The 70,231-nt window shown below is 49.2% G+C and overlaps 2 protein-coding genes and 1 long non-coding RNA gene across 17 annotated transcripts; 2 read left to right on the top strand and 1 right to left on the bottom strand.

Annotated features, from left to right (window-relative positions):
• Positions 1-2,376: 2,376 nt before the first annotated feature.
• TOP3B (DNA topoisomerase III beta) lies at positions 2,377-51,442 on the bottom strand. Of its 14 annotated transcripts, none has more exons than XM_035252093.3 (19): positions 51,350-51,442; positions 51,146-51,265; positions 21,066-21,232; positions 19,775-19,906; positions 18,107-18,213; positions 17,040-17,114; positions 15,410-15,606; positions 13,512-13,668; positions 12,507-12,620; positions 10,449-10,539; positions 9,411-9,565; positions 9,173-9,278; positions 7,997-8,143; positions 7,671-7,844; positions 5,572-5,700; positions 4,880-5,029; positions 4,429-4,529; positions 3,825-4,026; positions 2,377-2,945 (listed from the first exon to the last, which is right to left on the bottom strand). In XM_035252093.3, the coding sequence occupies exons 3-19, from the start codon at positions 21,133-21,135 to the stop codon at positions 2,464-2,466; spliced, it is 2,589 nt and encodes an 862-aa protein (XP_035107984.1). In that variant the 5' UTR covers positions 21,136-21,232; positions 51,146-51,265; positions 51,350-51,442; the 3' UTR covers positions 2,377-2,463. The 14 variants fall into 14 exon arrangements, with proteins under 14 accessions (XP_035107984.1, XP_009005639.1, XP_078192082.1 ...); XM_009007391.5 differs by lacking the exons at positions 51,146-51,265; positions 51,350-51,442 and adding exons at positions 21,332-21,426; positions 28,370-28,452; XM_078335956.1 differs by lacking the exons at positions 51,146-51,265; positions 51,350-51,442 and adding exons at positions 21,332-21,596; positions 28,370-28,452.
• Positions 44,564-45,455, top strand: LOC100403617 (immunoglobulin iota chain). Its single transcript, XM_078335984.1, is given in 2 exon segments — positions 44,564-44,843; positions 44,845-45,455. Coding segments are annotated over 2 exon segments (648 nt in total). The 5' UTR covers positions 44,564-44,607; the 3' UTR covers positions 45,257-45,455.
• Positions 51,443-57,380: 5,938 nt separating the features above from the next.
• LOC108590631 (uncharacterized) lies at positions 57,381-64,488 on the top strand. 2 transcript variants are annotated; one of them, XR_013521712.1, is made up of 3 exons: positions 57,381-58,837; positions 58,975-59,115; positions 60,509-61,569. It is a non-coding gene; the product is annotated as an uncharacterized LOC108590631 (long non-coding RNA). The 2 variants fall into 2 exon arrangements; XR_013521710.1 differs by lacking the exon at positions 60,509-61,569 and adding an exon at positions 64,359-64,488 and having other exon boundaries at positions 57,391-58,837.
• Positions 64,489-70,231: the final 5,743 nt, after the last annotated feature.

Raw genomic sequence — 70,231 nt, forward strand, 5'->3', positions numbered from 1 at the left:
GGGCTGAAGTGACCCTCCTCTTCTGCCTCAGCCTCCCCAGTGTCTGGGACCACAGGCAAGCACCACCATGCCCAGCTGATTAAACAAATTTTGTAGAGACAGAGTCTCACTATATTGCCCAGGCTGCTCTTCAACTCTTGGGCTCAAGTGATCCTCCTGCCTCAGCCTGCCAAAGTGCTGGGGTAACAAGTATGAATCATCACACCTGGCCAAAATACTTTATTTTAAAGGCAGAAGAAAGAAACCTTTAAGTCAAAAAAAAGATTTAATATTACATAATATTATATTCATCTTTATACCAATGCAGTTGTAAACTATATATATATATTTTTTGAGATAGAGTCTCACTCTGTGTCCCAGGCTAGAGTGCAGTGGTGTGATCTCGGCTCACTGCAACCTCTGCCTACCGGGTTCAAGTGATTCTTCTGCCTCAGCCTCTGGAGTAGCTGAGACTACAGGGGTGTGCCAACATGCCTGGCTAACTTCTTTGTATTTTTTTTTGATATCTGAAAGCAAGTTTTTAAGGATGTGGAGACTTCTTTGTATTTTTAATAGAGACAAGGCTTCACCATATTTGCCAGGCTGGTCTCGAACGCCTAATCTCATGATCCACCTGCCTTGGCCTCCCAAAGTGCTAGGATTATAGGCGTGAACCACTGCGCCCATCCAATTTGTTTTAAATGGAGAATGGGGCACCCAGATCTTACTGTGGCTCTGCCCACCTGACCTTCAGGCCCATAGGCCTGTGTCCTTGCCAGGAATGAATATCTCTGGGACGCTTCTCTAACAGAAGAGTTTCAGTGGGTGAGACCAGGAACCTGGAGAACTAGCAGCTGGGTTGTTAGAAAGGAAACCATTTGGGGTGGGGTTGGGCTGCAAGGCAAGAGGTGTCTGGGCATGGAAAGCAGGGCTGGGGTGGAGGGTCCTGCCTCATCCCACTCTCCTGCTCACTCCTTCCTCCATCCCTGTCAGGGCAGTCACCACGAGCAAGGCTTGAGGGTACTTATAATCACTGGCCTTGGGCACATTCCTTAGCTCACCTGAATCTCAGTTTCTTGATCAGTAAAAAGTGGGACAATAACAACCATCCTATCTCAGAGGGCTGTTGTGAGACCCTGAGCCACCGTTTCTCAAACTGCCCCTGATTTCACCTACAACACAATGGCTGTGGGGTGAAGTTTGAGAACCACAGAACAGGTGAGGTGATGCAGGGGCAGGCCCTCCCACACTGTAAGGTGTAGTGTGGTGCAGCAGAAGCTGATATTCCCGCAAGTCTCTTTGGAGGGAGCCGCATTAGACTCTTGAGCACCGATTGTATTCGAGATCTGTGGCTTAGAGATCACCGCAAAGTGAGGCACCACCAAGAGTTTGTCCCTATGGGCTCCAGGCCAAGGACGTGCCTGTGAGATAACTCCTGCCACATGGCTCTGTCAGTGCCTCACTGCCCGTGTTCCATCATGCCTGAGCGCCTGGCTCTTGGCTTACCCAGGTGAAAAGAATCTTTCAGTATCACCCACCCAGCCACAGATGCTTTTCTGCTTCTCTGTCAAGGCTGCGTTCCTGGCTAGGTGGGCAGGGCTGGGGTCTCTCTGGGCCAGTCTAAGTGGTCTGGGTTTAAGGCCTGAAGTGCAGTGTGGTGCCATAAAAGCTGGTATTCCTGCAGGCTTCCTCAGAGGGGGCTGTATTAGACTTGTGAGCACTGATTCCATTTGAGGTCTGTGGTTCAGAGATGACGACAAAGTGAGGTAACACCAGGAGCTTGTCCCTCTGGGGACAGGGGTGGGGATGCAGGGAGGCCGCTGTCAGCACCCGCCACCACAGGGTGGTCTGGCCTCCAGGGTATTTTCTAAACCTGGCAGAAGCGTGGGGTCAGAAGGGTGACCCCGGGCAGGAGGCTGCAGCGAAGACCAAGGGGATTCATGAGCCAGATCCAAGGAGGGTGTCTCCTAACCCTGCCTGCTTCATTAGACTCTTCTCCTGCTGGAGCCACGGGCTGTCAAGGCTGCCTTCCTTAAGGCATCAGGGCCGATGCTTGTGCACAGAGCTACCATCAGCTGTACAGACTGAGATGGGGTGAGTGCAGACTGGTCTATTCTCCAGGGCTTCAGGCTTGGGGCCTCCCTGCTTGCACTGTGAGCATAGGGAGAGCAGGGAGCACTCTGGGCATGTGTGTGCAGACTGGTCTATTCTCCAGGGCTTCAGGCTTGGGGCCTCCCTGCTTGCACTGCGAGCGTAGGGAGAGCAGGGAGCACTCTGGGCATGTGTGTGCAGGCTGAAGGGAGAAGTACTGGGTTTCGGAGAGGGAAGGAGGGCCCCACAGGTGCCCAGGGACACAGTAACCCTCTGACATTGCTGCACCAGCAAAGGCTTCCCAGCTCAGAAGACAAAAATGCATTTTAATAGTTTGAAGTGCGATGAGGTGTCTGCACAGCACCACAGCCTGAGTGAGGGAGGGCAGGGCCATCATACGAAGTAGGCGGCCAGGGCTGACATCTTGTCCTTGGGCCGCCTGGGGTTGGGCTTCCCAGGGGGCCTCCTGGCCCGGCCCCGCCCTCGACCCTGTCTCCTCCCTGGTCCACTGCGGTGCATGGGGTGGCAGGAGGCTGCATGCTTCAGCTCCACCAGCTCCTGGAAGACGGGGTCACAGAAGACGCAGCCCATGTGCTGTGTCTCATCACCTGGGAGTGGGGACTTGGCCTTGTTGAAGTCCACGTCAAGCAAGGCGGCCTCACAGACACTGCAGGTGTCGGCGGACACCCGCACACGGTGGGCGTTCTCAAAGCAGTGCGCCACCACGTTGCACTTGTTGCAGGCTACCTTCCACTTGGGGCCCGAGGTGGGGTCCAGCACCAGTACCCCACTCTCGCATTCCACGCACTGGCCGATGCCCAGCATGCTCAGCGAGTGCTGGCAGGAGGGGTGTGTACATTCATTGCAGCCCATGCCTGGTGGAAGAGGGGAGCCCTGTGAGGCATGCTTGCCACACCTGCCTGCCCTCTGCAGCCTGCTCCCAATGCCTCAAGCTCCTGGATCCCTCGTCCCAGCAGAAGGAACTCTTCTTGGCCTCGCTCCTGGGGACAGCTTTGCTTACGCTTCGGCTCCTGGCTGCTGTTACCTTTGTTTTCTGCTTATCTGAAACCTCCTCAACTCTTGAGGCCCCTTGCTGGTGCCATCCCAGTGGGTTCCAGCTGACTCCATCCCCACTTTACTTTGCTGCCACAGCTCGTTACTGGTAATGCCACATGACCCTCATGTCACTGGGCCACATGGAGCACCCTGTCAGCTGCTCTGGAGGCAGCAAGAGGGTGGAGATGGGGCCTCACTCTCCTGGCAGCCTCGGGGCAGACTGAGGCCTGAGGGGGCTTCCTGCAGAGCCCACGGTGAATGTGGGCAGACACCTTACTCCAGCAGGTTCCTGTTCTGGCTCAGTGCTCTCTGACCTGCCTGCCTGGACACATGCTCTCCCTTCTCCAGTAATGAGGATGAGAATGGAGGACAGTGGTGGACGCTGACTGGGGGTGCCCACTCACTGGGTGGGTCCTCTTGCTCACTCAGCTCCAGAGGGATCACTGCACACCTGTGCCCAGGTCCTGAAAGTAGACTAGGGTTGCCTGCTTAATTCTGACACAGAGAGAGGGTGGCACTGGCTGGCTAAGACCTGAGCAGTGCCCCAGCTATATCCAGGGTCTCTCGTCTCAGTGCCAATGAGTGCAGTAAAAGCCAGGGTGAGGGGTCCCCTTGGAGTCCGGCCTGGTCCAAGGCAGGAGCTGGCACTGAACAGAGACTGCAGCTGCCTGTGAACAGGAGGGAGTGGCCGCACTCACCTTTCTTCATGTCTCGGAAGGGTGGGTGGTTGTAGCAGTAGGGGCACAGTGGGTAGCTCTTGCCCCGAGAGCCTGATGACCACAGGACCAGCTCAAAGTCGTCCAGAGGGCAGCGGAGCTCCTTGTAGAGCTTGATGGTGCCATTTTGGGGGAGTGTGTAAGTCTCGTCACAGTGGGAGCAGTGCAGGCGGCTTGGCTTGGCCTGCGGTAATGCCAGGCAGGGGGTGTGAGGGTCACTGAGGCCACCGACTTGGCCCCTGCCCCACTCCTCTCATAACACACCATATGTAACCTGTCATGTAGAACCTGTGACACACTGCCAGGCAAGGACCCTGAGACTCCGGCCCTTGCCCCAAGCATGCAGAAAGGCAGTTTGAAATCCCTGTGCATTGGTGTGATGTTAGGGAAAGCACCGTGTGTTTGCATGGCCCAGTGGCTGTGTTTGAGGGGTCATGGGGACACTGGATATTTTTCGGCAAGGCTGCTTTATGCTCATTCTTCTGTGACAATCAGGACAAAGAATGTAATTCCTACATGACCAACGATAAAGCTGAAGCCCACAGGGGTGAAGCAGCTTGCCCAAGTCAGTGCTCCCCGAACCTACCTGGATGTACTTCATGAAGCGGTGGCACTTCCCGCAGCGTGACAGGGGCTTGCCTGTGGCCGCCAGGGGTGAGAAAGACACCTCCATTAACTCATCCATGCCTGCGGGCAAGCAGAGTGCAGAAGTCACCTCTCTCATAGTCTCTGGCAGAAGGCGCCACCATACGTGGTCAAGGGTTTGAGTGTGAGAGGGTCCCTGCAGGTGCTGGTTTCTACTGTCCATGGCAGAACGGCAGGGCAGCAGCTCCGTACATCAGAGCACATGCTCTTGGCCATGTGTGGTGCAAATGCACCTGCTCTTTTAACCAAGCCAGGTGGTGTCACTACCCTGACCTACAGAGGCCTGGAGCCCAGATCTGGGAGCTGGTCTTATGTGGGGACCGGGGTCCCCAGGTGTTGGCTGTGCTGACAGAGGGTCCTCTGATGAGGGGCAGGCCAGAGGCAGACTCTACCTGCAATGGAGTCGACAAAGTAGTGGAACTTCCTCTTGAACACGTCCAGGGTGTGGCCCAGGACCTGGCGGTAGTCGGCCTTGCCCTGGGCGATCAGGTTCAGCTGCTTCTCCACTGCACTTCGGATGGTGGGGAGCACTAGCTCTGCATCTGCAAGTGGGCAGGGGGCAGATACTTCCCTGAGCACTCATGCCCAGAGCCTGCCCACCCCTCCTGCTCCGGCCCGTCCTCCTGGCCTCTGCCCTGTCCGCCAGTCCACAGCCTCAGATGGTACCAGGCTGGCTCCTATACCCCCAGACCTTTCCTGACTTCTCACCCGGAAATCTCAGGCAGAGTGCCCGGTGGCTAGAACCACATCACAGATGAGCTCCAGGCTGCCCTTGGGCCAGTTCTGTGCTCCTCCCTCTCCCCTTGGCCTCTGGGGAACCTCCAGAGGATAGAGCTGAGGCACCTTCGCCTCCTCTTTTGGTTCCCTCACACATGTCCATTCAGCTTTCAAACACACCCAGCTCCTGCTCTGGGCAGGTCCTGGGGGTCCTGGGGAAGCGCCCCTTCAGTGGTGTTGAGGGAGTGCATGTGGGGCTGGGGGATCACTCCAGGGCAGGGCCTGTCTGGAGGGGGCGGCAGAGCCAATGCCCAGGGAGAAGCTAGGAATTCCCGGTGAACCCTGGGGGCAGGGCCGAGGGACTCACCAATCTTGTAGTAGCCGTGCACCAGGACAATGCCGAGGTTGGTGGGTTTGAGCCGGCGCCCGCTCTCCACGGTGACATAGTTGCGCTGGCAGATGTTGTTGATATGCACAGGGATGCTGGCATCTGTGCCTGCAACGTACAAGGCCCCAGGGTTCCTGGCCTACCCTGGACACGCCTCACTGAACTACATGCTGTAGCCACTGCCACAGGGCCCCTGGTGCTCAGGCTCTCTCACGGCTCCTGGCCACCCACAGGAGGGAGGGCTGTGCTCTGAGCACCCACTGCACTGTGCTGGGCATCAACTGCATGCCTTTCATGTTCTGCCTTGAGAACACAAGGGCAGCCCTCTCTGCACGGGGTCTACTCCTGCTTTATGGTAGAGGCTCGGAGGTTAAGGAACTCTCCAAGGTCACAGTGCTTATTCTGTGCCTGGTAAACGTGACTTCTTTGGCTTCTCCTGCCTGGATCCTGTGGCACCCACCTGGTCCTGGAGCCAGAGCCCCCTCTACCAGAACATGGAGGTGCTTACAAGCTCACTGCAAAGACACTTCCTGTCTCCCATCTCCTCCCTCTCTGCAAGGCCTGTCACGGTACACAGGGCAGGCTCCCAGTCCCCAGGATTCCTCTCTCCCACCCAGAGCCTTCCTGGCAGAGGGGCGCAGCAGAGGCTGAGGCATTCTGACTATGGTGGGTGCCAGTCAGAGGGGCAGAAAAGAAGCTTAGGCTCCCTGCACTCTCACCAGCATGGGCAGGTGACATACACCTTCCCAAAGCAGCTTGCAGAGAATATCACATGGGAAGAAACTGGCCTCCAGGGGCTAAGGAGCCTGTCGAAGCTCGGCACCTGGTGTGGCAGGCTGTGGGTAGTATGTGCTGCCACCATGTGAGTCTGCCAGGTGCCATGATGTGTGGTATGGGCTCCTCTGCAGCATGTGCCCTGCCCGCTGTATTCTCACCCCAGACCTGGGTGGCGGCTCCTGGTTAGGCCCCTTTTACACACTCCTGGGGGCTCAGTCACAGGCTCAGACCATTCTCCTGTTCAGAAGGTAACACCAGAGCCCTCTTCACTGTCACAAACTTGTATTGGTGATTGGGTCTTGCTCACTGGATACCATAGGGCTGCCAGGAGCCACAGTAACCCATCAGTGGGAGAGAGCAGAAGACGCAGGGGGAGCACAGCCCACACTCCACAGTGGGCTGAGGGCTGCTATTTCAGGACCTTGGCAGGTGCCCTGGACCTCTGGGAGGAGCAAGCCCAGAGCTCTGCTCTCCTGCCAAGGTTGCCACAGTCACCAGGACCCTAGCCTGGGGAGAGACACTCCCTGAGAGTCCACCTCTATGACCACTGCTGGAGCAGAGCCTGGACACAGTGGCTGTGACATCCCACAGGCCTCTGGAACCCATCAGCCAGGCACAGCTGGAGATGAAGCCACAGGCAACAGGCAGTGCCCAGCAGTGCGAGTGCCACCTGGGAGAAGGTTCTGTCAATGAGGCTGGCCCCCAACATATGAGACCTCACTCAGCCCTAGGCCTGAGGACTTGTGAGGCCACCTCTCCTGTGAGGAGTGTGCACTGGTGACTACATTTTTGCTTTGATAAACTCCCCTGGGCTGCCCATTCTTGGTTAGAAACTTCTTGGTCACCCTTTGGGGAGCCCTGTCCCTTGGACAGGCATTTCTGTTCCCTCCGCCAGGGAAGCAGTTCCTGTGAGAGCTCATTTCCCTGTCATGTGACTTCAGGACAGACCAGGCTGGCTGTGTGGACTGAGGAGACTGCCAAAATGATTTCTATGAGCCATTTGGCATCTGGGCCAATCGTCAGCACTGTGGGCATTAGTCAGTGTGTGCCCACCCCACAGTGCACGAGGGCACATCTGGGCCTTCACAGAGAAGGCCAGGTTCTGAGTGGAGGCCTCGGGAGGGGATGCCTGCTGTGGACCTGCAAGGCTGGCCACATGTGGGGTCATCAGTTTCCAGATACCAGTCCATGGATGGGTGCTGGGCTAGGCACATAGGGGTGGCTGGGCAGCTTTGTGAGTAGACTCTCAGCCTGAGTGCTGGAGACAGAGCTGGCTCTGGGGCCTGGGCAGGCATACCCACCGATGCCGTGCTTCTCCATGAGCGTGATGAGCTCAGCCTCCGTCAGGTAGTCGGGTGGGCTCGTCTGCTTCTCCAGCATCTTTACCTCACTCACAGTGAAGGTGTCACCCCGCTGGCAGGTGGGCAGGCTCTCCTCCAGGGGCACGCTCTGCCAGGGCATAATCTCCGTGAAGCCTGGAAAGACAGGTGCCACCACTCAGGGTCCCCAGCCTTGAGGGGCCTGGGTCTCAGACCCTGGGCCTCCCATTCCCAGACACAATGTAGAATGGTTTTTTTTTGTCTGCCCATGAAGGTGGGGAGGAGGAAAGCTGGGCCCGCAGTGTGACCTGGTGAGAGGACGGTCTTCCCAGAGCAGGTGAAGAGCTCTGGCCCAATCCTGAAGGAGATGGTGCTCTGCAGGTACTTGCAGTCATGGCTGACTGTGGCGATGAAATGTCTGGTGATGTATTCGTAGAGCCGCCATGCGTCACCCCCTGCAACAGGCCAGGGCTAGTTAGCTGGGAGCCAGCTGAAGGCTCTGATCGTGAGGAGCCCCTAGCACTCTTGCTTGAGCAGCAAGGTCCTGCTTCCAGGGCCACTGTGTGGGACACACTGCAAATTCAGGGAAGCAGGAAAGAAAATGTGCAGGAAGGCTGGACGCGGTGGCTCACACCTGTAATCCCAGCACTTTGGGAGGCTAAGGCAAACTCCTACTTGAAGTCAGGAGTTTGAGACCAGCGTGGCCAACATGGTGAAATCCTGTCTCTACTAAAAATACAAAGAAATTAGCCGGGTGTGATGGTAGGCACCTGTAATCCCAGCTACTCAGGAGGCTGAGGCAGGAGAACTCCTTGAACTTGGGAGACATAGGTTGCAGTGAGCTGAGATCAGGCCACTGCACTCCAGCCTGGGTGACAGAGCAAGACTCTGTCTCAAAAAAAGAAGAAAATGTGGAGGAAGGGAACACAAACCTCTGTGCCTCAGTGGTTCCTTCATGGCTGCAGCTCCTCCCACCCTGCACAACCTCTTGCCCCTGCTTCTGGCAGGACTATTCTTCAGGTGTGGGCCTATCCTTCTACTGTCTCGTGACATGACACCATCACTTCAAATTCAGACTGTCCACAAGTGGCCCCTGTCTCTACCTGCACTGCTCTCCCTTCCTCATCTGCCTTCTCCTGGCACTTGGACCACTGGTACCACCTCAGGCCAGCTGGGAGGTAGGAGGCACCCCCTACACCCCACCGCTGAAACCTGCCACTCTCTGCCTTGGTTTCATTTATGTCCCCTGTATCGTCTGCCCCCGTGCCTCCCTGCAACAGCCACCTGCACCTGCTGCCACCTCTTCATTCCTGGCCTGTTCCCACAGTAATGAAGCTCATTTTCCAGGTGACTCCCCCCTTGCCCCAGCCAGGGCAGGCAGGGGCTGAAGGAGCCCCACATTGCCAGCAGGGCCTGCAACCTTCACTGTCGAAGCTTGCCTTTCCCTCCCTGGAAGCATGGCAGGTATGGGGTGAGAGGGGTACCTAATTCAGCTTCTGTGGCAGACCTCATGGGGGTGATGGGGGGATGGTCGCCGGCATCGTGGCCTTTCCGTGGGCGGTTGATACCTTCTGCTAACAACCGCTTTACCTGAGGGAGAGAAGACAGAGCAGAGTCTGTGGCTGGGCTCGGCTGCCTGCCTGGGTTTGGCTCAAGTACCAGACCTGGTCCTAAGGCCTCAGTGACACATACACATGTGGGGGCCGGCCTGGCTCAACTCACCATGTCAGCCCAGTAGGGGTGGTTGGCCTGCTGCCGCAGAGCACCCTTCAGGTCAAAGTTCTCAGGGTAGTGGGTGGTCTCTGTACGTGGGTAGCTGATGTAGCCTTGTGTGTAGAGCCGCTCGGCTGTCTGCATGGCGTGCTGTGGTCCCATGCCTGTGAGAGACAGGAGGCTCTCAGAGGGTCAGGTGCCTACCCTGATCTGTGTACTCAGGCTCCCCGCAAGGTGGCCAGCCCCTCCTGGAGGGTAAGGGTGGCTCTGGACAGGCATGGCTAGAGTGCAGAGCTGCTGGCCAGGTGGGCACCTATGCCACACAGCCTTGTCTGAGGTTGAATCCTGCACCTGTGAGAGTGGGTCCAGGAGGGGCCTGATGGGAAACGCTGCTCACTCAGGACTCGTGGCCATGGGGATAAGACATGGCCTTCAGAGCACTGCTCCCTACGCACTGGCCACGGAGCCATAACCATGCCTCGGGTTGGCTGACGGCAGAGTTAGCACATAGCCCATTTTGAGCCCTTGGGTATTTCTGTCCTCATGGCACTCTGGGGCCACTGAGGGGGGCTCGCCTTGTTATTTCCTGGCCAGCAGAGGCTGGCACTTAGCTAGCAACCACTCCCAGCATTGCTGCCCTCTGATGCCACCACTCTGAGAGGACACTGCCAATAGTTCCCTGCAGGGGGGCACCAATGCCTAGGGGCTGACAGCTTCCAGAGACCACCAGCTTTCCAGCCCAACCCCCTCCTAACTACTGCGGAGACAAGGCTGAAAGGAGACCAGGCTGATAGGCGACGTTCACACTAGTTCCCAGAAGGTGACATAGCTGCTCAGGGACTCTAACATCAGGATGTCCCCTCAGGGGGTGACCAACTTTAACACCTTTACAACCTAAGGAGTGAAATCCTCACGAGGCTCAGATCTTGAAACCTCAGGCACCACCTTGCCTCCTTGGGCACTCACTGCTCCAGGCTGAACCTGCTTCTACAAGCCTGCCTTAGGAAGCCTTCTGGAGACTAAATTTAGAGAAATGTCCCTACTTACCCAGAGAAGAGCTGGCTACACGCAACATCTCCACAGTGTTCAGGGCCAGAGGCCTCTGCTTGGCCTTTTCTTTCCTGCTTGTGGCCTCCACCTGGAAGACAGGATAGTCAGTGATTTGGGGGAGGAGGAAGATACCACCATAGATGAAATCAAGATGTGTGGATAATGAGCTTAGGAATTCTCTTAAAAAAAAATAAAGAAGTGTGGACAAAGGGTCTGGTCTCATTCATTTGGTCTCCCTGCTTCTCCAATTCATTTCTTCTCAACAGTTTAAAGACTTGATTGAATATTTATTCAGGACCAGGACCAGGAAGGGTAAAAGAATAAAAATTTTCTTTAAAAAAGAATTTTTTAAGAGACAGGCTGGAGTGTCTATTGCCCAGGCTGGAGTGCAGCGGTACCGTCAGAGCTTACCCTCAGGTACCATCAGCCTTGAACTCCTGGGTCAAGTGATCTTCCTGCCTCAGCCTCCTGAATAGCTGAAACCACAGGAACACACCATCATACCTGACCAATTTTTTATTTTTTCAATTTCTTGTACAGACAGTATCTTGTTATGTTGCCCAGGCTAGTCTTAAACTCTTGGCCTCAAGTGATCCTCTCACCTCAGCTTCTCAAAGTGCTAGGATTACAGGCATGTGCCACCATGTCCAGCTACTTTAAAAAAATTTTTTTTTTTTTTTGAGACAGGGTCTTCCTGTGTTCCAGGCTGGTCTCAAACTCCTGGCCTCAAGTGATTGAATATTCTTTTCTGAGAATTTTCTAGGGGAATAGAAAACCTGGAAGACTGAGGAGGAGTCAGAAGAGCTGCAGATGGAAATCCTACAGAAGCCAGCATCAGCCAGGCTACAGGGAGGGCAAGTGGGGCCCGTCCCAGGACAGTGCTGCTCCTTGCTGTGGGGAGGGCTGCTGCCTGTGCCTGGTAGTACTGCTACCTCTTCTGATTTTTCAAGAGAAGCTAGAAGGTAGAATTTTCGTGTGAAATCTCCTAATTTTTAAGTACTGGTAACTGCTCTGGCATTTCTGTAAATACCTCATAGGCAGTGAAGTGCACCCGTGAGCTGTGCTTGACTGGGGTCCCACCACTGTCTACCTCTGCTGAGCATTTGTTCAAAGAGACACCTCTTTGTTTTGCCTACGGCAAGAACAATCCAAACAACTCAACTCCTTGCCCTTGCCAAACCCACGTAGGCTGGTCAGGGCAGTGCCTTCTGCATTCCTGACTGACAGATGTGGGTGCTAACATGGAGATCAGCTGTTATGCAGCAGGGAGTCTGGGCTCCCTGAAGTAAGGGCGGGAGGCGGCGACAGTGTCTCTCCAGGAATGTGATCAATGCTGACAGGCTGGAGCAGCTTTAGAAGTCTCAGATGTCTGAGACCTTTTGCTGCCATGGCATGGCGGGCAAAAGTGCACTCAAGGAAGGTCGAAGAAGGACAAGGAGAAAGCGGCTAAGGAGGCCAGGCTGTGTCTCAATGGATCTGGTAGCTGTCATGCCTGTAGCATGTTTACTTCAGTAGCCACAGATGGGTCCCCAACCTGTGCAGCCAGGTCACCTCATCCTTTTCCTAACAACCAAGCAGCATGTCCTTCAATTCATAGAAACCCTGAGTAAGAAACGTAATCCCATAAAAACATGCAAGCTGATTAAATTGGGATCTCCAGCCTCTCCCCTGCTAGCTGTGACCTTGGGCAAGTTCATCAACATGCACACAGGTCCTTCTACAGTTGCTAGCTTGAATCTCTGTGTGAAATGAAGACCTGCCACAAGGGAGTAATAGGTCACATGAAAAGGGGAGAGTGGAAGGGGCCTGACAAAGTCACAGGTGTACACAGCGCCTGGTATGGAGTGGCCACGCAGTACATTGTGGCATTGGGCAGAAATATCTTAGTAGGAGTATATGGGGGAGTAACCATTCCACTTTCCAAAAAGATGGCTGTGTTTCAGAAAGGGGGAGAAAGATGTGGACTATGGTCACAGGCTGTTCCTCCAGTGGGAGCCATCTGAGGCCCACCCTCACCCAAGGCAACTGTGATAGGTGTGGGTGGAGCAGGCGCACCTGGGCTTCCTTCTCCAGCTTTGTCATGTTTAAAAACATCTGTGCAATCTCCCGGTCGAACACTCTTACTCGGTCCCAGTCCAAAAGGAGAGATCTGTCTTTGTCAGTGTTAACCTGCGGGAAAAAGGATAAAGCGTGAACACACAAGAAAAAGTCTCCAGGTGAGCCCAATGCCAGGAAGAACCAGGACAGATGAAGCTGGTCCTTGTCTGGGAGCAAAACAGCCCTGGCTCTAATGGCTCACAGCTATACCTGTTGGGGTGGGCAGATATGCAAGCGGACATCCTCCCTCTTCACCCCAGCCTGGAAACCAGGCAGCCAGTCTCAGGAAGGGGGCCTGAAGCTGAGGCTGATGTGTCCTTAAGAAGCACCTGAGCCCCTTCCTCTCACACCACCCCTGCCTATCCCCAGTGCCTGGCCAGTGCTAGGTATGGCCACCATGGGGGTCCCAAGCCTGTTAGCCATAGCAGCTCCAAAGCAGGGTCTTACTATGTAGCTTGGGCTGGAGTGCAGTGACACGATCATAGCTCACTGTCCTTGGACTCTCCTCAAGCAATCCTCTTGCCTCAGCCTCCCAGGCTGTTGGGATTACAGACATGAGTGACTGGCCTAGCTGTATTAAGTCTTACAGTGAGTTTTGTGAAGGCTTTTAGTTGAAGAAAGGGTTCTAGGAATTTTAAAAAGTTTGAAAGCCAATGGCCTCAGTCCAGTGCTTGCACCTGACCACTGCAGCCACTGCTTCCTGTGGGATAACCTCAACCTCCACTGCCAGAGCTGAACTCGTTCCCACTTATCCAGATTCAGCACATACAGGCCCAGTCTCTTCCCACTGTCCTCATGAAGGCTGGGGTCCCTCAGCCCTGGGCACCACAGACCACTTCCAGGAATAGCCGCCCACACTTCTGCCCTCAGCCTGGGGCCTGCAGGCTGATGATGATGGAAGACTCTCAGGATCCATGCCCCAAACCCAGAAAGCCCCAGCATGAATAGAGAAAGGCAAGGAACCTTGGCCTGCAGCACCCAGTAGGTCTCTGGTTTGAAGGACTGGATTTTATCATGTCTCTCCACGCAGAATCCCAGGGTTGGAGTCTGACATGGCCCAAAGGAGATGAGAGAGCTGTCTAAATCACCGTATTTCCCCTGGAAATATTTAGTTTGAAACCTGGAGGGAGTGGTAGGGTAGGGGGAGGGGAGAGAAAGATATTTTTGTCACTGATTCACTCAAGACACTATTATGGCCACCCATGTGAGTCCAGCCCAAGGCCAGGGGTGGTTTGTGAAGGAGGTGGCACTAGGTGGTGTCCCCGCTTAGAAGCCAGTGAGAGCAGAGTGGGTACAGCCTTAGAGAGGATTCGTATACGCACATGGGTGACAGAGCCAGTGAGAGAGTAGATAGAAGTTTCTACTGTCTCAGGCCAGGAAGACTTCTATTCTATTCCACCTACTGCACACTCTCCTCAGGACTCCCACAGTATGGACAAACATACTTTATCAAGCAGGGCCTATGTGATCTCTGTCAGCTAAATAAACAATTTTCTAGGGCCGAGCATGGTGGCTCACGCCTATAATCCCAGCACTTTGGGAGGCCGAGGCGGGTGGATCACGAGGTCAAGAGATCGAGACCATCCTGGTCAACATGTTGAAACCCTGTCTCTACTAAAAATACAAAAAATTAGCTGGGCATGGTGGCGCGTGCCTGTAATCCCAGCTACTCAGGAGGCTGAGGCAGGAGAATTGCCTGAACCCAGGAGGCGGAGGTTGCGGTGAGCCGAGATCGCGCCATTGCACTCCAGCCTGGGTAACAAGAGCGAAACTCTGTCTCAAAAAAAACAAAACAAAACAATTTTCTTCAGGTCTTTTTTGTTTTTGTAGAGACAGGGTCTTGCTGTGTTGCCTAGCAGGAGTGCACTGATGGGGAATCATAGCTCATTGCAGCCTTGAACTCCTGGGCTCAAGTGATCCTCCCACTTCAGCCTCCCAAATAACTGGGACTACAGGCTCACACCACCACACCCATCTAATTAAAAACAAATTTGGCTGAGCACAGTATCTCACACCTGTAACCCCAGCATTTTGGGAGGCCGAGGGGGGCAGATCACCTGAGGTCCAGAGTTCGAGAGCACCCTGGCCAACATGGTGAAACCCTATCTCTACTAAAAACACAAAAATTATCCGGGAGTGGTGGCGCACACCTGTAATCCCAGCTAGTCGGGAGGCTGAGGCATGAGAATCACTTGAACCCAGGAGGCAGAGGTTGCAGTGAGCTGAGATCGTGCCACTGCACTCCAGCTTGGATGACAGACAGTGTGAGTCTCAAAAAAACTTTTTTTTGTTTTAGGTTATGTGCAGTGACTCACATCTGTAATCCCGGCACTTGGGAGGCAGAGGTGGGCAGATTGCTTGAGCTCAGGACTTTGAGACCAGGCTGGGCAATAGAGTGAAACCCTGTCTCTACAAAATACACAAAAATTAGCCAGGCATAGTGGTGCACAGCTGTAGCACTTGTGGTGGGAGGCTCAGGTAGGAGGATCACTTGAGCCCAGGAGGCAGAGTTTACAGTGAATGGAGATTGCGCCGCTGCACTCTAGCCTAGGCAACAGAGCAAGACTCTGTCTCAAAAAAAATAATTTTTTTTTTTTTTTTTTTGTAGAGATAGGGTCTTGTTATGCTGCCTAGACTGGTCTCAAACTGCCAACCTCCAGCAATCCTCCCATCCTGGCCTCCCAAAGTACAGGGATTATAGGTGTGAGCCACCGTGCCCAGCCTTCTTCAGGGTTGGTGAAATCCCGTTGCTCATCCGGGCTCTGGGAGGCCTGGGCGCCCCTGAGAGGGACCAGTAGAAGCAGGGCTCTGGCTGAGGGAGAGTAAGGGTATACCCAGGACTAAGCAGGTATGGCCAGCACCTGGTGAATGCACAGCCGATGCGCAGGTCCAGCTCCTGGCGAGCATCCACTGAGAGTGCCTCGTTGTGGTCAGGCTCGCCCAGGCAGGCCATGGCATTACAGATGTCTGTGTCCGTGATGGAGCTAAACCTGGCCCGGAACACAGTCTTCTCGCCGCCATGAGCCTTGTTCATGACGGGCAGAACAGCATCAAGAACCTGGGGGTGGGGAGTGGCCAGCTGTGACCCACCTCCCAGATCCCTGCCATGGTTCCCCACCCCACTGTGAAACTTGGCTCCTTCCAGGGAAGAGCACGTGTGCTCAGCCCCCTCTCCTGCCCCTGCCGGACCCTCTCTATCCCCTTGGCTTTCCAGAAGCCCTGGGTTCTCCATAACACCCCACCATGTGGCTTCCTTTCCTTCCATCTCAAAACGCATTCAAACACTCCCTTCTCACTCCCGCCCTCTCTCTTCTGATCCTCTGCTTTAATCCCCACCAAATCAGGAAATGCTACTGCCAAGTACATGAGGGACCTCTTAGTCCCCAAATCCATCCCATGTGATCCAATTCCCTGCCTTCTAGAAGGAGGGAAGGCTTGGAAGGGTGGGTGGAAATTTTAAAAGACTGGAGAAAAGACAGGGAAGGAAAAAAGAATGAAGGCAAAAGGAAATGGGCAAGAGCAGGAAGGCCACAGGTGGTCCCAGCTTGTGGTGGGGGCAGCTGGGCTAAAGCACAGCAGGGGTCCTGGAGCCGAGACTCACTAGGAAGGCCATGCAGTGGGACTAGGGTCGCCGCCGGAGCCTGGCCTCGCAGCTTCCTTACGGGGAATAAGTGGCTTCATTTCTGAAGGGAGAAAGCCCTGTGAGCTGCCCCCATTCTCCACTCCTAGATGCAAAGGCCCCCAGGGAGAAGCCACCCTGCAGGGGAGGAGAGGGTATCTGAAAAGGGACAGAGTGTGATTGCATTTGCTGAGGGTGCTGTACTGTAACAACAGGTGCCTGAGCTCCCTATCTCACTGGAACCAGCTCTTGAGCCTCGGGTGAGAGCTGGGGTGCAGGAGTACAGGGGCAACGCATAGAGAACAACAGCCTGAAGGGTACCAAGTGAGATCAGCAGTCACGACCACTGTGAGGGCACCATGGCCAAGGCAAGCATTGGGCCTGGGGTGTGCACAGGGAGCTGCCACCTGCTTCTCTGCAGGGCTCCCAGAGGTGGCTGGAGGCGGGAGGCATCCTGGGTAGAGCAGGAGATGAGCAGAGTGAGGCCTGCAAAAGGAGCTCAGTGTTGAGGTCGGGAATCAAGCAGTATCAAGCCAAGGTCTCTGAGAGGTCACGCTGGGCACAGGATGCTGAAAATCAAGCTGCCCTAAGCCAGCCCCATTCTGAAACCTGCATCTACCCAGACAATTCTGCCCCTCCTATGTTCACTGATACAGTGCATTCCCAGCTGCGGAGGAATACTTGACCACCCTTAGTAGAGCCTATGCAGTTAAAAGCACCTATGGAGTTTCAGAATAAAGGGAGACGGGAGGTGTTTTTAAACCAGTAGGGTATTCCCTCGTTTGGTCCAGGAATGATGTGACTGCTGGTGTCAGTTTGGGGATGGTGTCAGAAAGACCATAAGTGAGGACCAATCTGAACTTCACACTCACCTCAAAGCAGATGTTCTCCCCCTCCTTGTCGCAGTCCAGCCACAGCACAATATAGTCGCAGCCTCTGCCCTCCACCTGCCATACAGCACAGGTTCACACGCACCCACTGCAGGCCCGGCTCGTGCCGCCTGCCCCCAGTGCTCCCATCCAGCACAGGGCTTGGGCCCAGGCCCTGAACCTCAGCTAGAAGAACTGGTACCGGGGCTGGACAAGGAGCTGGCTGTGGCGAGGCTGGCTCAGCTAACAGAAAACAATTAAGTTTATAACTGCTGCTTTTGGATCCCCAGAACCAAAAAAAAATATATATCTATAGATAGATATAAATGCAACAAGATCTCAAACCCCAAAACTGCCCAGAAAAAGGGTTAAAATGAAATAACCCTAAATGATAACAGCAGTTGTCTTGGGTAGTATGATTACAAATATTTTTTTTGTCTTTCTACTTATCCGTACTTTCTAGTTTTCCATATCTGTATGCATTTGTTTTAAAGTTAAAGGGGAAAAAAATCTCCAACCAAACAAGCTATTTTCTTTTTTTTTGAGATGGAGTCTTGCTCTGTTGCCAGGCTGGAGTGCAATGGCATGGTGTTGGCTCACTGCAACCGCCGCCTCCCAGTTCAAATGATTCTCCTGCCTCAGCCTCCCAGGTAGCTGGGATTACAGGCGTGTGCCACCACACCTGGCTAATTTTTGTACTTTTAGTATAGATGGGGTTTCACCATGTTGGCCAGGATGGTCTTGAACTCCTGACCTCGTGATCCATCCACCTCCTAAAGTGCTGGGATTACAGGCGTGAGCCACCATACCTGGCTGAAACAAGCTATTTTCAAAGCAGAAGACCTGCTCTCCAGGACTGAGGGCTGGCAATATCAACTGCCTTATGTGTGTTGGAGGTGCCTGAAGGTGCCTCCTGGGCCAGCAGGGGGCACTCACAGAAAGAGCTAGCAAAGGCTCCCCTGTCCAAGGGGGATTAGGACTCAACCAAGGGTGGGCAAGGACATCTGAAACTGCCAGCTGTGGAGGGGTGGGGGCCCTGGTGTGCTCATGCCCAGGCCAGCCCCACGCACCTGCAGGAACTTCACCATGTTCAGCTTGGGGTTAGCTTCTTTCTTTTCCGTGGGAGCTTGGCTGAACAGCTCTGCGGGGTCTACTTTGTCCCACTTGTTGTATTTTCCTACAAACCAGTCATAGTGACATTGAATCACATCTCAGTTTACAGGGGCTTGGCCTCTGAGACCATCATAACAACAGGAGGATGTTGGTCTCATCCCACAAATGAAGAGGGGAAAGCTTGGAGAACAGTTTGCCCAGGGTCATCCTGATGATCAGAGGCAGAGCCAGGATACTGGGTTCAGGCTTTTGGTAACCCCCTCCCATCCAGTCTCCTTTCTGCTTGGCTGCTTAGAGGGCTGCTGCTCAGTTATCACTTCTGGGACTTTCCCTGTGGCTGGGAGCACCATTCCTGGACTGGCTCGCTTTGCCTGAGCACTGGATCCCACCACTGGTGCCTTCATTGGCACTTCCAACCTGGGTTTCTGGAACCCAGCACTCTGTGGGGCACACATGTGCTCAGTCATTCCCATTAGAGGACCGATCTTTTTAAGCCTCATGCTCAACATATTCACCTAATCATCTACGGAGGCCCAATTCTTGCATGCTCAGCCACCTGGCTTTCTTTTAGGCCCCATTTCTTTTTTTTTCTGAGATAGGTTCTCTTTCACCCAGGATCAAGTACAGTGATAGGATCATGGCTAACTGCAGTCTCGACCTCCCAGCCTCGATCCATCTTCCCACCTCAGCCTCCCAAGACTACAGGTGCACACCACCGTGCCGGCTGATTTAAAATGAATTTTTTTTTTTTGTAGAGACAGGGGTCTCACGATGTTGCCAAGACTGGTCTTGAACTCCTAGGCCCCATTTTTTTGCATCCTGGGAAAATAAGGTCAGACAGAGCCAAATTCAAATCCTGGCTCCCCACTTGCCAGCTGAAGATAAAACTTGGGGTCCAAATGTTCAGCCACACAACTCAGTCACCATCGTTGTCATTGCTGTCATCAATGAGCAGCAAGAACAAGGGCTGAGGCTTTGCTGTGTGCCAGGCCCTGTGCTGAGTGCTCTGCCCTCACTGTCACACTGAATCCTTACAGCCTTGGGAAGCAGATGGCATTGCTGTGAGACCCATTTCACTATGAGAAGTAGAAACTCACAGAGGCTGTCATTGGCCCCATGTCCAGCCAGTGAGCCAGCAGAGCAGGGGGAGAAGCCTGGAACAGACTCTTGCCAACCACACAGCCCTGCACCTACATCCAGCGGGTCCCTAATGTAGGCCCTTCCAAGGTACGTGATAACAGTAACAATATGGGAATGACGGCAGCCACCAAATGACCGACAGATGATGGTCAAGTAGGAAACAGCAGCAGCCTTCTCTCAAATGCCTGCACAGGTCAAGCCCTTCCTAAGAAAGGTGCTGTCACTTAGTCTACACAGGAAGCCGTACAGGGAAGGCAGTGACTAAGGGGTGCCACTACAATGGGCACCCAGGGCTGAGCTCCAGAGACTATGGTCTGGGCAGTGTACCCAGGGACCCTCTCATCACCACTCCATGATCTGCTGGCCTTATGACTCATGGAGTCAGAACAAACTTCCCCACCTAGAGGCATTTCCTGGCTTCAGCTGGACCCAGGCCAGTGCCATGCAGAACTTCCTTTGGTAGAATGGAGGGTAGGAGGGCTTACCCAGGAAATCCAGGGTCATCACGTGACCACAGACAGATGTCATCTTGAAGCGCACTGGCTGGCCAGCAAAGGTCCCAGTGTACTCATGGACTGAGCAGGCTCCATTCAGCCCTTTGTGTGAGGACAGGCTCCCTGGGCGTGGGGAAGCACAAAGTGACTGGCTGCTCCGGCTGAGCTGAAGGCACTGTGGAGACTCCGGCCCAGATGCCACCTCTCAGAAGGCCAGAGTCCTCTTCCCCCAGAATGATGAGCTTCTGCAGCTTCTGCAGACCTCTGCAGGTAACTGGGCGCTGCAAGATGGGACAGCGCCCAGGGAAAACAGCATCTGCCGACAACCTAGCACAATGCACTCTTGATGTAGAGCCCCAGGCTGCCGGGAGCCAGGAGCAGGCAGGGGCGGGCTCTTTCTCTACATTTATACTTTCACTCTTCAATTCCATTTTTGCCTGACTTCACTGAAACATTATTCATCATTTACTAAAACGGATTCTAGATCCATTACCAGGGACCTTCTAATTATCGAATTCTCACCCTCTCCACTGACCATACTCAGCCATACTTTTTCAGCTTCTGGGCACTGGGCACCATTTTTGGGGTCTCCTGTCCCCTGCAGACCATGACTTCTCAGCTGAACTAGGGTCTCTTTCTCCCTCAACTACTGGACCACGGGGAGGTCAGGTAGATGCCCGTCATTTCTGGGTACTAGCATCCAACACTCTATTTGGAGGGAATTCAAAGATGGGGGAAACAGCACCCTACCAACCACCCTAGTGACCAGAGTAGGGAGTGAGTGGCAGACATTTCCTCTCCAGCTCCCTGGTGTCTCAGGAGTGCCTGTGGCCACAGCTCAGTGCATTGGCTACTCTGGAGTGATGTGAGGTCCAGAGGATAGTGGGAGTGCCCAGGGGTGACAATGCCTGGGGCATAGCCTCATCAGACCTCGACTGGGGTGAGGTCCTGGCTGTGTCTCCTTATTTCCAGGGCTGGTTTCTGCTACTTGTACCCAACAGTCTTGCCAGGCTCGGCACTTGGATAATGACTGTGCCTTCTGCTTCACTGTAAGCTGTGCCTTGTGCCTTCTAAGAACCCCAGCTTTGGCACATGCCAGGAGTGGAAGCAAATGCCCCCCACAGTGACATACTGAGACGCTTCATTACCACCTGATGAACTGAACCAAATCTACCCCAGCCAGCATGAAATCACATTAGGAAAAATAAATGTCCTGCAACACATAAATGACCATGCTTACAGACCAAAGCAAGAAAACAAGCGTAGGGCTGGTCTCTCCTACCTCTAGAGAGGATTTTGGCAATTGACTGCGCCAAGGATGGCTTTTCAGCAACCATGAGCACAGTCTTCATCTTGTCTCAGCCTTCACACTCCAGTTTCAGGGCACTGGCAATGAAAAAGTTTAGACTCCACTCTTCTGCAGCACAGCACTATTATCAGTGCTGACTCCTAAAGAGAAGAAAAGACACTTAGGGAATAGCAATGCTGTCAACAGAACCTATACCATTACAAGGAAACTCACTTTAACAAAGGAAAAACAAGACCAACCTGAGGCAAGAAGAAAAATTAGGGAAACTTGTAGACCTCTGAGATATAAAAAACTGCCAGGTCAACTGAAGTGGCTCAGAGATGATCCCGGGAATCTGGTTCCATGTGGGGGAAGGTGAAGTGGCTCCAATTATCTCAGGTCAATTTTATTCCTAAATCCATGCCAGGAAGAAGCTGGGGGCTGGAGATCTGCAGTGACGGGTCAGGGCAGGTAGATGCCTAGCCCTCCTCTCTGGACTGGCTCTTCCACCTACAGGTGGATTACCTGGAGAGAGGAACCACCGTGGCCAAGAGCAGCACCTCCACCTCAGGTAAGCACTGGGATGCCCTGGGACACTTCACAAAATGCAGATGACCAGACTGGGATCCCCAGGTCCTTCCAATCCATGATTGGGCCTGAGACCCTTTGTCCCAGCCCGAGCTGACATCAGGGCCCTGTCACATCTATCTTCTACCTACTCCGCTCCACCTCTTGCTTTGCAGGCCATGCTCTGGACAAATTAAATCAAATATCATCATCAAAGGAAACATGCATTTGAAGCCTCTGTGCCTGTGCTCACCTGCCTGAGGGAAAGCTCCACCAGGCTGGAGGATGCAGCTGGACAGCTCACAGGCCCAGCTCAAGTGCTGACTCTTCTTTAAAGAGGTCTCCCAACACCACTGGCTGGATAAGTCAGCTCTCCTCTGCCCGTGGCTCTTGGGCTAAGTCTCCATTCCAACCCATTAACATTATGTCATCATCAGCGACTACCTCACCCCCTAATAGGACATAACAGGCTTTGTGTCTGAATCGCCGTTGGCCTTTGCAACAGCTTTCTGTGCTTGACACATGACATTCAATACCTGCTGGCCAAGTAAAAGAAAACCACATGAATGCTTTTTGTTTTTTTTCCAATCATTATAAATGTAGTACTGATGTTTATAAATATAGCATTGTATTGAAAAAAAAGATTTGTACTGAGACAACTGGGAAAACTGCTAGGCAAAAAAATAAAGTTAGACTCCTGCTTCCTAACTCCCACTAAAATCGATTCCAGATCTAGCAAAGGTTTGAGTAGAAATAATGAAACCAGAAGAATATTAGGAAAGACACGTGCTTTTAAAATAAATCTCATGAGCTGGGTGTGGTAGCACATGTCTATAATAGTGTCAGCCACTCAGGAGGCTGAGGCAAGAGGATCACTTGAGGCCAGAGTTCAAGACTGTTGTGTGCCATGACTACACCTGTGAATAGAATAGCCACTGCACCCTGACTTAGGTGACAGCAAGACCCCATTAAAAAAAAAAAGGCTAAATGAAATAATCTCGGCATGAAGAAAAAAAGAACCACCTGGGCACGGTGGTTCACACCTATAATCCCAATACTTTGGGAGGCCAAGGTGGGCAGATCACTTGAGGTCAGGAGTTCAACAACAGCCTGGCAAACATGGCAAAACTCCGTCTCTAACAAAAATACAAAAAATTAGCTGGGTATGATGGTAATCTCAGCTACTTGGGAGGCTGAGGCAGGAGAATCGCTTGAATCCAAGGAAGTGGAGGTTGCAGTGAGCCAAGATGGTGCTACTGCACCCCAGCCTATGCAACAGAGACTCTGTCTCAAAAAATAAAACAAAATAAAATAAAACACCACCAAAGTACCTCAAAACTGAGAAGTACTTGAAGCATGTTTAAAAGCACTTGCTCTCCTTTTCTGTGAGCTGTCTATTCCCATTTGTTACCCACTTTTTTCAACAGTTGTTTTCTTATTTTAGGAATTATTTGCATAATGAAGAAATTAGCACTTTGTGGTATCACATCATGTTCAACAACACTCAAGGAAGAAACTCAGAGCTACAAGGAGCTTGTGCTTATCTCACAGGCAGAGACTCAAAGTCGATGCACACACAGCAGACAAGGGCGTGGGGAAGTTAAACGGGAACAACCTCTGTGAACAGCGATTCAGGGATCCCTCTCAAAGGACAAGTGCACATCCCAAAATTCCACTCCTTGGAATGAACTTACTAGTCCAGTTATGTATTGAGCACTTACTGCATGCTTGGCCTAGTCCTGGGTGCAGGGAATATAGCACAGAGCAACACCAGGTCCTGTCCTCCTGGAACTCATGCTGTAGTACAGAAGCAGGCGAGGGAAAGGGCAGGGCTGGGTGACACCTGGGGAAGAGTCCAGGCAGAAGGAGCAGGGAAGGTGAAGTCCTTGGGGAGGAGGTGGCTGGGCAGGGGGGCTGATGGGGCTGAGGGAGGGAGCAGGGGTATAGAATATGGGTCTGCTCTAGGGGTGCTGGGAGGCAGCAGAGGGTTTGCATCGGTCTGGGATAATCTAACTTCAAGTGTTAAAGGGAACTCACTGGCTGCCACATAGAAGAGGGTGACTGGGCCCTGGGTAGCAGTGGTGGAGGCTGAGAGGGGAAGTGAGAGTCTGGGCAGGTCTGGGATGGGTGGGACATGGGAGGGGGAGAGGAAGATGAATCAAAGATGACCTGAGGTAGGGGCTGGGCATGGGCTCACACCTGCCATAGGCTCACACCTGCAATCCTAGTGCTTTGCGAGGCCAAGGCAAGAGGACCACTTGAGGTCAGGAGTTTGAGACGAGCCTGACTAACATAGTGAGAACTTGTCTTTACAAAAAAGAACTTTGGTTTAGGCATGACAGGAAGGGACTGGCAGTCTGAAGCAGGGCTTCAGGTGTGTTAAATGTGACCTGCCCAATGGACAGCCTGGGTGGCCTGGAGGCAGCAGCAGCAACGTGGAAGGAGCCCAGGCTGGGGGTTGGGAGATGAGGCTAGCAGGGTGAGTCAGGAGGGGTAGGGTCGCGAAAGCCATAGGAAAGGGCACTTTAGGGCAGTCATCACCACATGGGGGACAATGACAGGCCAGGCGAGGTGGCAGCTGAGACCTGACCACGGGGTCTGGCAAACTGAGAGCCCTGGGTAACCCTGACGGAACCATCTGGTGAGTGACAGAGGTGAAAGCTGCATGGCGTGAGCTCGACAAAATCTGGGCGAGGGGAGAAGGCTAGTAGTGCACTGTCCCCTTTTGTTTTAGGATAGAAGCTGTGCCAACATGTTCTCCGTTGATGGGGCTGCTCCAGCAGAGAAGGAAAAGATGCATGCAGGAGGGGTAGGAACTGCTGGAGTGATGGCCTTGGGACGAGGAGGAGCAAGAGAGACAGCCAGTCAGCACCCAGGTGATGCAGAGCTGTGAAAGGGCTGCATTTCTCTTGGTGGAGGAGCCATAGTATGGCTGTCCACGGAGGAGGGACAGGTGGTGACACTTCGGGTAGGCCCACAGCAGAGGAAGCACTGGAGTTAGTTAGATGGGAGAGTCCAGGTGAGTAGGAGGGAGAGGGAGTGGGGCTGGGGTTGAGGGGAGAAATTATGAGGACAGAACCTGACTCTGAGTTGGGTGAAGAGGGAGGTGAGGGTTGGGGAGGGTCCACAGAGGGTGTGCTCTGTGGGGTCCAGGAAGTGAGGCATGAGAGCAGGAAGTCGGAGTCAAAGAATCAATTCCCAAGGGGTGGCAGGTTCAAACAGGAATTACAAGGGGCCCATGTGGTGGTCACCCATGGAGGGCAAGGGCCATGTGACAGGTAGAGAGTGAAGTCACCTGGGAGAGTCACAGGAGCCAACAGTCGGCCCTGGCAAGACTGTCCACATGGAGCCTGAGTCCCCAGGAGGCAGGACAGAGTGGCACTGGAGTGGGCTCAGACTGGGCATGGTGGTGCCTGTGATGAGCCACATCACTGGGGGTTCTCTGTAGCATTGTTAATCATGATAAAAGATTAGAAACAAGGAGGTGGTGAAATAAAAGCATGGCATTCTCTACAGTGGAGCACCTGGCAGCATTAGAAAGGAAAGCATCTGCTTGGTACACACTAATGTGGACTGGATCACTGAAACACACTATGCTAAGAAAGCTGGGCACGTAACGGCGTGTACAGAGTGTTGCTGTCTGTGATCACACATATGCGTGCACACATGTGCACTTGATTATGAAGAGGCGGTATGTGTGGGTGGGATGCAAAACAAATAGTCAAAGCAGTCACCTGGAGGGGTGTGAGGGACTGGAGGTTAGGGCTAGGGGGGCTGCCTCACCATATTCCCTTCTGTACCTTTTACAGTTAGCATCTGGACACAGGTGACTGAGGGAAAAGAACTAAGACAGGGGATTTTAAAATAAAATAAAACCAGAAAAATAGAGGACGGTTGGGAAGGGGATGCTTAGAAAGGATGCCAAAGGAAGCTCCTTCACTAAAGGGGCTTCTGCTGCTTGTCATGCTGTGTGGGAGGAGGCCCAAGGTCAGCCTTGGGCTGTCAACCTTGTCCTCCACTTCAGAGATCATAGGATCACAATGAAATCAGTAATACTGACCAGAAAGCGGCCCCAAATAAAATGGCAATTTGTTTTTTTCCTCAAAATAAATACATGGATGTTCCCCCTAAATACAAAACCATCCCAGAGTGAAAGAGCCGAGATCTTGTGGAATGATGGCATTGTCTGCAGATGAGCTCCCTGGCCCATGACAGCTCCAGCTGCATCTCCCACGGCCCTGCTCCGCATCTGGTGCCAGCAGTGTCTCTCCCACAGTTGTCAGGTTCAGTGCCATATTTCTGGCACCCAGCATGCACTAAATGCCTGCTGAGTGAATGAATGAACAAGCGGAGTGGTTGTGATTGGCCTCTGCTCTGTTATGTGGATGTTTTGATTCTACCAAAATCAGAGGCCCAGAACTGAGGTTTAAAGGAGACCTAGAGATTCCCCCTTCTCTCACCCTGAGAAGCCAGAGGCCAAAAGGGAAAACCAACAGCAGAGAGGGATTGGTCTGTGAGGGTTTGAGTTTCCCATCTCTTCCAGAGTAGGAAGTTTTGTCCTAAAATGTTTCCTCAGATTTTCTCATGTCTGCACCACAGAGTAGGCAGCAATTATGTATGACATAATGAGGACACACCAGGCACCAGGCAGTCCTGCCAGCATCTTAGGTAGGGGTGGGTGCTGCCATTGTACTGGCCTACAGTGGGACTGTGGGGCCAGAGAGAACAGAGCTCCAGTGGCTGGACTCCAAGCCTGATCCTGCCGTGCCTCTATGAGCACTCTGATGGAACAGCAGGCTGACTTTGCTTTCCTGTAGCATTCACCACTACACCAGGTACAGCCTCCATCTACTTATTTGGCTCTTGTCTTAAAGCTCCTAGAATGTAAGTAAGTGGCAGGAGAACAGGGGTTTTGCTTTATTCATTCTCATGGTAAACAGATGGTGAGCAAATACTGATTGAATGAATGACTGAATATATAAAACAATAATTTTACCTGCAAGGTGAATAATAAAAATGCTTTTAGTTCTCTAAAATGTAGAGTAAACATGTAAAATAAACACTGACTTTAGGCTGGGCAAAGTGGCTATTTTTCCATTAAGGCACATCTCCCATTTCAAAATGGAAATCAATGAGAACAAAACCTGAAAGCAATGGTCTGTAAATTTCATTTTCAGTTTTGCTTTACCAACATTATTATTCAAAACATAAAACATTATTATTCAAAACATAAAACAAAACCTGAAAGCAATGGTCTGTGAATTTCATTTTCAGTTTTGCTTTACCAACATTATTATTCAAAAACATAAAAACCTAAGTTTTTGCTTTTTTTTTAAGCATAAGTATACAAAAATGACCAGAAATAGGTTCTTCTCTTTTTTTCTTTTGAGATGGGGTCTCACTCTATCACGTAGCCTGGAGTGCAGTGGCACAATGATGGCTCACTGCAGCCTCAAACTCCTGGGCTCAAGGGATCCTCCTGTCTCAACCTCCCAAGTAGCTGGGACTACAGGTGCACACCACCACACCTGGCTAATTTCTAGTTTTTTTTTTTTTGAGAGATGGGGGTCTCACTATGTTGCTCAGGCTGGTCTGAAACTCTTGGCCTTCAGTGATTCTCCTGCCTTGGCCTGCCCAGCCCTGTCCTCCTATTTCAAGAAGGGAGATTAGCAACAGCTGAGAGGGTGCTGACAGCAAGCACCCCAAACTGGCCTGTAATTAGGAGAACTGAAAGTGAAGTAAAAAGGGAGTAGCAGGTTAAGCTATTAGTACCTTGTCAATTCTCACCAGCAATAGTACCAACGATTTGTGTCTTTGGGGACACAGTAAACCTAGAAATTTCCTTTCATGTCTGTGTCTTAGAAACCAGCAGATGTGGTTTGGGAATAGAGGCCTAGCAGTAGTCTGAATAGCATTAAAATTCCTAGGATCTACCACCTCAGTAACTTTACCAAATACTTCTAGAATCAGGAAAAGAGGGAAACAAACGACCATTTCTTAAGCTCCTTCTTTGTACTAGGCACACCATAGCTATAAACACTCTTCAATCTTGCCAAGAACCCTATAAGGCAGGCGTTGTAATTTTTTTAAAACGTTAGTAAACGGAGGTTCAGAACAATTCACGCTAGTGTCAGGTGACCTTGGCAAAGGAATCCCAGGACTGGCTAGCCATCAAGCCCAAGTTAGGCTGGCCTCTCAGGTCCTGTTTCCAAAGGTGAAGATAAAAAGGCAAGACGAGGAACATCTTACCTTTCATTTCTGCGAGAAATTATTGCCCCTGGATTCCAGCTAATTTGTTCACAAAAGCACCCTACTTCATTGACAGATAACAGGTCAGAGAACCTGGGCGCCTTTAAACGATCTGGGCCCCGGCAGATGGATGCACAGCCTCTCTGAGCCTCAGTTTCCCTACCAGTGAGATTGTCCCTATAGCAGACCTCACGTCAAAGATCTGTGGGAGGGTTCGAGGAAGAAAGGTATTAACCACAGCGCCTGCTGCTTGCAGGCACAGGGCGGGCCCATCTTCACCTCCCTGAACAACCACAGCAAGCCCCAGGGAAGAGGGTCCCGACCGCCAGGAAAGAGGCTACAAGAATGCAGAGCCCACCCAGGGTCCTCTCTCGAGCCCGCGGGTCTGCCGCCGGCCAGCGTTCAGGAAACAAGCCCGAAAAAGGTCTGCGCTTCCCGCTTTTCTGAGCTGCCGGGCGTGAGGCCCGCAACTTGCCGCTCACCCGCAGCCACACGGCGAATCCTGCTCCGGTCCTTACTACTGGGCGGCCACAGGCAACCCCTACTCCCTGGTCCAGCCGCTTCTGGCGTCCCCGCGTCCGGTGTGCTAGCGTCTGCCCTCCGGCTCCTGCGCGTCGGCGTCCTTAGGTTCCGTGGCTCGCGGGTTCCGGGAGCACCCCCAGAGAGTGGCGCTTACACGCTGCGCGGACCGCAGGGGTCCCCAAGCTCTGCACCCAGATTCTTCCCCGCCACGGAGAGACAATCATGACAATTATAATTACAATGTTTATGAAAACTGGCATGAAAACATCTATGAAGCTAATAAAATAATAAAAATGCACGGATGTGTGTATAGCAGGCTTCTTTCGATGCTGTAAAACCTCCGTGGAATGAATGAATGATCTGTGTAAAACATATCTGGAAGATGAATTGTAAAACCAAGTTATTTATTTATTTATTTTGAGACGGAGTTTGGCTGCAACCTCTGCCTCCCGGGTTCAAGCGATTCTCCTGCCTCAGCCTCCCAAGTAGCTGGGACCCCAGGTGCGTGCCATCGTGCCTGGTTAATTTTTGTATTTTTAGTAGAGACAGGGTTTCACCATTGTTGGCCAGGCTGGTCTTGAACTCCTGACCTCAGGCGATCCTCCTGCCTCAGCCTCCCAAAGTGCTGGGATTACAGGCGTGAGCCACCATGCCCGGCCTTAACTCTTCTTTAACATCTGCCTGGTACTTTATATTACATGATTAAAATAAATTCTTTAATACATGTTGATTTTTCTATCTGTATAAAGTAATAATTCTATTTTTCTGAAAATTATCTTTTAACAATTAAAAGCTAAAAAGAATAAAATAGGAAACACTAATATAACAATAGGAGTATTTCTGCTGATGTGACTGTACAAGTGTGCCCAATATTTCCAGCAAGAACTGACTTGTAAATGTATAATGGCAGAAGTAACTTAGGCACATGGAATAAACCATTCACTCATATTTTTTGTGTCATCTAGGGATGAGAATGAATGTGAAAATATTATTAAGAATTAAAACATTTAAAGAAAAAAAGACAAAAATTTATGTAATGAAGTGAAATTAATAAATGGAAAAACATGTAACTGGATGAGGAGAGCAAATATTTAAAATATAAATATTGTTATAATTAGGATATTATAAACAATGTCTAAATAATTCTAACTTTAATCTAGAAGAAATAACAAAAGAAAAACTAAGAGAAGACTATTGGAGAGATAATAATGTGAAATTAAACAATTCAAACTTAAAGTTTTGGAGCTTGAAATTATTCTGAGCCTTGAGAGGAACGTGGCTATGTGGCCTGAGTCATGTAATATGCAGCTGCAACATCTACTTCTCTGATTATAGATCAACTTTCTTCCTCATTCTTGTACTATAGAAAATTAAGGGCCAGACACGGTGGCTCATGCCTGTAATCCCAGCACTTTGGGAGGCCGAGGTGGGTGGATCATGAGGTCAAGAGATCAAGACCATCCTGGTCAACATGGTGAAAACCCATCTCTACTAAAAATACAAAAAATTAGCTGGGCATGGTGGCGTGTGCCTGTAATCCCAGCTACTCAGGAGGCTGAGGGAGGAGAATTGCCTGAACCCAGGAGGCGGAGGTTGCGGTGAGCCGAGATCACGCCATTGCACTCCAGTCTGGGTAACAAGAGCAAAACTCCGTCTCGGAAAAAAAAAAAAAAGAAAATTAGGAAGACCAAACAGCACCTAATAAGAGATAAGACCCTTCAGATCACTACCTCTTCTCAGGGAGTAATAAACTTTCTTGGAATACAGCATTCTATAATCAATCAAATCAGTATAATGAATGCACTGGTTTTGTAGGGAAAATGCTGTAATCTTGCTAAAATTTCTCTGTCTCTGCCTATATAAGGGAAACCTTAACTTCACTGCTTTGGAACTCTAACCCCATTCATCTGCAGTCAGTGTTTCCTGGGTGGCTACACTCCAGCTTTGTGCTCAAATAAACTCTATATTTAATCATGTGTTCCAATCTCATTATTTAACGTTAACACTAATATTACCATATTTTTACATAAAGCAATATTATATTGACCTGAGAACAGAAATCAATCAATGAAAACAAAGAGAGGAAGCTCCTCCAAGAGCTTATAGAATTATTGAAGGATCTGATTTTCAGTATCCAGAGCCTGACATAGGTAGCTTAGGCAAAAAGAGACTTCTGGGAGAGATTTCCACTGTACCTTACCTAACTGAAGAAAGCTGTTTAACAAAGTCAAGACCTTGGCAGCAGGAGACCCTGTCTACCCTCTGTTTTCTGCCCTCAGGGCTCTCCCATAAACCCAGCAGTAAAAAACCCTCCAGGATGGTTCCCTGGCTCTGTCTTCTCTTGTCAAATGTCAAATGTCTATGAGAGAGACAGATTTGTAAGATGCACCACCTAGGAAAGAAAAAAACTCTGCCAATAAAACTGATACCTATGAAGGTAAGACCCATACTGATTTTTCTGAGATTTCAATCTCTGACACATAATGAACAATGAGTGGGACTCCTTGGTTGATAAATATATGTTAAAAGGTGGTGTACAGTGTTACGGTGAAAAGATTTGTTTTTGGCCAATAAACATATAAAAAACTTTCAATATCACTAATTAGGGAGACACAAATCAAAAGCACAATGAGATACTACCTCACGGTCATTAGGATGGTTACTATTAAAAAAAACATACAGCAAATTGGAACCCTTAAACAATGCTGGGAATGCAAAATGGTGGGACTGCCACGGAAAACAGTATGGTGGTTCCTCAAAAAAACAAAATTAGATCCAGAAATTTCACTTCTAGGAATATACCCAAAAGAACTAAAAGCAAGGTCTTGAAGATGTATTTTTCCCCCAATTTCACAGCAGCATTATTCACAACAGCCAAAAAGCGGAAGCAACACAAATGTCCATCAGCAGAGCGGATGAATGGATGAACAAAATGTGATATGTAAACACAATGGGATAGTACTCAGCCTTAAAAAAAAAGAAAATTCTGACACATGGTAGAACATGTATGGACCTCGAGAACCATCGGCTAAGTCAAATAGGCCCGTCACAAAAGGACAGATACTGTATGATCCCACTTGTACTTCCAGACTGAAGATTATTGTAAGCTGAAGATATTTTGAGATCTAGCAGATGCAAAAAGAAGCCATTTAGGAGATTCTCTTATCTGGCTAAAGGCAGAGCCTTCTAAGAATGAAGCTGTCATAAATCCTCTCTTCAGGAGAGCTTCAGTCCCAGCCAGGACCACTTGCAATGGGACGAGAAACTGTATAAGCAAACATTATCACCAAGTGTCATTCCTTCCATTTATTCTCCTAAAAGGCCATTTATCTTTCCCATGGAAACCCTTTCTCCCCCAACCCTTTCCCCTATAAACCTGGCGTATAAATCCCTATCTCTACTTCTTCAGGGAGCTTCTCATTTAAATGCTCCTCCCCACACATAAGTAAATAAATCTTGACTTTTTTCCTGTTAATCTGTCTGTTGTTTGGTCACTTTTTTCCCCCTGTTAATCTGTTAATTTACTCATTTGCAGCTCCCACACACCACTGGACCTGAACCGGCAGAAGAAAAGCTTTCCCTTCCAGAACATTTATATATGATATCCACAGTAGTCAAATTCATAACGACATTAAGAATGGAGGTTTCGGGCTGGGTGCGGTGGCTAACGCCTGTAATCCCAGCACATTGGGAGGCCGAGGCGGGTGGATCACGAGGTCAAGAGATCGAGACCATCCTGGTCAACATGGTGAAACCCCATCTCTACTAAAAATACAAAAAATTAGCTGGGCATGGTGGCGCGTGCCTGTAATCCCAGCACTTCGGGAGGCTGGGGTGGGCAGATCACTTGAGGTAAGGAGTTTGAGACCAGCCTGGCCAACATGGTGAAACCCTGTCTCTACTAAAAATACAAAATTAGCTAGGTGGTGGTCCCAGCTACTCAGGAAGCTGAGGTGTAACAATCGCTTGAACCCAGAAGGTGGAGGTTTCACTGAGCTGAGATGGTGCCACAGCTCTCCAACCTGGGCAACAGAGCAAAACTCCCTCAAAAAATAAATAAATAAAAATAAGTAGCCGGGTGCGGTGGCTCAAGCCTGTAATCCCAGCACTTTGGGAGGCTGAGGTGGGTGGATCACTAGGTCAAGAGATCGAGACCTCCTGGTCAACATGGTGAAACCCCATCTCTACCAAAAATACAAAAAGTTAGCTGGGCACAGTGGCATGTGAGTGTAATCCCAGCTACTCAGGAGGCTGAGGCAGGAGAATTGCCTGAACCCAGGAGGCGGAGGTTGCGGTGAGCTGAGATCGCGCCATTGCACTCCAGCCTGGGTAACAAGAGCGAAACTCCCATCTCAAAAAAAAAAAAGTAACTTGATAAACAAAAGGTAACATGTTTTATAGGGTCTTATTTTTAAAAAAGGTAATAGCCTAAAACAATTGCCACGGAAATTAGATCCAAAGATGTTTGATTTTCCTATAAGAACTAAAAATAACATCTTTACATATATCTCTGAGTTGGCTTTCAGAAGCCTGGACCCTCACCAAATGCAACCTGCTGGCTCATAGACCTTTGAAAAGAGAATTGAGGACTGAACTTTGACCACCATTCTTTTTTTTGGTGGGGGGATGGAGTCTCGCTCTGTTGCCCAGGCTGGAGTGCAGTGGTGCAATCTCTGTTCACTGCAACCTCCACCTCAGCCCCTACACCCCCTGTCAAGTAGCTGGAATTACAGGTACACACCATCATGCCTGGCTAATTTTTGTATTTTTTTTTAGTAGAGACGGAGTTTCACCATGTTGGCCAGGCTGGTCTCAAACTCCTGACCTTGTGATCCACCTGCCTTGGCCTCCCAAAGTGCTAAAATCACAGGTGTGAGCGACTGCGTCCAGCTGACCACCATTCTTTGTTTTAAAATTTTTCCTGAGAGGGCCAGGTGTAGTGGCTCAGGGCTGTAATCCCAGCACTTTGGGAGACCGAGGTGGGTGGATCATCTGAGGTCAGGAATCTGAGATCAGCCTGGGCAACATGACAAAACCCTGTCTCTATGAAAAATACAAAAATTAGCTGGGCCTGGCAGCATGTGTCTGTAGTTTTAGTTACTTGGGAGGCTGAGGTGCGATGATCACTTGAGCCTGGAAGGTGGAAGTTGCATGAGCCAAGATTATACCACTCCACTCCAGAGCCTGGGTAAAATAAATAAATAAACACATGTTAAAGATGTTATTTACCTGGTTAGTGAGGAAACTGAGACGGTGTTACAATCAGTTCAAGGGAGACTCCAAAATAAGATCAAGAATATTGAAATGAATATGCAAAAGGTGGTAAAATTGGCTTCCAGTGGGGAAAGAAGCCAATTAAATAGGTCAAAATGCACGTGTCTAGATATAGGAATTATGCTGCAATGCCATCACCAATCCTCCAAAATAGCTCAAAACAGTGAAAGACTAGAGATAACCTGGAAGGGTTGTGATCTGAACAATGCAGTGTTCCACTGAAGTATTTTTTTCTTTTTCCACTTAGGATAGGACAGAATCTGTCATTCGCCAGCTTATTCATCCCAGGCCATACTAGATTCAAGTTTGAGTTCTATGGACAGATTAAAATTTACAGGGCTATTTCATTACAAAATTCTAAAACATAAATTGACAATGATGGTGTCTAAAAAGAGAACAACTGACTAATCTCACTTACTAATATCAATGCAATGGTACTGTTAAGACAGTTCACTGGGAACTTGGAGCTAAGATGGCTCCAGCATCTTGAGTTCCTACCTAAGCCAACCAAAACCCAATTCAGTGTAAACAGCGAAATGAAACTTAAGCTTAACCAATCAGAAACTGCCAACTAATCTCTAACTAGGGACTTCCTACTTTTTTATTTTTTTTTGAGACGGAGTTTCGCTCTTGTTACCCAGGCTGGAGTGCAATGGCACGATCTCGGGTCACTGCAACCTCCGCCTCCTGGGTTCAAGCAATTCTCCTGCCTCAGCCTCCCGAGTAGCTGGGGCTACAGGTGCGTGCCACCATGCCCAGCTAATTTTTGTATTTTTAGTAGAGATGGGGTTTTACCTTGTTGACCAGGATGGTCTCGATCTCTTGACCTCGTGATCCACCCACCTTGGCCTCCCAAAGTGCTGGGATTATAGGCATGAGCCACTGTGCCCAGCCTGGGGCTTCCCACTTTAACCCATCAAATATGTTTTCTTTGTCTTGTTTCTGTGAATACTTGATCAGATTCCTCTGTTGCCCCCTTTCCAACCCACCCGCAGTGGAGCACTGAACTACTTGTGGTCTGGTGTTGCCTGGTTCATGAACCAATGAATGCTCAAACTAATTCAAATTTTAATGTGTCTAAATTTGTATTTTAACAGCATCCAGCAGCACGTGAAAATAATAATGGAGTATAAATAAATGAGAAATACTAGTAATGCAAAGAGAGTTCAACATGAGCAAATCAAGTCACCATATATAATAAAACTTACCAAATTAATAAGACAAAAGAGGGAAAAAAGAAACACCTCACAAAATAATTTCCCCAAAGGAAAAAATACGTAAAGATGCCAGGCGTGGTGGCTTAAGCCTCCCAGAACTTTGGGAGGCTGAGGTGGGCGGATCACCTGAGGTTGGGAGTTTGAGACCAGCTTGGCCAACATGGAGAAACCCCATCTCTACTAAAAATACAAAATTAGCTGAGCGTGGTGGCACATGCCTGTAATCCCAGCTGCTCGGGAGACTGAGGCAGGAGAATCACCTGAACCTTGAAGGCAGAGGTTGCGGTGAGCCGAGATCGCACCATTGCACTCCAGACTGGGCAACAAGAGCAAAACTCCTTCTCAAAAAAAAAAGTAATTATTACATATTTTATTAAAATATGTAAATATTATGAATTATATTATTATCCTCAATAATCTGAAATTCAGAAAAAGGTATTGTAACAATACCTTTGTCATGATCTGGCTCACTGCAGCCTTGAGCTCCTTGGGTCAAGTGACCCTCATGTCTCAGTCTCCTGAGTAGCTGGTACTACATGTGTGAGATACCAAGCCTGGCTAATTAAAAAATAAATTGTTTTTTGTAGAAGTGGGGGTTGGTGTTGAACTCCTAGGCTCAAGTGAGCCTCCTGCTGTGCTGTGCTGGGACTTAACCCTCGTTCTAGGCCAAGAGGAAAATTGGGCAAGACGGTGAAGAAGTCATATTTTGTCTTAGTAAGAGAAGCCTCTGAAAACAAAGGAGTTTAGCTCTTAATAGGCAGAGTTTGTCCACTTCTTCAGGCTCAGGGGATTAAGGAAAATCAGTGACTTAAGATTTTAGGGGCCTCAATCCAGATAACTCTAACAAAATATGGGGGTGTTGGCTGGGTGCAGTGGCTCATGCCTGTAATCTCAGCACTTTGGGATGCCAAGGTGGGTGGATCACTTGAGGTCAGGAGTTTGAGACCAGCCTGGCTAACACAGAGAAACCCCATCTCTACTACAAAAAAATCCTACCTGGGCATGGTGGCACATGCCTTTAATCACAGCTACTTGGGAGGCTGAGACACGAGAATCTCTTGAACCTGGGAAGCAAAGGTTGCAGTGAGCTGACATTACGCTACTGCACTCCAGCCTGGGCAACAGAGTGAGACTCTGTCTCAGAAAAACTTAAAAAATGAAAAAGCCCGGACTTTTCTCCACCAGTCCAGTGACCCCCAATGGTTGAGCAGCACTAGAACCCCAAATTTCTGGGGGGCAGACCCAGCTTCCAGTTTGTTTATTAAGTTCCATGCACTTAATTCTTGTTCTGCTTGATTTTGGGTCCGCAGCATCATGAACTCATGTGTTTCTCAACCAGTGTTCTGGACATCTGGCTCAGTGCAGGGCTGTGGTTTCAAAGCTATTCAAGCAATGACACCAGAAGCCTGTACCCCAGAATACCTGTCATAGGCTGTCCTGTTGATCTCGGAGACAGTGCCTTCCTTCTTGTTGAGGATGAAGCACTTTGGCCTGTAGCTGGTTGCTGGGTGAGGTGCCTCACATCTGTAACCCCAGGGATTTCAGAAAAGCATCAGAGTAAAACAACCATCTGTGATAACAAACTTAAAATGGCTGTGAAGAGCTCTTTTAATTCCTCAAATATTCATTGCTCTATGTTCCCCTCTCCTTGTATAACTCCTACTGCCAGGCTGTTGGCCTTTCTACTTCCATCCTCTCCCTGGCATTCCCATCTTAGTAAATGACTCTACAAGTACTTCAGCTCCCATTCAAAGACCTTGGATTACCTTTGGGTCCTCTGTCTTACTCAGCAGCCCATCCTACACCAACTCCTATAAATGCATCTCTCTCTGCCTCTACACACACACACACACACACACACACACACCCTGCACATACTTATTTACAAACAATTATTTTTAAAAATCTCTCTTCTGAGGTTCCAGCTTTAAAATTTTTCTTTTCTTTTCTTTTCCCTCCCTCCTTTCCTCTTTTGTTTCCAGCTTTCTTCTTTTATTTTCTTTCTCTCCTTCCCTTCCCTCTCTCCCTCCCTTCCTTCCTTCCTTCACTTTCTTCCTTCCTTTCTCCCACCCTCCCTCTCTCTCTCTTTCTCTCTTTTTAAATTTCTTTTTCTTTCTTTCTCAGAGTCTCTGTTTGTCACCCCAGGCTGGAGTACAGTGGCGGGATCTTGGCTAACGTCAATCTCTGTCTCCTGGTTTCAAGTGATTCTCCTGCCTCAGCCTCCTGAGAAGCTGGGACTACAGGAATGTGCCACCGCACCCAGTTATTTATTTATTTATTTTGTATTTTTAGTAGAGACAGAGTTTCACTATGTTGGCCAGGCTGGTCTCAAACTCCCGACCTCAAATAATCTGCCCGTCTTGGCCTCCAAGGTGCTGGGATTACAGGCGTGAGCCACCACCCCTGGCCTCCTCCTCTTCTGCTTTTTTTGAGACAGGGTCTTACTCTGTTACCCAGGCTAGGGTGCAGTGGTGTGATCTTGGCTTACTGCAGCCTTGATCTCCCAGGCTCAGGATGTCCTTTCACCTCAGCCTCCTTGACTGGCTGGGACCACAGGCATGCTCCATCATGCTCAGCTAATTCGTGTATGTTTTTGTAGAGACAGGGTCTTGCTATGTTGCCCAGGCTGGTCTTGGACTCCTGGGCTCCAGCGATCCTCCCACCTTGGCCTCCCAAAGTGTTGGGATTACAGGGATGAGCCACCACACTGGGTCACAGCTTTCTTTTTAGAGCTCACCACAGTTTGAGTGGTTACTTGGAATTTTTAGGTAGCAAAAATTACAACAATATATTTGTAAATTAGAGAGAATTGTGAAATGTATTTGAAATTTTAACTTTAATATTTTATTTAAAATACCTGTAGTGAATGAAAAACATCAAAGTAATTACTTCTAAAATATGGGGCTTCATTTGGGTTAAAACACAAGAACAATGAACATGATCAAAATTCTTCAAAGCGCTTGCTTGGAATGATACAGAGAAGATTAGCGAATAAAAAATATATATATATTTGGGGTAAAGATGGGGTCTCACTATGTTGCCCAGGCTGGTTTCAAATTCCTCAGCTAAAGCAATCCTCCTGTCTTGGCCTCCCCAAGTGCTAAGATTACAGGTGTGAGTCACCACCACGCCTGGCCAAGATGCTAATTTTATGAAAAAAAAAAAATCTAAATACTAAACTGTGCAAATGTATTTAATCATTCTAATAGTACAGATGAGTTAACCCACGACGTGTCATCCCAGGTGCTGCAGTGTCACGCTGAATTTCATGTTCTAAAGAAACATCCTTGGCTGGAGAAACGCACTTGCGTATCACGGCAGGACCCAGTGTCTCAGATTTAGTCTGGCAGCTTTGAATTTTGAAATCCTCTTTGGAGCTTCTTCTGACACAGCATCTTTTCTCTCTGGGCAGGTAGGTGACACCTGAAGAACAGAGGCGTGTTGGGGTGTCAGAGATGGAGGTAAGAATTCTTTTTCTCCCGCAATCCCAGGAAACGCCTCTCCTGTTTCTGGTGAGGGTGAGAGCTCTGGCTGAGGACTTCCTCATTCTTCTTTCTCCTCCAAAGAGGATTTTGCGGTCTCTGCAAATGGCTGCTTCACAGCCGGGGTTCATCAAAATGCAAACCACGGCTTGTCATGGCCAGTGGCTGGCATCTCTCCAGTGCCACTCCATGCAAGAGTTCTTCCGTATCCCGGTCTCATGATGAATTCTGAGCGCCGTGCTTCTCGTTTGCAGGGTTCACAAATATTCCGTAAATATGTCAGTGTTCCCATAACTGGATGACCCAGGACAAACTGACCATCTCCAGGGTTCTAGTCCTTGGACTTCACATCATTTTCAGAACCTAAGGATTTGGGTTTTGAATGAGGTTTTTGCGCAATCCAGGGTTTTCTCTTTAATTCAGATTTGTTTTGAACATGTCCTCTTACCTCAACAAGATCTCCAGCCCCACTGTTCCATCCCTGCAGATCTGCTGTGAATGCAACTTTAGATTTAGTTTCTCCTGGTTTTTGTAAAGTCATCTAGTGCTTTCCTCACGCACTCCTTCCTATGCTCCGCTAGCCCTGCTGCTTGCTTTGCAGAGCACTGAACAAAACCAGTTGTCCCCGAGGAGAACAGTGATTTTGTTGGTATCCATAAGCCTTCCTGGTATGAAGGCAAGAGGCCCAATTGGCACCATGACCTTGTAAGACAGTCTATTGGGGAAGGTTCGGAGTTGCTCTTGGAGGGTGTTATAGTTTCCCCTACCTTTTGCCAGTGTGTGATTTCATCTTGGCACCTAGAGATTATCCTTTCCTGTTCCCCCTGGAGCCTCACAATCTGTTGGGGGTACAGCTGCTTGGAGGCAGCCAAGGAGGCTGCCTGGTTGGGCACACAATGGGGCTCCATGGCTCCTGGTTTTGCATGTGTGCTGCGGTCATCACTGCTCAGGCTGCTGTGCCCCCAGGCATGCCTCGCCCAACTTCCTCCAGCTGGGTCCTCATAAGATTCCTTCTCCAACCAGTGCTTCCAACTCCTCATTCCCATCAAAAGATAAATCATTCTGGAGGTAGATGGGGGTGATATAGGATGACAATGTGGCTATATTCAGTGCCAAAGAACTGCATACCAAAAATTGGTTTAAATGCTAAATTTTAGGTTATGTTTATTTTACCACATTAAAAAAAAATTAGCTGGGCATAGTGGCTCACATCTGTAGTCCCAGAACTTTGGGAGGCTGAGCCAGGAGGATAGCTTTTAGCTCAGGCATTTGAGACCAGCCTGGGCAACACGGTGAGACCCTATCTCTACCAAAAAACTCCATAAAATTAGCTGGCCTGTAATCCCAGCATCTCTGGAGGTGGAGGTGAAGATTGCTTGAGCCTAGGAGTTCAAGGCCTCAGGGTACTGTGATCACACAACTGCACTCCAGCCTGGGCAACAGAGCAAGATACAGTCTCCAAAATAGTAATAGTGAGAACAAATAATAATTAATCAGTTCCAGTTGGGATAATTATCACAAGAACTTTGCTGTTATGGCTGTGATTTTTTTGGAGCAACTTCTCATGGTTCTAACTAAACCCAAATCCAAAGCAAAATTCATTTGAACATCCATGCTCACATTAGCATTATTCACAAAAACCAAAAGGTAGAAGCAATCCAAACGTCCACGGACAGATGAATGGATCAACAAAATGTGTCTCTCCACGCAATTCGGCCTTACAAAGGAAATTCCAACACATGCTACAACATGGAGGAACCTTGAAGACTTTATATATACCAAGGGTACCCACCCCCACCTCACTGTATTCCTATGTTGAGATCCCAACCCCCAAGATGTTTGTATTAGGATATGAAATTATTAGATTCAAAGTTTGAATTCCTGACCTCAGGTGATCCACCCACCTTGGCCTCCCAAAGTGCTGAGATTGCAGGCGTGAACCACCGTGCCTGACCCGTACTGTATTCTTATAATAAAGTAAGCGCAGAAAAGAAAATGTTATTACCCATAATCATAAGGAAGATAAAATCTATTCAGTATTCTTTAGGTAGAAATGGATTACCCTAAGGAAGGTGGAGGAAGAGGAGAGGGTTGATCTCACAGTCTCAGGGGTGTAAGAAGCAGAAGAAAATCTCTGTATAAAGTGGACCCATGAAGTTCAAATTTCTGTTGTTCAGGGTTAGCAGTACACAAGGGACACCTGATTAGCTAAAGGTTGGCTGGATATGGTGGCTGACACCTATAATCCCAGCACTATGGGAGGCTGAGGTGGGCAGATCACTTGAGACCAGGAGTTCGAAACCAGCCTGGGAAACATGGTGAAACCCCGTCTCTACTAAAAATATAAAATTAGCTAGGCATGGTGGCATGTGCCTGTAATCCCAGCTACTCAGGAGGCTGAGGCACAAATGACTTGCACCTGGAAGATGGAGGTTGCAGTGAGCCGAAATGGTGCTACTTTACTCCACCTTGGGTGACAGAGTGAGACTGTCTCAAACAAGCAAGCAACAAACAAAACCAGATTAGCTAAAGGTTGACCTTTCAGTGACAAACTAAACAGAAACAGTCTCGGAGACTGTGGACAGGAGAAGCCGCAGGCACAGATGCAGTTAAAACCCTTGATAAATGCCCTGGCAAAAACAAGTGTTAGGCTGAGCGTGATGGCTTCTGTCTGTAATCCTAACACTTTCGGAGGCCAAGGCAGGAGGATTGCTTGAGGCCAGGGGGTTCAAGGCTGCAGTGAGCTATGATCAAAGCACTGCACTCCTGCCTGGGTGACAGAAACTCTGCCTCTTAAAACAAAACAAGCGCCGGGCGCGGTGGCTCACACCTGTAATCCCAGCACTTTGGGAGGCGGAGGCGGGCGGATCACGAGGTCAAGAGATCGAGACCTTCCTTGCCATGATGAGACCCCGTCTCTACTAAAAATACAAAAATTAGCCGGGTGTGGTGGCACACGCCTGTAGTCCCAGCTACTGGGGAGGCTGAGGTGGAAGAATCGCTTGAACCCAGGAGGCAGAGGTTGCAGTGAGCTGAGATTGTGCCACTGCACTCCAGCCTGGTGATAGAGCAAGACTCCGTCTCAAAAACAAAACAAAACAAAACACAACTCAAACCCAAACCAAAACCCAGCATAGTTCATGAGAGAGGAGGAACAAGGCAGGCCTACTCACCTGGGGCAGTCGGGGCAGGATGCCCAGGAAGGGTCTCTGAAGTGAGCACCTGGAGGAAGGGGGTTAGTTCTGAGGGACTGGGATTCATCCTGGCTTTGGGATCATGGGCAAAGGTCCTGTGGTGACAAGAAGGCTGGTGGCAGCCTGGCTTAGCACCATGTGAGAGCAGAGGGGAGGAAAGGCACTAGGTAAGCATGCCTTCAGATGACAAATGAGGGAGACAGGGACTGTGGGATCCTGACACGAGAGGAAACAAAAGGAGATGGAGAGGATGGGTGACCAGAGGGACCACTGGACCACCGAGGGTGGGGACTTGCTAAGATCAGAGCCACGTGCAGGAGAATGAGGCGCAACCTTGAACAGGCCTCCCAGCGCAGCTGGTCCAGCCATCAGTGACCACAACCACACGCATGATTGCAAGTGGAACCGAAACCACCCAGGCAACCCATAGACCTGGGGAACTAATCAAGTCTTGCTTTAAACGACTGCATTACGGGTGGCTTGTCCTGTAGCAGTGGATCACTGAAACTGAGTCTCAAATATCTATCAGGTCAAGTGTGTGGTGAGTGGCTCACACCTGTAATCCCAACATTTTAGGAAGCTGAGACAGGAGGAGCCCTTGAGCACAGGAATTTGAGACCAGCCTGGGCAACATGGCAAGACCTTGTCTCTACAAAAACTAAAAAAAGTTAGTTGGGTGTGGTGGCAGGTGCATGTATTCCCAGCTACTTGGGAGGCTGGGACAGGAGAGTTGTTTGAGCCCAGGAGTTTGAGGCTGCAGTGAGCTGTGATTGCTCATGAAACCTTGCCTCAAAGATATCTACAAACTAGGCAGGAGTACTGAATGGCTCCTGTCTCCCCCAAGACCCTTGCAGACTTTGAGTCTGTCACAGAGCTCACCAATCTTCTCTTGGTCTAGAATTATCTAAAAAGAGTTGAGTGCAGCCAGAGAGGATGGAATACACAGTATTATTCAACCCCATCAAACTGCTGTGCCCTACAGATGATCCTTGGGTCCAGGTGTGGGTGGGCTGAGGAGCTGCCTAGGGCTAGGAGAAGGCAGAGTTCAGAATGCATGACCTCCATCTAACTCCAGATGCTCCAGGGTCTGAGACCATCTCCATCAGGGTCTGGAAGGCCCTTTCCCAGAACACATAGTCAACCCTGGAGACAACCTTTCCCTGTGAGTGGGGCAAGGGTCCTGGGGCAGTGAAGGCTGTGAAACAAAGTTCGGACCAGAGTGTCTCTATGGTTGATGGGTGGGTCTGGGCTTATTTGTTCTCTCAGTGTGACTGTGTGCACTTACCTGTAAGTGCAACTGGAAACACCTATCCTCTGAGCTTAAAAGGATCAGAAAGCTCTGACAGAGTCAGTGGTAGGGCTGGTTCAGGGGCTGAGGTAGTGCTGGTGCGCACAGGTGGGACCTTCTCCTGCCCTAATTCCCAAAGACTGGTGCTCTGGGAAGGGTCTGGGAGGCATATTTCTCTTTCACAAATACATGCACGACACATGAATGAGCTACTGGATGAGGGAAGAAATGAATGAATGAGTGAACAAAGCTTCCTTTCTCCTCTCCAGGAATTAGCACTCACTGATTAGTTCCCCACTGCCCACCAGCCTGTGCAGAGAAGGGAGGAACAACAAGTCACAGCTGTTGCATCTGTGACTAGACAGTGGTCAAGATGCCCTGTGTCTGCAAAGGCCCTCCCCAGCCCTCACCTGGACAGTGGACCTGTTGGCCAGAGGGGCAGCGGGAAGAAGGGTGGGGCTCCCGGAGTCACCAAGCTGGCTGAAACAGGTGCGTTCTGCACCTCGCCAGGTAGCGAATGGATGTGGGCAGCTCGACACTGAGCAGGGGGCTCATCTGAGTTTGCTCTATCAAGTGTTTGTGAGTAACCGGTCCCAGTGCACACCCAGCTGCTCAGTGCCACCTTGCTCGCCCAGGGCTACTTCAGGCCCGGTCACAGGCCTGCACAGGTTCCAGGGAGGAGACAACTCCAGTTTTTGGTGAGAGTGAACATGTGGGATGAGAGACTTTAAGTCCAAATTTCCCCTTCGATTTTTAAAAACTATTTCAGACAGTATGTAAACACATATTTAGTGAATTTGTTATTTTTATTCTTGCTTATTGTTTGAGGCAGGTCTCCCTCTGTTGGACAGGCTGGAGGGCAGCAGTGAGATCTTGGCTTGGTGCCGCCTCAACTTCCCAGGCTCACGTGATCCTCCCACCTTAGCCCCCCGACAAGTAGTTGGGACTGCAGGTGCCTGGCCACCATGCCCAGCTAATTTTTAAATATTTTTTTGTAGAGATGGGTTTTTGCCATGTTTCTCAGGCTGGACTCAAACTTCTGAGCTCAAGTAATCCCCCCACCTTGGCCGCCCAAAGTGCTGGGATTACAGGTGTGAGACACTGCATCTGGCCTCCAGATTTCTCTTTTGTAAGGACACCAGTTGTACTGACCAGGCCCCACCTCTATGGCCTCATTTAACCTTCATTAGTTCCTTAAAGGTCCCATCTCCAAATATAGGCACATAGGGGGTTAGGGCTCCAACCTATGGATTTGGGGGATGCAATTCAGTCCATCACAGCACCAAAGTGTGGGCCAGAAGCGGGTGGGGAAGGCGCCAGGGCCCTGGGACTTCTTTCCCAAACGTGAGTCACTCTGCTTGGTTCTAGGAGGGAGAGGAGCATGGGCTCAAAGCAGTGCTGGAGCATGGAAGGGGCAGAGAGTCCCAGCCCGCTCTGGGCCCCCAGTGTCTTCTGCTGTCCAAAGCAGGTGTTTTTACCCACCAAGGATGTGTCTTCCCTTCCTGGCTTACCAAGCATTTAAGCATAGACAGAAAATTAATTTTTCTGGGGCTCAGCTTCCTCAGGGGAAAGCTGAGGTCATGCCCCCTGAGGGACCCTAACCCGAAGGCCTTCAGGGCACTGGCCCGAGTGTCTGCAGCAGGTGCTTCCTCCATGAATGCTTCCACATGACAAAATCAGGGCCACAAATGCTGCCCCCAGGCTGTTCCGGTAACTGACGCTGCAAACCCAAGGAAGTCTGGGATGGCAGTGGCCAGGAACGGGGCATGCCACAGCCCCCACTCTCAGAGCGAGGAGGAGGATGCTGGGCCAGCCTTGGGGAGCCCAGGCACCGTGGCCACAGGAGGCAGAGCTCTGTGGGTCTGCACCATGTCCTGCACGCCTGTCCTGCTCATGCTACTTGTCTACTGCACAGGTGAGGAACCCCCAGAGCCCGAAGACCCCAGCCCATTCCTTCACCCGGCCCTGTGCCCACGGCCCACAAGCTTCTTTGTCACCAGGTTGTGGTCCTCAGCCGGTGCTGCATCAGCCGCCGGCCATGTCCTCGGCACTTGGAACCACAGTCCGCCTCACCTGCACCCTAAGGAATGACTATGACATCAGTGTGTACAGCATCTACTGGTACCAGCAGAGGCTGGGCCACCCTCCGAGGTTCCTGCTGAGATACTTCTCACAGTCAGACAAGAGCCAGGGCCCCCAGGTCCCCCCTCGCTTCTCTGGATCCAAAGATGTTGCCAGGAACAGGGGGTATCTGAGCATCTCTGAGCTTCAGCCTGAGGATGAGGCCATGTATTACTGTGCTATGGGGGCCCGGAGCTTGGAGAAAGAGGAGAGGGAGAGGAATAGGGAGGAAGAAAAGGAACCCACTGCAACCGGGACACATGTCCTTTGAACTGAAGACAGCCATTGACTTCAGTTCTCCAAGGGGCATGCATCCCCTTGGAGAGGATGTCATGGAAGAGGCTGGAGCCACGGCGGGGAAGTGCCGAGGAGGCTGAACTACTCAGCTTCTCCCGGTCCTGCAGTGTTGCTGTAAACCCCCATCAGAGGCTGCATTAGAGAATTAAAGCTGCTTGTGACTTTTTGCTGAGTTTGGCCTGACTGTGGTATGATCTTGTAATACTAGCCTCAGGCAAAGGCCCAGGGCACCGGGAGACTGGCCGATCACAATCTGTTCAGCTGAGGCACTGTGGTGAGTGCTCGCTGGAACCCCTATTCTTGCGGGCCATGGGAGGCAAGGGGCTGACTAAAACACCTTGGAGAGGCATCCCTGACAAGGACAGGAACCTCTAGTTTCCTCTGATTCTGCCCAGGAGTTACAGGGTAAACAAGCTTGGAAAGCACCTGGCCTGGGCCTCTGAGGAGAACAGGAGCCGGGTGACAGGCCTAGAGTGGGCTCTCCACCTTCCTTCTACTGACATTTTGGGCTGGACAGTCCTTGGCTATGGGGCTGTCCTGTGCATTGTCACATGGTGAGTGGCATCTGTGGCCTCTACCTACTAGATGCCCCCTACCCAGTTGTGACAAACAAAAACGTCTCTGGACATTGCCCAATGTCCCCAGGTTGCAAACTCAGCCTGACTGTGAACCACTGGTCTAGATGAGCAAGTAAATGCATTAACTTCTTTGCACAAGAGAGTGGCAGGTGCTGGCAAATGTGTTTTTTTCTTCCTTTTGAAAGAGACAAAGTCTTGCTCTGTAGTCCAGGCTGGAGTGTGGTGGTGCATTCATATCTCACTGCAGCCTCTCACTCCTGGGCTCAAGCGATTCTCATGTATCAGCATCCTGAGCAGCTGAGAAGACAGGTGTGTACCACCATGCTCAGCTCTTTATTAAATTTTGTTTTTGGAGAGATAAATGTCTCACTATGCTTCCCAAGCTGATCTCAAACTCATGAGCTCAAGTGATCCTTCTGCTTGGGCCTCCTAAAGTGCTGGGATTAGAGGTGTGAGCCACAGCACCCAACCCATTTTCTATAAAGAGCCAGATGGTAAATATTTTTGGCTTTGCAGGCTATGCGATCTCTGTCACAATTGCTCAGTTTTGTCCTTGTAGCAAGAAAGCAGTCACAGACAATATGCGAACAAACAGGTGTGGCTGTGTTTCTATTAAAATGTATTTAAAGAAACAGGTGGGGCTGCACTGGGCTGCGTATGGCACTCAGGCTGTAGTGTGCTGAGCCCTGCTCAGGAGCACTCCAGCTCCTGTCTTCAGGTTTTAAGTAACTCATGACTGGTGGAATGATCAGAGTCTCTCTTAACTACTCCTGCCTGTGACCCCAGGCAGGAGCTTTAGGACCCATGGAGAGACCTAGAGGAATAAAGGACGTGGTCTCACTGAGACCGTGTTGGACTGGCTGGGCAAAGTAGAAACGGGGAGCTTCCTGTAGCCCTGGCCCACAGTAGGGCCCCCTGAGCCTGTGGGTATAAAGTCTGAGTGTGTTTTGCAGAAAAGGACTCTCTACATTGGGTGCCCACACAACCTGTAGACATGCCTCACTCAGAGAGGTGCCAGGCAAGGCAAACCACCTCCCTTGTGACCTCACACTCTACTTGGCTTAGAACATGCATTCGACACAGCTAAAAAGATCCTGATGCATCTCCCCAGAGAGGTGAACGCATGTCAATATCAGCCTTCCATGTGTGGTCACGAGTCCTCTCCTGTTAAACAGTGGTCTCTAGCACTTTGAGGTCAGGAGTTCAGGACCAGCCTGACCAACATGGTGAAATTGTCTCTACTGAAAATACAAAATTAGCCAGGTGTGGTGGCACATGCCTGTAATCCCAGCTACTCGCAAGACTGAGGCAGGAGAATCACCTGAACCCAGGAGGCAGAGGTTGCAGTGAGCTCAGATCATGCCACTGCATTCCAGCCTGGGTGACAGAATGAGACTCAATCTCAAAGAAAAAAAAAGAAAAAGAAAAGAAAAGAAAGAGTGATCTCGGCATCTGCTTCCCCAAATGCACTGGATTCTTCCCACATCAGACTTTTACCCCTGGGCCAGGCCCACATTTTAAAACATTACTATTTATTTATTTATTATTCTATTTTAGAGACAGGATCTTGCTATGCTGCCCAGGCTGGACTGCTGTGGCTAGGTTCAATCATGACGTTCTACAGCCTACTTGGGCGCGAGCGATCCTCTCACCTCAGCCTCCTGAGTGACCGGACTACACGTGTGAGTCACGGCACCTGGTCTAGGCCCACCGTTTTAAAGGCCAGCTAGATGGTTCCAGAGGAACTCTGCCTTCTGCTTATAACCTGTCCCTCTTTTGTTTTCATCCTTCATGATTCTGGAATTCCATACTACAACAAGAAATCTAGAAAGCAGGGAGCTGAGTTGGACTCCTCTGTCATCCCATGCCCCTGCCCCATCAGCTCAATGGAAGATGTGACCTGGAACTCAGGCTTCAGGCCAGACTGAGCATGAGTCTTAGCTCTGGAGGAATCACTTGAAATTGAAGCCAACATTTCCAATGTTGTATGTAAAAGGAATAATCACAGAACTGATTAACATATATAAAAAGTTTTTATCTGGCCCTGCGTGGTGGCTCACGCCTATAATCACAGCACTTTGGGAGATCGAGGCGGGTGGACCACCTGAGGTCAGGAGTTCGAGATCAGCCTGGGCAACACGGTCAAACCCTGTCTCTACTAAAAATACAAAAATTAGCCGGGCATAATGGTGGGCGCCTGTAATTCCAGCTACTCGGGAGGCTGAAGCAGGAGAGGTTGCAGTGAGCTGAGATCGCACTACTGCACTCCAGCCTGGGTGACAGAGTGAGACTCTGTCTCAAAAAAGAAAAAAAAAAAAGTTTTTATCCATCATAAGTACTGAACAAAATAGTAGTATTATGATTTCCCCATCAGTCACCTGCCTGGCCTTTTTTTCTTGTCAAATTCCTTCCTTTAGTCTGAGTCGTTGTTCACCCTGACCATTATCTGGTCTCCTTCCCATCTATCCTCCTGCTGCATGCAGCCTGTACCCACCACTCCTCATCTCTGTTGCTCCTAGGTCCAGCCTTGCCTGCACTCCTTCTCTCTAACCCTTTATTGTCTCCCACACTCTAAGGAACATATGCAAGCCACATCTGTAATTTCCAACTTTCTAGTGGCTACATTATTTCTAAAAAGTAAAAACAAATAGGTAAAATGATTTTTAATGCTATATTTTATTTAACACAATATATCCCCAATATTACCAATTCAACCTATAATCAATATAAAAATTAGTTACTAGATAATTTAAACTTGTTTTTCTTTTTTTAATTCAGTCTTCAAAATCTGATATGTACTTTATACTCATATCTCAGATAATTGGACCAGCCAAGTGGTCTAGAGCTGCATGTGGCCTGTGAAGAGATAGCGTGGGTTGAAGGGTTGCAATTCAGCCTCCTTCCCATGACACAGCCTTTGAAGGCTGGCTCAGGCTCGGTCCCAAGTTCCTCTTGTGCACCTTCTGCCTGTCTGTTTCAAGCCAACTGCAATTGATCAAACACCCGAGTCTCTTAGTTGCTTGCAAATATTTGCCCAAACTGTTTTCTGCCAGGACTTCCTGTCCCTTTGTGGTAGCCTCCAGCTGGCTGCACTGACTCAGGGCTCCACAACTGTCTTAAATCTCACTCCTTGGGCAAGACTCCCCTGAGCTCTTCATGCAGTTATCAACTTCCTCCACTGTGCAAACAGCAGGTTTTCCTAACTATATTTAGCATCTGCTGCACAGTTCAAAATTTATTTAGCAAAGCTTCCTCCCCTACTAATCTGCAGGTTCTCAGTGGGCAGGATCTACTCAACCCACTGATGTGCCTGATAAACACTTGGCAATTAGAGAGTTGAATGAACAAATGAATGAATGAATGTGTAACTGAATGAATTATCGGGTTCCAAATACCCTGCCATTCTGGGATCCCATCAGGTGGCTGGGGTCACAATCTTAGAGAATTGTCATTCCCTAAGAAGGGAGAACCAGCCCAGACCTTCTCTGTCACATTAATGACTGGCCACATTTCCTCTCCTTTCTCTCTTTCTCCCCCTCACCCCCTTCCTGCGTGACAGTAATGATAAAATCTACCTGGTCAACCCAACTAAAACTTTCGGCCTCATCCCCATCCCTCCCTCACCTTCTGACTAGGGCCACAGTCACCCTGTGGGTTCTTCCTCTCGAACTCCTCTCACTTATTTCCTCCTCCGTAACCCTGAGACCAGGCCCTATCCCCCCTGGCCTGCTCTGCTGCCTTCTGGCTCTTTGTTGAACCCAAGACCAGGGATGTCCTTCTAAAGAGTCAGTTCCTTCCATCCGGCCTCCTTTTCACAATCTCTATCAACCCCAGGAAACAACCCAAGCGCTCACTGTGACACATAAGGATATCTGCACTCTGGATGCAAACGATCTTACCCAACTTTCCACTCCCACTTCATGTGCTCAAGTCCACTCTTTGTGGTATATTTTGTCATCCCCACTAAGCCATTTAAAGTGCCCAATTATCACCCCAAATTCCCTCTCTCTTCTTGGACTATGATATGCTTTCATTGCCCCCAGCAGGACCCCATTCTCCACTCACACACCCAGGTTACAGTCGCCCCCTTCCCTGGCCCCTTTGGAAGGAGCTGCTCAGGCCTTTGCTCCCAGAGCCCTCTGCATTCCCCGCTCCCTGCGGCCTCCTTAACGTGGACAGTCATCATATTTCCCATGCGTCCCACGTGTCCTCCTAGGAATGCAGAAGTCCTCTGTGGAAAGGCTGTTTATTAATATTAGTTACTTTGGTCTGGGCACAGTGGCTTACGCCTATAATCCCAGCACTTTGGGAGTCTGAGGCAGGTGGATCACTTGAGGCCAGAAGTTCAAGACCAGCCTAGCCAACATGGTGAAACCCCGTTTCTACTAAAAATACAAAATTTAGCTGGGCGTGGTGGCATACACCTGTACTCCCAGCTACTTGGGAAGCTGAGGCACAAGACTCACTTGAACCTGGGAGGTGGAGGTTGCAGTGAGCCAAGATCACACCATGGAACTCCAGTTGGGGTGACACAACAAGACTTTGTCTCAAAAAAAAAAACAATCAGTTACCTTGAGACAGAACAGGGGTGTGGCCATGGATGCTGTGGACCAATAGTGACCAGGCTCTCTGGTGACTCCACTCACAGGACTCCCACTGAAAGACTCCAAGGTGGCCAGTGAGCAGACAGGCCCACTGTAGGTCTGTCTCAGGGTCTGCACAGGGGGTACCCACAGTGGAGCCTGTATTTGCTGCTGGGACTCATTGTCAGATCTACTCTTGTGGGGAATATCAGGTGCTCATAATACCAGTTCCCCCAGGGCTAGACTTGTCAGAGCCTCTAGCAGGGGTGACTGCAAAAGATCCAGAGAGAAGAGGGGAGGCTTCTGTCTCACTTCCCCTGGGGTCTAGAGCACCGTGTATGCATCCCTGAGTCAGTGGAGGCAACTTTAGATACAGCGAAGCAGTTGGGGATCCTGGCACCCTGATTGCTTCTCTGAGTCTGACTTAAAACTCATGAGCTATCTCCTGGCTTGTGCTGGTATCCACGTTATCACATAGTCCCAACACTGAGGCCACTGCTCAGGGTGTGGGAGAGTCTGGCAGATGCTCCCAGGGATGCAGAGAAGGAGGTAACTGAGTCAGCACATGCTGGGAGAGGGAACCTGCAGACACAGACACTCGTGGGTGCTGGGGTGGGACTGGGATTATGTGTCTTGATGGTCAGAACCACAGGAGCTAACAATCTAAGAAGGTAACCCTGGACACCTGAAGCCTGTACTCACCTGTGCAGTGAGAGTGGAGTACGAGGGGGAGAGGGGTCCAGGCCATGGTAAACACTGCCTCCGAGGCTGCAGAGGGCTGGTGGTTCTGGCTTCTTTTATCTTTTTATCTTCTCCACTGTCCTGAAAAGGGAGGGGCTGTTTACACAAATTTGTTTTGCCTACTAGTGATTTCTGCTCCACCCTGAGAATTGGTTGAGATCTGACCTTGGTCTGAGGTGTGAGACCCAGAGTTGGCGCCATGGGAGAGATGAGGGAGGAATTAGCTGCTGGTACCTTCCACAGGCCAGTGAGCAGAAGGCTTTGCCTAGCCTGGGAGCACACAGCTGCAGCCTGAAGACAAGGCTATTATTGTAACATACAGAATGATGTCACTATGCTCTAGACCCAAGGGGAAGTGAGACAGAAGCCTCCCCTCTTCTCTCTGGATCTTTTGCAGTCACCCCTGCTAGAGGCTCTGACAAGTCTAGCCCAGGGATGACTTGTATTGTGAGCACCTGATATTCCCCAAAAGAGTACATCTGACAATGTATGCTCTCTTTTTCAGTTCAACTTACAGGATGATCCATGGGTTTTTCTTTCTCACCTCATTGATGCTTCTGCAGGCAGAAATCCCTTGCTCAGAGATGAAAACTTCTCAGTAGAGATGTTGGAGCAATCAAGAGACTGATGCCAGCCATGCCTCACTCAAAGTCCAGGAGTGACTCACGGTGCTGGCTGGGGCTTCAGTTTGGGTTTTTATGACACAATGTTCATATGCAGAAATGAATTGTGTTATATACACTAGTCATGAACCGTCAAATATTACAAAATAAAAGCAATACCATTTATAATAGCACCAATAGGACATGCTTAAGGACAAATAGCAAAACAGAAAGTCTTGTAACCTGAAAACTGCAAAAAGCATAAGATAAAGAAGTGTTAAATAGATACTATAGGCTGGGAGCAGTGGCTCATGCCTGTAATCCCAGCACTTTGGGAGGCCGAGGCAGGTGGATCATGAGATCGAGACCATCCTGGTCAACATGGTGAAACCCTGTCTCTACTAAAAATACAAAAAAAAAAAATTAGCTGGGCATGGTGGCGCATGCCTGTAGTCCCAGCTACTCAGGAGGCTGAGGCAGGAGAATTGCCTGAACCCAGGAGGCGGAGGTTGTGGTGAGCCGAGATAGCGCCATTGCACTCCAGCCTGGGTAACAAGAGCGAAACTCCGTCTCAAAAAAAAAAAAAAAAAAAAAGATACTATATTCCCAGTTGGTGTTTCCAAACACTCAATGTGGCGAAGATGATAAATCTTCCCAATTTGTTTGATAGATTCACTTCAAGGCTTTCCTGTAAAATAAGTTTGCAGTGAATAGGTAGAAATTTTAGCAAATAAATAAAAATATAAGAAAGGACATCAAGGAAACATAGCTCTGGTACGTTAGCCCCAAACTTTGAGCTCTGACTCAAGGGAGGTAGGCTGTGGTCAAGCGAGTCTCTCACCCCTGTCTTTAATGTCTTTTAGGTTCCCATTTCCAGGCTGGGCTGAGTCATCCATCCGTGATGTTGGCTCAGGGCTCAGGAACATCATTATCTGTCTCAGGAAGGCAGCAGCATTGAGACAACAGTGTGGTCTGGCAGCAAACATCTCCAGGCAGAAGTCCTGGAAATGTGGGCCCTGGGAGTAACCCTCAGAGGCACTGGGGGTGGAAGCTCTGGCTACAGACTTCCTCTGGCCATCCTCCTGGGACAGCCCCACCCAGCCAGGCCCTGGACTCTGCCTTATGCCTCCTCCCTTCATCCCCATGCAGTGGGAGACTGCAAAGAAGGTGGCCGCAATCCCTCCCCTGCAGTGCTGGTCAAACGGGAAAGAGGCAACTGAGAATGGTGAGATTGAGCAGATGCATTTTCAGTGTAATGCAGTTGGGTTCCTCACAGTGACTGGGTTATAAAGAACCTCATGAATGAAGGAAATCTGAAATCTGAAATCTGAGTAATGAAACTGAAAAGAAGAAAAAGTAAGCTGCTTATAGCTTTCTTCCTCCACCCACTCCCTTCACAGTCCAGTTTCTCCCAGGGAGAAACTCTGTGGGTGGGGCCACATTAACTGTGGCGCCTCCTGTTACCTGCCCAGAGTGGGTGAGCTGCTGTGGGTCCCCCTGGAAGCAACCAGGAGCTCCATGGGCAACACTGAGCATCAGTTGGTGACTGCGGGGGCGCGACTCCTGGGAAGGACAGAGTAACCCCGGGGCACAGTGGCATCTCCCGCTGCTTCTCCTCTCCTGAGAGCCAAGGATGGGGGCTGACCTGAGGTGGGCATATCATCTGTGTGTGTTGAGTAACAGTTGAAAAAGTCGCCCATCCTAAGATGAAAGATGGAACAGGAGCTGCCTTGGGCAGGCTCCAAGATTAACTGATCTAGTGGCTACATCCCACTGCAGGACCCCACAGGGACAGAGGCTTTGTGGAGAGACCTGAGACATGGGAAGTGGAGCCTGAGGAACGTCCGGGACACCCATTTGGGCTCCACTCGGGTGCACACAGGGGCTCAGGGAGGTCTGGTCTGAGCCCTGAGTGAGGCAGCACTTGGCCACTAGGGGGAGGCAAACTCTGTGAAACCAAACCAGCCTTGGGAGGGAGATTTGCAGGGAAGGCGATGTCCTGTCCAGTCCTAGGCTGAGGGGATAAGAGGCTGGGGCCCAGCCCAGGCTCAGCCGAGGGTTCAGTATTGCAGCATCTTCACCCTCTGCTCCTCACCCTCCTCACAGGTCAGGGTGTGCAGTGATCAGTGCCTTAAAAGAAAACCCAACCTCCCAGACCTCAGACCCCCGCCCCTGCTCTTTCTCCTCCAAAAGCTCATCGCCTGCCCCTACCTGGAGCCCTAATGGCTGCCTGTGTTGCCAGGGTCCCTATCCCAGCCTGTGCCTCTGCCTCCCCAGAAGCCTCAGTGGCCTGCACCCTGAGCAGTGGCTACGGTGGTTATGCTGGGGTCTGACACCAGCAGAGCCCAGAGCCCTGGTTCATGATGAACATGGTTGCTGGTGGGACTGTGGGATCCAGGAGGGACGGGAGCCCTGCTGCCTTCTCAGGCTCAGGCCTGGTTGCATACTTGACCACCCAGAATACCCAGGAAGAAGCCGAGAGTGAGCAGCACTGTGGGGAGACCATGGCAGTGGGAACAGCCCTGTCTCACACACAGGGACACAGGCAGAGGGGAGCGAGGCAAACCCCTCCCAGCCCACCTGCCCTGTGTCCTCTTCCCTCTCACAACTGACTCTCAGCTCAGACGGGGATTATCCCAATCCCGCTTGAGAGTTTCCACCTTTCTACACATTTTGGGAATTTAACCCACAGCAAATGTTGCCCTGTGTGCAAGTATTTCTCAGGAGTTTTGGAAGCATTTGGGTCTGCACATGGACATGTGGGGCTGCTGCTCCTCACCCATCTGCTGATGGAATTTTAGTTTCCAGGTTGCAGAACTGCTCACAGGGGCACTCACAGGACAGTCGCTGACACCTCCTCTGCTCACTTTGTCCATAGTCAACATCTGTGAGCTTCCCACACAGTGACAGACACGACGAAGTTTCCTGGAGACACAAGACCTTGACCCTGACCTACAGGGTCAACTGTGTACATGGTCCACCTGGATCTAAGGGCTTTCTTGGGTTCCATGACTCACCATCGTGAATTACCAAACCCCAGGTGTTCACGGGAACGTCTGAATTTGCAGCGTGTCTGTCCTAAGTGTAGTTTGCCTGAAACCCTTAAACTTAGAGCCGGAGTGTCCACCTCCCACCATCTCATGCACAGGGAACTCACAGTGCAGGTAGGTGCCTGACTGCGAGGGGTCGGGGAAGGGAGGAAGAGGGGGAGGGAGAGAGATAGGGAGTTGTCACACACTGGAGGATCTGAGCCTGCTCAGTACCTGAGGCTTTGGGAGGCGCCCTCTGCTCTACAGAGTGAATTTGCTCACCTGTGGGGAGAAAGCTTTGGGATAACCACTCCGCATTGCTTTTCTGACACTAACTACCTTAATTGAGGTCAGAGTTCCCAGGCTAAGGGCATAGCCCTTCACAGCATTGCCTCCAGTTAACACTCCAGCACTAAGTTGAAGGGTTCCAGGCAAATCACACTTAGGACAGACATGCTACATATTCAGGCGTTCCCACAAATACCTCAGGTTCGATAATTCACTACGGTGAGTCACGGAACTCAAGAAAGCCCTCAGATTACAATTTTATCATAAAGGATATCAATCAGGATGAGTCCATTGAGGAAACACCAGGAATCAGGGCCAGGGGCTTTGACATGGAGCTTCTGTGTCCTCAGGATGCATCCTCTCCTGTGCACTGATATGGGAACACCGTGCATGGAAACGCACCAAGACTGAAAAATGACTGATGAAATTGAACTCAATCTCCAGCCCCACTCAACCCCTCGAAGGTCAGGAGGATGGAGTTATATCAGTGGCTCAGAGCCCCAACTCTTTAGGGACCCAGGTTTTCTTTCCTACATGGCCACCCCACTTCCTGAATCAGTTAGGGGCCTACCATGAGTCACCTTGTTCTCATAAACTCAAGTATGGTCACCGGAAAAATTGGAGGATTGAGAGATTACCTCCTAGGAGCCAGGACAAAAGCCAGACTTGTCTTAGCATAAAGCAGAGTCTTCACAACACACACCCTCCTGGTTAAAGCATGTGTGGATTTTTTTTTTTTTTTTTTTTTTAGTGTCGCCTAGGCTGGAGTGCAATGGTGAAATCTCGGTTCACTGCAACCTCCACTTCCTGGGTTCAAGCAATTTTTCTGCCTCAGCCTCCCGAGTAGCTGGGACTGCAGGTGCACACCACCATGTTTGGCTAGATTTTTTTTTTTTGGTATTATTAATAGAGATGGGGTTTTGCCATGTTGGCCAGGCTGGTCTTGAACTCCTGACTTTAAGTGATATGCCCACCTTGGCCTCCCAAATGTGTGGATATTTAGGTTATGACATGCCTCCTGCTGTGAATGGCTATCATGGCCTAGGCCTGGGAATGAAGTCAGGAAGGAATGAGAATGGTGAGAGGATGCAGGGTTGTCAGGACCAAGTTCAGGCTCCATGTCTGCAGGACTAGACTTTGGGTGTCTCACTCACCACCTAGAGGAGACTGGGGTATTACAGAAAATTCATGTCAGCCATCCCGCATGGAGTCAGACATCTCAGGTAGTGAGCAAGAAAGCCCAAATCTAGTCAGTAGGTGTCCAGGAGTGGGCAGTCCTCCTGCCAGCATTGGCCATATGTTTATGGTTCCCATTAAGAGTAAGGCATGCTGGGCATGGTGCCTCATGCCTGTAACCCCAGCACTTTGGGAGGCCGAGGCAGGAGGATCATGAGGTCAGGAGTTCGAGACCAGCCTGGCCAATATGGTGAAACCTCGTCTCTACTAAAAAGACAAAAATTAGCCAGGTGTGGTGGCAAGCGCCTGTAGTCCCTCCCGGCTACTCGGGAAGCTGAGGCAGGAGAATCACTTGAACCCAGGAGGCAGAGGTTGCAGTGAGCTGAGATTGGGCCACTGACGCCAGCCTAGATGACAGAATGAGACTCCGTTTCAAAAAAACAAAACAAAACACAGAGTAAGACATAAAACCACAGGGGCACAGAGACTGAGAGGTTGCTACAGAAAGTAAAGTTGTGCTCTGAAGTGCCCCCTGCAGGACCCTGTCCAGAGAGACAGTAGAGGTGAGGCTGCTGGTTAGCACTCTGGGCTATTCTGTGCTCCCTCCCACCTGCCCCTCCATTGGCCCAAGTTCTAGTCCCACTTGCTTTGTCACCCACTGCCTCTGTCAGCTTCCTCTCTGGTCTTCAGTGTCCTCATTTATCCAGTGAATACAGCATCTCTTCTCTAATCACAAGTATTCATGCAGCAATATAAATGATGTGGAAGTGCTTTGAAAAATGTAGTGAGTGAAAGACTGGGGCACTGACTCCCCATTTTCCCAAGTCCTACTTCGGAACCACTCTCCTAGGCCCCAAGCCCCTAACTCCATCTTGGCCCTTTGACCAAACTTTGCCTACTGAGGGGCATAACTACATGGTACCCCCAGAATGGGGATGAATATTACAGCCCCTATTTCTTCTCTTTGCTATTTGCCATGATCACTCGTAAACCTAGACACTGGGCCCCTTTCCCTGGTTGATGGGGCACTCTCCCTAGACCAAAAGGGTGGGGCACATAGGAATCACAGTGGGCATTCTGACACAGGGTGATGTGAGGGGTGGGCGTGAGATAAATGCTGGAGCAGCTCTGGGCACACCCCAGTTACTCATTTGGACTCACTGGGACAAGTGATTAACTAGAATCCTCACTGAAGAAATGACAAGAAAGCTCCCTCCGATTTCTCAACCTCCATCCCACCTGAGACCACATCCTCCTAATCCAACCCGCTCTCCTAAGTCAACCCGTTCTCCTAAGCCAACTTGCTCTCCTAAGCCAATCCACTTACCCTTATTTCTCCTCAGCCTGACAGGCCTGTTTCTCCTCTCCAGAAGTATGTTGATCTCTCAGTTTTGCTGTAACTGTTATTCCACTGTGGCTCATGCCCACTTTCCCCACTACCCTACCCTAAAACTCTCACTGCCCTGCTCTTCTGTTGCTCGTTACACACCATCTATTTGCAAAATCTGTCGTTTGAGAACCTATGCCTCTAGCCCTCCTAATCTTGCTTGCCACTGCTGTGGTTCCAGAACTCCTGTCTGTGACTTCCCTACCTCTTCCCCTACTCCTCCTAACCCTGCTGGCCAACGCTGTGGTCCCAGAACTACTTCCCATGACTCCTCTAGCTCTTCCCCAACTTATCCTTCTAGCCCTGCTTCCCAGTGCCATAGCCCCAGGACTCCTGATGGCTCCTCTAGCTCTTCCCCTACTTATCCTTCTAGCCCTGCTTCCCAAAGGCTTGCTCCCAGAATTCCTTCCTATGGCTCCTCTAGCTCTTCCTCTACTCCTCCTTCTCCCTCTGCTTTTCAATGCCTTGGTCCTAGAACTCCTTCTGATGGCTCCTCTAGCTCTTTCCCTACTCCTCTTTCTAGCCCTGCTTCCCAATGCTGCAGTCCCAGGACTCCTTCCTATGGCTCCTCTAACGATTCCCCTACTTATCCTTCTAGCCCCACTTCCCAATGCCATAGCCCCAGGACTCCTTCCCATGGCTCCTCTAGCTCTTCCCCTACGTATCCTTCTAGCTCTGCTTCTCAAAGCCGTGGTCCCAGAACTCCTTCCCTTGACTCCTCTAGCTCTTCCTCTACTCCTCCTCCTCGCCCTTCTTCAAAGCCATGGTCCCAGAACTCCTTCTCATCACTCCTCTAGCTCTTCCCCTACTTATCCTTCTAGCTCTGCTTCTCAAAGCTGTGGTCCCAGAACTCCTTCCCTTGTCTCCTCTAGCTCTTTCCCTACTCCTCCTCCTCTCCCTGCTTCCCAAAGCCGTGGTCCCAGAACTCCTTCCCGTCACTCCTCTAGCTCTTCCTCTACCCCTCTTCCCAGCCCTCCCCGTTTTTAGTCCCCAGCCTCCAGCCCCACCACCCCCAACCAGACCTGGCGGTTCACAGATCTCATCTTGGGGGTGGTTTTCCTGCTCCTGGAGCAGTGCTGGGGCCGTTCAGAATGGCCGGGACCATGGCTTCAGCAGCCTGACCTGGTGGACAAAGGAAAGCAAGACAATGGCAAACCAGCATTCTGCCTCAGTAAGTCACGGGAGCCCTTTCCGTGGCCAGGTCCTGGTCACCTACTGCCATCCGTATTTTGTCTTCATTCCCATTGTTAATCCTCTTCAATTTCATTTCTCTAAACATTCTGCTCCTTTCTTTCCCTAACTGATCAGCCAGCCTGCCTGAGCTTCTACATGTGTCCTGGGCTTCTCCATGGAAGTCGGTCTGTAGCCACAGAGCAAACCACAGGGCCAGTGACAGAGAAGGTAGAGGGGAGTGAGGAGTGGGAAGCACCTCACCTGTTCTTTAGGAGGGTAAGTCCTGCCCTGGGTTAAGGTGAGTGCAAGAACCATGACCCCTGAGAGCTCACAGGGCACAAGGCCCCTGCTGTAGATAGATGGAGGCTCAGTTTTGGTTTTGTTCATGTTTTTCGGGTCTTGTTTATTCCAGAATTTATCTGTATTTACCCTAGGATTCCAGAACCATGGCAGGGACTTTAGATATCTAGATTCAACAGAATCTCAATCAAAATCCCACTATATTTTTGAGAACTTGACAACTAAAATTTATATGGAAATGCAAAAAGCCAAGGTTAACCAACACTCTCCTAAGAAGACATTTTTGCCTACCAGATAGCAGAACTCATCATGAAAATTATGGAAATTAAGATAGTGTAGGAGTGGGGAAAGCATAGACAAATGGCACAGAATGAGAGCAGAAAGAGACCCCACACTGGTCTGCCCATGGGTGACTATTGAGCACTTGAGATGTGTTATTAAGTGTAGAACTTGCACTGGAATTTTTTTAAAAGAATTATTACCAAACCTGGGGCATATTAGATACAACCAATTTTAAACTTACATCTTTTAAATAAACTTTGAAGTGTTTCACACATATATTCAAATTGGCATGCAACGGTTGTCCTAAGGTGAAAGTCACCTTATCAATAAACTGTTGCAACGTTGAAAAAGTATTTATCCTGAACATGAAAAATGGTAACAAATTTAATTATATAAAACTCGTCACTTTTAGTTTTCCCCTTGCAAAGATCCAAATCAATGTACAAGTAAGTAATATATATGACTCTTAACGCAATCCTGGATCATCCCCATACCAAAACCAGATGATCTTTTAATTTTAAACCCATCATCAGAGAACAAGAGAAAGTCACAGAACAAAATTTTACACAGAACAAAATTCACATGTGCCAAAAAAGAAAGACCCAAGAGAAACAAAACAAACACCCTGGTGCTCACACTGATGTCCAGTGCCCCAGTTAAACAGTGGCCCAAAGGTCACTGATCAAAAATAAAATAGTGGCTGTATATCACTGCAATTAAATCTAAGAGACATCAGAAATCCAGATGTTTCGAATTAGGTAAATGCATATGTACAAGTGTGGAATGAGAAAGAGCCACCCTTCACTAGGACACCCAGAGAATTGGCTTTAACAGCCAATTAGAAGTTAGGTAGAAATCCAAAAATGGTTATTAGCTGCTTGTGTCATCGATTTAAGTGGAGGTGATTCAGTCCTAAGGCTCAGTGTTAAAATGTATGGAGCAAAATGTATGCTGAGTCATAGCTTTAAAGCAAAACAAGAAAGCAAAGTATAAAACTACCCAGACTGGCAGCATAGGCCCAAGTCAGAGAGCTCTGCCATTAGGATGCACAGAAACTGTTAAGGTTCTTACTGTTTTTTCTCAGAAGGACTCAACAAAAATGAATCTTAAACCACAGAATGAGGAGATCCAAAGAATGCAGTCATTTTAGTAAAGTACTACCAGGCTTTGTGCTGATTTCATGGACAAAGTACGACCTCAGATGAGGTTCATTTATTATGAAAACAAGAAAAGAAGGAATAAATACTAAAAACAGTGTCTGAGTTCCTGGAAGAACCTCTGTAATGGAGGCAGCTTTCATGTAAGAAATTAGTGCCGATCAACTGTCAAATTTTCTTTGACAGGGAGGGAGGGAAGGGAAGGAAGGAAATTAAGCAATGAGAGAGACATTGCCGACCTGGATCTAGAGGTTTACAAGTTGATTTCTTTTTTTTGAGAGAAGGAAAGAAAAAAAAAATAAGTAAAGAAGAGGAAGAAAGAGGGAGGGTAAACGGAAATATTGCTTTATTCTGAAAAAAATTGGGTGTTAATAATGGCCAATCAATGTTTCATTTAAACTTATGGGTAGGTGTGATGTGGTATTGACAAGAATGTATATTTTGTGTGTTTGAAGTGGAGAGCTCTATAAATATTTATTAAGTTTACTTGTTCCCGATCTGAGTTCGAGTCCTTGATATCCTTATTAATTTTCTGTCTCATTGAATCTAAGTCTCTATGTATCTGGGTGTTAGGATCGTTAGCTCTTGTTGTTGCATTGATCCTTTTACCACTATATCTTTGTTGCTTTAAAATCTATTTTATTCGATACAAGAATTGCAACTCCTTTTTATTTATTTATTTATGCTCTCCATTTGGTTGGTAAATCTTTCTCCATTCCTTTGTTTTCAGTCTTTGTGTATCCTTGCATGTGAAACAGGTCTGGATGTAACATGCCGTTGGGTTTTGGCTGTGTCTTTTGATTGGGGGATTTGGTCGATTTAAATTTAGGGTTACTGCCATTTGATGTTGACTGGCTGTTTTATCCATTCGTTGGTGTAAATTCTTCTTTATGTTGGTGCTCTTTACTTTTTGGTGTATTTTTAGAAAGGCTAATACTGGTTGTTTCTTTCTGTGTGTAATGCTTCTTTGAGAAGCTCTTGTAAAGCAGGCCTGGTGGTAATAAAATCTTTAAGTTCTTGCTTGTTCGTAAAAGATTTTATTTTTCCTTCAGTTGTGAAGCTTAGTTTGGCTGGATATGAAATTCTGGGCTGAAGGTTCTGTTCTTTGAGGATGTTGAATATTGGCCCCCACTCTCTTCTGGCGTGTAGAGTTTCTGCTGAGAGGTCTGCTGTAAGTCTGATAGGCTTGCCTTTGTGGGTAACCTGACCTTTCTCTCTGGCTGCCCTTAGTATTTTCTCCTTTGTTTCAACCCTGGTGAATCTAACGATTATGTGCCTTGGGGTTGCTCTTCTTGAGGAATATCTTTGTGGTGTTCTCTGTATTACCTGGGGTTGAATGTTGACCTGCTTTGCTAGTTTAGGAAAATTTTCCTGAATAATATCCTGAAGGGTATCTTCCAGCTTGGATTCATTCTCTCCGTTGCATTCAGGTACACCTATCAAACGTAAATTTGGTCTTTTCACATTGTCCCACATTTCTTGGAGACTTTGCTCATTCCTTTTTATCCTTTTATCTCTAATCTTGTCTTCTTGTTTCATTTCATAAGTTGGACTTTGACCTCTGATATCCTTTCTTCAGCTTGAACAATTCGAGTGTTTAAACCTGTGCATACTTCTCGGAGTTCCTGTATTGTATTCGTCAGTTCCATTAATTCACTCATACTCCTCTCTAAGTTGTCTATTCTCAGTAGGATTTCATCAAACCTTTTTTCAAAGTTCCTAGTTTCTTTATGTTGGGCTACAACATGTTCTTTTAACTCACTGAAGTTTATTATCCATTCCTTGAAGAGTGATTCTGTCATCGGGATGCACTCGTTCTCCATCAAGCCTTGTTCCATTGTTGATGTGGAACTGTGATCATGTTTAGAGGGAGAGGCTATCTGATTTTGAGTATTCTCAGCCTTTTTACGCTGGTTTCTTCCCATCATTGTAAATTTATCCTCCTGTCGTCTTTGGAATTACCAAATTTCAGATTAGGTCTCTTGAATGGACGTCCAAGTTGTTAGTTCCCAGGGCCAGAACGGCGGCGTTAAGACTGATGGTGCTTTTCTGCCCAGGATTCTCCTGTCCGGCTTCCTTCTTGTGTCCGTAATAGGCGACTCTGCCTTCCCGGGGCTCCAAACCTCGGTCAGATGGGGAACAAGTCTCGTTTACTCTGCGCCGAGAGCTGCCACGCCGAGGTGCCATCACAGCCACTGTGCCTGCCTCAGGAGTCATGCTGGGGACCCGTGTGGGTCCTCCAAACCTTGGTCAGAAGGGGAGCCAGCCCTGTTTACTCTGCTCTGAGAGCTGCCACGCCAAGATGTTGACAAAACCGCTGCGCCGGCCACAAGAGTCACGCTGGTGACCCGTGTGACTCCTCCACTGGGGATCTTCTGCTCTGTGAGCGACCAGAATTTGTCTGAAAGTGTGGCGTCCTCTAGTTCTCTGCACTTTGACTGAGAGCTGCAATCCCGAGATGTTAGCGATCAGCCATCTTGGATCATTCCCCCTAATCTTTCTAAGTGAAAACATCCAGTAAACAGATAAAGGTGGCAATATCACAATACGAACAAATTGTATAACATCTAGGACAAATTTTTCAACAAAAAATCTCATACAACTGTGAAGAACATGACAAGTTTTACTTAGGGAGATAATGGGTAACTTCATTAAATAGAGAAATATGTCATACTGTTCATTGGTAAAGGTAAGTCTACCAAATCTATTAATTTTGCTGTATCACTAAATTGAGTCAAATCTGTATAAAATGTATGAAAACATTATATATATGTGTGTGTGTGTGTGTGTGTGTGTGTGTGTGTGTAACTTTTGCTGAATTACTGCCTTTAACATGTCATAGATCATTTATATTTCCTGGAAAATTCTAATTTTTCATCATACTTTTGAACAGCCCCTAGTTGCCCTTAAGCCTAACTCCTTAACTGACCCCTTTTCCTTAACGCTTATCCTACAGGAATATGTGGGCAATCTGATTTTTCTAAAATGCTCTGTGGGGGTGCTGACTTCATTAAAAGTTATACATATACACGTCTGCACATCCCACAGACCAAGACTACTTTTGGGAGTGAGCAATCACAGTAATAATGCATAGCAGGGTTGAAGAAGTTTCTAGGAATCAGACCATGGATATGTGAATACAGACAGTGACTGGTGAGCTGCAGAGACCAGCTGCATTCTGAAGTCTCTGAGCCATGGAAAAGTGTGTGTCCTGGGACCAGCATTGAATGCTGTGGGGCTGCCCTGTGGTTCCTATACAGCTGCTCGGTAAGGACCATTCACTCAAAGAAATCCAGGCCTTGGGCTGTGCCCTGTGCTCACTAATGGGGACTCAGCAGCTGTGTCCCCTCTGGTCTGGCAGAGTTTCCTGAGCAGAGACCTATGTATGGTCTCAACAGGTGCTTCCTCCCAGGGCCTTGCAAAAAAGAGCAAACCTTCCTCCTGCTCAGTCTACAGAGTAAGTTGTGCAGCATCCCCAGGGCTCAGGGCAGGGCTGGACAGTCCCTGGGTAGAAACACATTTGCATGAGCAGCCCCTCCTACACAGGGTGAGAAGAAAAGGAGGCCTAAGGCAGCCCAGTCCTACTGCTGGGGTGAGAGGCTGTTTCCACCATGGCCTGGACTCCTCTCCTCCTCCTTCTCCTCTCTCACTGCACAGGTAGGAACAGGCATCAGAGACCAGGACCAGTCACACAGCCTGATTCTGACTCTTCTGGGAAAGATTCCTGAAAAACTTTACCCTGGTTTCTGTCTTATCAGCCATGAATGTCTGTGTTTCTAGGTTCCCTCTCCCAGCCTGTGCTGACTCAGCCAGCATCACTCTCAGCGACTCCTGGAGCATCAGCCAGACTCACCTGCACCTTGAGAAGTGACATCAATGTTGGGAGCTACACCATATACTGGTATCAGCAGAAGCCAGGAAGTCCGCCTTGGTATCTCCTGTACTACTACTCAGACTCAAATAAGCACCAGGGCTCTGGAGTCCCCAGCCGCTTCTCTGGATCCAAAGATGCCTCTGCCAATGCAGGGCTTTTACTCATCTCTGGGCTCCAGTCTGAAGATGAGGCTGACTATTACTGTATGATCTGGCACAGCAGTGCTTCTCACAGTGACACACACAGATGGGGAATTGGGACAAAAACCTCAGCCTGGACTCACCCTTGTTCTGTGACAATTTTTAAATTGAGAAAATAACGTCTATTTACAAACTATATTTGGAAGTACTTTCTTGGGCTAACAGGTTTCTCTCCATTTCCCATTCATTGTTTCTGAAGTCTCAGTATAACAAAAACAAACAAAACCACCTGAAGACACTAAAATGTTGGCTGATTGTCCATATATGCTGAAACCACTGCCTGTGGAGCTGGGCCTTTTTCTTTCAAAAGAAGCAAAACGAGCCTTTTCTAGCTCACATTACAGTCAGAGCCTGGGAACATTCTAGCAGGTAAACAGTACCCTGCAGCATGGATTCTGCTCTTCCAGGGTTTAAACCACAGACCTCCCCTTCCATTTCCAGTAGTCTGTGCTCAGAGCTATCTAAGGCTCTGCCTGTATCCCAGGAACAAAGCACTAAAATGTAAAATGCTTCATGAGGACACAGATCAGGGAAGAATTCCTCAGATAAAGCTGGGATGGCCCAGTCCTAGGTAACTGCATTTTCAGTTTCAATGTCAGAAGAGCAGATTAGATGTGGGGATAACTAGATCTGAGGCCAGAAAACCTCTATTTTAAATATATATATATATATATTATTGCACTTAGGTTCTCGAGTACATGCGCAGAACATGCAGGATTGTTGCATAGGTACAAACATGCCATGGTGGTTTGCTGCCTCCATTCCCCCATCACCTATATCTGGCATTTCTCCCCATGTTATCCCTCCTCAAACTCCCTACCTCACACTGTCCCTCCCCTATTCCCCCACCAACAGATCCCAGTGTGTGATGCTCCCCTCCCTGTGTCCATGTGTTCTCATTGTTCAACACCCACCTATGGGTGAGAACATGTGGTGTTTGATTTTCTGTTCTTGTGTCAGTTTGCTGAGAATGATGGTTTCCAGATTCATCCATGTCCCTACAAAGGACAAGAACTCATCCTTTTTTTATGGCTGCATATTATTCCATGGTATATATGTGCCACATTTTTCTTGTCCAGTCTGTCATTGATGGGCATTTGGGTTGGTTCCAGGTCTTTGCTATTGTAAACATTGCCATAATGAACATACGTGTGCATATGTCTTTATAATAGAATGATTTATAACCCTTTGGGTATATACCCAGTAATGGGATTGCTGGGTCAAATGGAATTTCTATTTCTAGATCCTTGAGGAATTGCCACACTGTCTTCCACAGTGGTTGAACTAATTTACACTCCCACCAACAGTATAAAAGTTTTCCTCTTTCTCCACATCCTCTCCAGCATCTGTTGCCTCCAGATTTTTTAGCAATCACCATTCTAACTGGTGTGAGATGGTATCTCAGTGTGGTTTTGATTTGCATTTCTCTAATGACCAGTGATGATGAGCATATTTTCATGTTTCTTGGCCTCATATATGTCTTCTTTTGAAAAGTGCCTGTTCATGTCCTTTGCCCACTTTTGAATGGGTTTGTTTTTTTCTTGTAAATCTGTTTTAGTTCTTTGTAGATTCAGGATATTAGCCCTTTGTCAGATGGGTAGATTGCAAATTTTTTTCCCATTCTGTTGGTTGCTTGTTCACTCTAATGATTGTTTCTTTTGCTATACAAAAGCTCTGGAGTTTAATTAGATCTCATTTTGTCTATTTTGGCTTTTGTTGCCAATGCTTTTGGTGATTTATTCATGAAGTCCTTGCCTATGCCTATGGCAGAAAACCTCTTTGTAGCATGTGAGAGAGTAAATGGGAGGGGGGCTCCATCATGGCTTAGACAAGGCTGAGCCTGCTCTTAGGCCACTGGTAGAAGTAAGACCCACAGATGTGACTTTCCTCCACCTCATCCCACTCAGAATCAGGGGGACTGCTGAGGGTGAATTTTCTGATCCCTTGGGGTCTATGTTCTCTTATCTTCTCTTACACCACTAGAGTTTTTCACTGAGTCACAATCTAGTCAGTGCTATATCTGAGGAAAAAAACTGCCCAGTATTTGCTTCAAGTGACTCCCCCCTGTAAAACTCTTGAGGAGGTCTATATTTTGAGGTCAGCTTTTCCTGCATGGGTAGCAGCAGAAACATTGGGCATTCCCAAGGAAATGGCCACTGAGGGTTCCCAGGAAGAACTGCTCTATTTGTGACCTAGGACTCTCTAGGGGTCCCAGCCTGATTCTTCTACTCTGGGTTTGTCCACATAGCCTCCTTGACCAGCTCAGGACTCCAGGTTGAGGACAAGACTGATTATCAGTGTCACAAAGCTGCATCCACACACCATGCAGCCAAGAGCTTCTGATCCATGGAGAAGTGAGAAGAAGATCTGTCCCCCATTCCTCCTGTCTGACTCATCTCTCCCCTATCCCTGCCTGTTACCAACTCCAGTTCATGACAAGGCTTCTGCTGTCACTTGTACTAATAAAAGCAAAGCATGGCTTCAGTGAAAATAATTTTCTTTCTTACTAGTTCCAAATACAATCAATTCATGTCTAGAAGCAAAAGGAGCTACCCACACATGGTGGGACTGGATGAGGTAGAGATGACAAGGAAGAAGAATCGAGTCTGTGTGACCCAGAGACCCAGATGTCCTCTGCCTGGCCCCATAGGTGTCCCCTCCTTTTGGTGCAGGTGTGCTAGCCATTTCCTGAGCTCTGAGACTGAGGGAGAGATGACAAGAAAGGGGAATCCAGCCTGTGTGACCAAAAGACCCATATGTGAGAATGGAAGTCTGATATGAAGGCTTTTAGAATGGGGAAAAAAGCTTTTAAAAGGTTTTTTTCCTCAGGTAAAAATTCTTACAGGATTGACTCAAGAGTTGAGGGGAGACTGAGCCCCATTCTCAAGCCAAAAAGAGCACAAGGCTTTCAAGGGAATTTGATATAATTGGTAGAATTAAATAGAATTGAAGGGAATTGGATAAAGCTGATGCCGGCAACTAAGACATCAACCGTCTTAGCAGGAGCCCAGCACTGATACCAAAATGGATGATGGCTGACAGATAAGTCGGTAATTGCCTAGATGAAATAATCCTGGGGGTTAAATCCTAAATCTAGAAAGAGAAGTCGCTTTTATAGTATAAAGCAGATTGAGGATTAGATTTTGAATCTGAAGACTTTGACTTAGAGTCAGACATGGTAATGTGCCTCTGTAGTCCCAAGGTGTTGGAAGGCTGAGACAGGAGGATCGCTTAAACCCAAAAGTTTGAAGCTACAGTGAGCTGTGATTATGCCACTGCACTCCAGCCTGGGTGACAGAGTGACACTTTATCTCTAAACAAATAAACAAACAAGTGGATTTGTGTTCTGGCATTTATTGGCCATGTGGCCTTGGGCAACCAAAATTTTTTTTATTTCCTCACTTGAAAAGTGGAGATGGTGATGATAATTAATATCAGGAGGCAGAGCTGTGTGTGGGTTCTCACCATGGCCTGAGCTGCTCCTGTTCTCCCCCTTCTCAATTACTGCACAGGTGGCTAGGCTAGGCATCAGGGCTGCGGGGGAATGGAACAAGGACTCTGCATGCTTCCCTCTCAACTGAGCCACCTCTCTCAACCTGTGTTTGTCCAGATATAAAGTTTTTGGAACAACTGAGTGCTGCTTCAGTGGTGTAAGTGTTCAAGTGGGTGGGGCAAACTGCCACCGTCTACCTCACTGGAAGCAGCAGTGAGGGTGGGTGTGTGCCTTCGTCCTGGTACCAACAGTGCTCCCAAACTCCTCATGTATGGCAGCAGCCATTGATCTGCACAGGTCCAAGCCCAGTTTGCAGGCCACAGGTTGGGGATTATGGCCTCCCTGAGCATCACTGGGCTCCAGGAAGAGAATAAGGCCGATTCTTATGCGCATCTTAGAACACAAGTATCTGTGCTTACAAAGCGCTGCAGGAAAGTAGAGAAGTGGGAGAAAAGCCTTCTGTCTTCCCAGTAACGTGTCTTCCCTGTTTCGCCTCCTCCCCTTAGCCAAGTCAGCTGATTGTGTAACACTGGTCAAAATTTAAAGTTCTAGATCCACTCCAGTGGACACGGTCTAAAAAATGTGTCCCCTTCCACTCAATTCTACCCATACATCCAACTCTTGGCAGCAACACATTTTCATATTATTTTGTATCGGGGAAGAAAACATCAATACCAGGGTCAAGTTGGCCTGGGAACCAAGTCCCTGATGGGTCAAGATAAGACCGAGGACACAGAGTCCACCATGTCTGACCCAAGATGGTTGGCAGCCAGAAGCCTGTTTATCTACAGCATTCACTGAGCACGTACAGTGTGCCAGGCTCAGGGTAAGGGGCTCAGGACACAGGAAGGACAAGACAGGATGCTTCCCAGTACACATGGAGCTGATACCATCTGGTGGAAGAGGAAAGACAAGTAAAAATAAGTCTTCACAGTAAAAAGAGGAGGGCTTGGGTCGGGGAGGGTAATGGAGCCATTAGAGGCCTGCACTGGAAGGACACAGGATCTGAGGTAAGTTTGTAAGAAAAAGTGCAAATGCCTCCAAGAAGATGGGCAAGGAGGTGAGAAGAGTATAGGTCATGAGGCCAGCTGGGGTCACTAGAGAAAATGGTGAAATTCAGCACGAGTTTCTGGGGAGGAGGGACCAAAGCCTGGGTGAGAAAAAGGGTCAAGGCTGGCCTTAGGACCTGCATGGGGCACAGTGATTCCCCTGCTGAGGGGGCCTTCATGGTAAGAAGGCTGGGGGAGGTCCTGAGTTTGTTTTCACGGTGAAAACAGACAACAGCTCCCCAGCCTTGTTCAAAGGCATCACAGGACCTTTTCCTCTTCTGAGGTAAGGGGGAGAATCTCCCTCTGAGATAGACCAGAAGTCACTTCCCATGGCCTGTCCTGCCACCTGGAAGAATTTGTATTTGAAAACCAAATGCCTCCCCAGTCTCAGGCATCACACCCTCACAGAAAAAAGCCTTCCAGAATGAGTAAGATCTGCCCTCCCTGACTCAGTGGTGAGAAATCCCAGACATTAAGATGACTGGACTAGATTCATGCCACATCCCATGACATCATTATGGTGGGCGAAGCTTATGGTCCAGAAACAAGAGCAAAAGATCTCTGGTCCAGAAACAAGAGCAAAAGAACAGAAGCCTTGCCTATGTGGCCCGTGTGTGCAGCACTCTGCCCTCCACCTTCATTAGTTCATGACGGGTATCGTCTAGTCAAGGCTGGAACCCGGGAAGCGATTCGGCCAGTGTGTTTCCATCCCACAACGTTTTATTCAGGCTTTCTTGCCTTTCTGATATTCCTTTCACAAATCAATTCCAGGCTAAGAAACACTCATGCCCATACAGGAGGCAGCAATCTGAGAATTAGGTGGTATCAGGACAGACAGAAAGCAGATAAACACCCTCATGTTTGCCTCCTAAGCCCAGAGGAGCTAAGGGAATAAAAAGAATTCAAGAAGAAACATAAGTGGTACTGCCCACCATCCCCTGGGCACCTGTTCTCCACCTGCCCCTCTCTCAATGAGGACCAGACTCACAGGCCTTGAGAAACACCTCTTCATCTGTTCACACTGCGGAGTGTCTCCT

Source organism: Callithrix jacchus, chromosome 1 (assembly GCF_049354715.1).
Source record: "Callithrix jacchus isolate 240 chromosome 1, calJac240_pri, whole genome shotgun sequence".
In the NCBI taxonomy this organism is placed as follows: domain Eukaryota; kingdom Metazoa; phylum Chordata; class Mammalia; order Primates; family Cebidae; genus Callithrix; species Callithrix jacchus.

Bases quoted from the DNA above. Each gene is read 5' to 3' on its own strand.
- TOP3B (XM_035252093.3), bottom strand. From the start codon at position 21,135: ATGAAGACTGTGCTCATGGTTGCTGAAAAGCCATCCTTGGCGCAGTCA. The intron at 19,907-21,065 runs GTAGGAGAGACC...CCCCACGCCCAG, and splicing joins TGCCAAAATCCTCTCTAGAG to GGAGCCTGTCCTCACACAAA. The intron at 2,946-3,824 runs GTGAGTGCGGCC...CTCTTCCACCAG, and splicing joins CTTCCGAGACATGAAGAAAG to GCATGGGCTGCAATGAATGT.